Consider the following 72089-nt stretch of genomic DNA (forward strand, 5'->3'; position numbering starts at 1 on the left):
TCCAAATGCCACCGCGTATCACTTGCCCTTTATAATGCACTGAGTCTGAAACAAACTCCACCTCTAACCCTTGTCAACTGTCTTGCAAGCATCATCTTGTACCTTCTTGAGTTGCATATTCAGCCCGCTCAATGGTACATCCTCCTCAACAGTCACAGTAGTGCCCTTGGTATCAGAGCCAGGTTCCTTCTCCTCTGAAGATATCACCTCGCCCTCAGTGACTGTTGGTAGTGGAACAACATCCTGAATAGGAACTATGCACTTGCCCACTTCCTTTATTGCATGCACAACTCCGGACGGCTGCTCACTCTCCTCCATATACGGTAACACGAAACCATCATGAAGAAAAGTTTTGTAGTCCTCCCAAGTACAAGCAAATTCACCTCTGTCAACCGCATCACGCCAATAATGGTCTAACTCCTCGTCCACACGCCGTTGAGCAAGAACAAAAGCATGAGACCCATCGAACTTCCCATTGTATATGCGACATCGAGCGAAACCTAGTTCCATGTTCCTTTCCCAATCATGATACTCCTCAACTGTCGCAAGACGGTGTATATACCAACGAAGGTTGTATGCCTGACGCTCTACTCCCTTCATGATGTCAAGATAATCATTAAAAACAGCACTGGACTTCGTGCCACGAGAACACCGAATGCCCAAAACATCGCCCGGAAACGAATCCGTCGTGGATGGTTGCTGAACTGCCAGGCTGAAAGCTAGTTGCGCTGGCCGGAAAACTGAACGGGCCGGCCCAGCAGCCGGTTTGACCGGGCCTGTGGCCGGTTGGTCCGGCCCAGTAGCCGGTCTGATCGGGTGGGTGACCGGTTGGTCCAGCATGTCAGCCGGTTTGACCGGGCCAACGACCGGACGGATGGGCGAAGCCCCCTGGACACTGCCCCGGTTGGCACCAAAGGTAGGGCCGGTTTTGGCCGGGCTGAGCCAGTCGGGAGCCCGGTCTGACCGGGTCTGACACCGGTCCGGCCGGTCCTGGGTCCGGTCGGCCGGTCCTGGAACCGGATCCTATCACGATCTGCCTTCTTCTTCCCGACTCCAAACACCAAAATTCGCGAATTTGACACCTGGAACAGCCATGGATGATGGGCAAACTGCACCACAACAGCTCCGAACTTCCTCCAACCAACCTCCTTCGACCGAGAGCCAATCTCCTCCGATCTATAGCCAATCTCCTCCGATGCAAACCAATTCGAAGAGATCGATCAACAAAACCTCGCCGTGATAAACCCAGAAAACTGATACCACATGATAAGGGGGATCCCAGTAAATCATCCTAGGGTGCTGCCACCTCTTTCACAGCGAGAACCCGGGATAGTGAATCCTCCCAACAACGCGATGAACGCAGCCTGGAGAAGAGGGAACGAATCCAGCAAGCAACAGATCGATGAACGATACGCCTCAAACCTTTTGCTAGACAATCCTTGATGAACACAAGAACCTTCGCAGTGGATATAATAGATAAACGGCAGCGCCGTACCCCCGGAGGGATGATACACGTGAACACACGCGATGGGGTAAACCCTAATCTTTAGTCTAAACTTGTCTACCTAAACCCTAGCCGCCCCACCTCCTTATATGAGGGGGAGTGGTGGCCGGCCAGACCTATTGGGCCTCCCTAACTTGGTTTGTACAGGCCCAAACCAAAACTGACTCAACTTATAAAAACCCTAATTGGCCCATATATGATTATTACATAAAACAAGATAACTGGGCTGGTGGAGTCCTGAAATTAGGCTCCACATAGGCCCTCATGCCCATATCACCGCCGCCAGCCCATGACGCCGTCCGCCGCCAACCCATGCAGCCATCCGCCGCTTGCCCATGCCGACCGAATCGAAAGACGATGCATGCAGGGCGACCTCAATTTGGCCGTCCGGTGTGGGGCGACGGAGTACGGGCGGGACAGGGAGGGGGCTTGGAGAAGCACGGCGGGGTCGAGGAGAAGCTCCACCACACCCGAATCGGCTGGCACCGGCCTACCTCAGCCTGAATCAGCCGGATTCGAGCGGTGCGACTCCAGGCGGGGAGGCCTTGATTTGGCAACGTGGAGGCTCGCGCCGGCGGGGAAACGAAGGGAGGGGCAGCGTAGAAGGTCCGGGAAGGGGCCATGGTGGCCCGCGGGCGAAATGGCGACCGGGAAGGGAGCATGGCGATGACCAGAGGAAAAGGGCATAATCGGGAACGTTCCATGTGCGAGCAGTTTAGCCTCTATGTGAGTTATATGAAGTGGCCACAGACTTTGCAAATATGCGAAGTGGAGGGAAAGTTTTACCAAGCTTTGTATAATTTTTGGTGGGGGCCACTTATACATATCCTGCTGGAGCTGCATTTTGGTCACAGATTGCTAAAAAAGTTGTTTTTACAAATTGAGGGGAAATATAGCAATGTTGTAGGAGATGCTCTGAGTAAACAAACGTGGAAACTACCAGACAAACAAGAGAAAACAGTTGTCCTAGAAACTTTGCAGAAAAATCTTGAAGGACGGAAATATACAAAACTATCCCTCGGGTTTCCTGTACTCGCCGAAGCCAGCGGCCGCTGCCAAACTCCAACGCCACAAAGATGCAAGTTGGAAGAGAATCCGAGCCTCCACCATTGCCTGATCCAAAAAAAAAAGCACCATCGCCAACGAGGCTTTGTGAGTCGATGAACAGGCCCGCTGCAAGCAGCGAGGCGCATGTCCGCTGTGGCACCTCGACCGGGGGACGTCCCCGTGCTATCTTGGACCAAGATCCGCCGCAACCCATCGACGAAGTCAAGGAATAACGACAAATCCACCACCTCCGGACCAGCATCCTTGCTCCAGAGCATCCACCTCGCCCCGGCCCCCAGCGCCGTCATGCACAATGACAGACGCCAGCGACACGTCGAGAAACAGATCTCGCCAGATCTGAAGAATGGCGACAAGACCAAGTTGTCGGCCTAAAAGATCGACAAGCACACGTTGCCAACAACTCTAAGACACCGCCGGTGTGGGATTGGAGTTGAGGCAGATTTATTTGCCCGGGTGCCGCTCTCACCATCCCAACGATGCACCACAGCAGACAAACCCAAACTACAGAAAAGAGGAACAATGTCCCCTCCCCTCCTGCCGCCGGAGTGGCAAGCGAAGGGAGAGGGGCCCAACGCTGATGTCGGTGGAGATGGGATCTGGCCGCCCGCAGCCTGGGAGAGAGAGAGGGAAAAACGGTTCACGACTTGTTGGTTAATGCGGTGACACAGCATACCACTGCATGGTGTAGTACGCACGTCGTTGACATAACACAAGTGAAACACCGTTCCACTCATATTACATCCCTCAGAGTGGTACAACAGAAACATATGCGAGTCCAAGGTATGTCTATAGAAGGATACAAGAACTGTTTACAGAAGATCAACACAACCTCCTACTTTACAGTGAGGTAAAACTTCAAATAAAGCTCCAGAAGAACAACTCGTAGACTAACTCATTGCTAACTCTAGCTCTAGAGATACTAGGCTTGCTATAGAATCCTGGCTACTCGGGTGCTAGGATTAGGGAAATGTTCCCTTCTATTACTAGTCTAAGTTTCCACTCTAGCTGATGCAGAAGTTGACTACATTGACTTCTTTGATTGTATTCTTCATCTTGTTGCAGTTGACTCCTTTGACTTCGAGTTCCACGGTAGTATCTCCTTCGGTGCTTTGATCTAAGAAGGGGGTTCAAATGGGAGGGAATGAGTACGAGCGTACTCAGCAAGTTCATATTAGGAAATGGTGTATCATGCACTAGCTACAGCCATAGACCAGAAAGTCATAGGCGAATGCAAGTTTTCATAAACATTTCTTCAAAAGGTTTATATTATTCTGAAAACTATGCCCGTCTTCACAGGTTGACCAGAACTTCATGGAGTTCCTTTCCTGCCGCGTTCGTAGTTCCCTTCCCGGAACAGGGAGTGACAACCATAATTTGATACACTCTGCAGAGGTGCGTTACTTTTCCCATAAGAGACCTCATCCTTTTTGCCAACCGGCAGAATTCGTCCCCGTTCACACTTCCTTGGTGTGAGGCCAGGAATAAGATCCAAGCCCACACTGCCTTCTCCGCGACCCTGCAAACCCACCCTTTTGTCCACCCGTACATCCCCGGTAGACATCTCCCGATCATACGGCTTTACCCCCGATGTACGTCGGACAATCCTTCATAGACGGTAGAGCCTCTCATCCACACGGATGGGGATTTAAAAGGATTTTCCCAACCTGCGAAGGTGTTATCCCAACACCCCTCCAGGCTCTATCAAGTCCGTTGGCGTGCAGGAGGGAAAAGATACAGCTGGCTTCCCCAGAGCCATTATAGATCTTATGGTAAACACGATATGTACGGCGCTAGAATCACTGGACGGCATTGGTACTTAGTCCTAGGTTAATAAAACCCTTGCAAGGGAACCTCCACCATATCAACACATACCATGGTTCCATTGCCCACCACATAGTCATATTCATAATTGTAAAATAATATTTTGCTTTTCAATGCAAGAGTGATAAGTATAGTACTTTGCATATAATTTGATAAAAATAATCAAATGACATGAGCAAGTGATGAACTTGCCTTTCTTGACTGCAAGATTATGCAGGCAAAAGCTTCGATACGTGAGAATTCCAAATTCTGCAGTACCATCATTGTCCGGTAAGGACAATGTTTAAAGAACTGGCAAAGATGCTACAACGCATAATATGAGATGCAATCGCCCCGAGCGTAATATAAGCTCGATGATTTAGGATGAATGAGTTGTAAAGATTTCTTTAGGGTGTGTTGCACTTTTAGGATGGTTCTCAAACAAGTTTCTTATTAGGGTTGGTGATATTATAGCATAAACAAGTGATATAATTCATCATAACAATCATACACACAAAGGAATGGTGGTTGCATAACAAGTCAAAAGTAGTTGTCAGTTTTAAGTTCTACAGGACATGGTTGATGATTACTTATATTATACTTCAAAAGAATAACTCTTGAAGAACATGTTGATTAAGAAATAGTACGTATTTCAAATAAGAACTATGGCTTCTATGGTTTGATTGATATTTGTACTTCAAAAGAATAACTTTTGAAGAACAGGTTAATTAAGAAATGATAAGTAGTTTCAACAAGAACTATTTACTTATATGGTTTACTTGTGTATTTACTTCAAAAGAATAACTTTTGAAGAACAGGTTAATAAGAACAAGAACTACTATAAATAGAAGCTATGGGCTTCTAGGGTTTACAATTGGATTCATTTAGTTCTCTAATAGGGACTAGTTGAGTTCTTAAGTAGAATGGGTCTACATGTAGCAAGTTTTGGCAGGTTTATTACTATGGTTTCTCATAAGCATCATATCAAAGGATGATTATCAAGGTGGTTCCATAATTTAGCTATTACAGTGTACTATGGCTTCATATTTGCTTTGCTAAGTAATCACTAATGGTTTCTAAGCTAGGTGGCTTATTACTTCTTAAGTAGGGTTTAGTTGAATAGGAGCATGTGATGTGCATTACTAAACAAGGTTGGTATAATGGTGAATCACAATGGTTCTTTTAAATTATGATGGTTAAGGTTGATTTCAATGGTGTGGTATGTAGGAGTGGTGATCAATGGTGCTAATCTAATTAACAAGCTAGGGTTTGCTCCTAAGTGACACTAGTGGATCATATAAGTTTTAATCAAAAATAGGAACATGAAATGATGACCACATGTGAAGTGATTTTGTGTTATTTTAGTAGATCATGATTATACATTCATTTGTTTCTTACTAGGGTTCTATAAGTATAGGTGAAGCTTACATGATCACATGTGATAAAAAACTAGGGTTTTAGAGTTAACACAATTTGGGATGATCACATAAAATAATGGGATTAGGGTCCTTACTTAAGTAGAATTAGGGTTTCTAATTATGATACAATTCTTAAAATAATATTTGGTACTAGAGTTAATGTGGTTAAGTACTTTGAACAAAATTAATAATAGCCTTAACATTTAATTATTTAAAAGGTTTAAGAATTAAGACAAATACTAGTTAGGGTTTAATTTCCAGAATTAGGTTCTATGGTTGTTATTTAAATTTTAAATTACTACTTGTTAAATAAGGTTGAAGTAAATAAATAAATTTTCATTGCAAAGTAATATTAGTTTATATTTTTTTCTTACTTTAATATTATTTAAGAAAATAGGAAATAATAATTTGCAAATTAGGGTTTATGAATTATCACTAATATTTAAGTTAATGAAAATATGATAAAGAAAATTAATCTTAATATTTTACCTAGTTACTTTAATTTTGAAACTTAACTAATTATTGAATTTTATTTGAATAAAGGATAAAATAAAAGGCATAAACAATAAAGGTTAAAATAATTAAATTTTTATTTTGACACACATTTTTATTTTATATTTTTATTGAGTAGGGTTTATTTTTGTGAGAATTTTGATATATTATTCATATTCTTCTGAGTTGAAATGAATTTTATATGATTTTGCAAAGTTTCAGTTATTTACTGGTTTTGAAATTAAATAGAAAATGCTAAAGATACCGATTCATACCTAGCTACTATCACAGACAGGTGGGGTCGTTGACTAAGTCAGCTGTCACGAGGGCAACGACCAGTCAACAAATGCTGAGGTGGCAGCGACACGTAGATCTCACCGGCGGCTTGACGCCGGTGACCAAACGGATATGGCACCGCCGATTTACGGCCTCCCGGGACACGCGACTAGGGTTTTCGTAACCTCCTCGACACGCTGAGGCTGGTGGTGATGATGGTTTCGCAAGGGGATCACCAGAGCTATCTCCGGCGAGAAGTGCTACGGCGAAGAGCTTCGGCCAACATACGAACTAGGGCTACGGACCACGCCAGGAAGCGAGAGTATGCTCTAAAGACGTGTATGCTCACCCTGGTGATGATGGTGTGGTCGACTCCGGCGATTGTTGACGGAGACGTCGAGGAATTCGCCATTACCGGCGAGATGCTGTGGAAGGGATCGATGAAATTCGTCGGCTTGAGGAAGATTCAGTTCGATTCCTTCCTCCCAGATGCTCCACGGCGCCAGGAGTTTCTCCTCGACCACGCGCTGGAGGCTGGGGTGACCTATACCGCTGTGTTCTTCCTCGACACCGGCGAAAGACATTGGACGATGGCGAGAGTCTGGTTGAGTTAGAGAGGGAATGGAGAGGTGGTGAAGAACAAGGATGACACGGTGATGCTTCGGATGTATTTATAGAGCTAGAGGAGGTCGGCATGGTCATTTCCACTCCGGCGATGGCTCAGATGTGGCGGCAATGTCGGCGAGGTTCTGGGCAACGATCTTGATGCCTTTTGGATAGGACGGACGCGAGAAAAGTTGGGCGTGGCTCTGAGATGGTATGCGGCATCCAGGCTCATGCTTATCGCCGATGAGGTCGTGGCCTACTGGCTCCGACGCGCTGTCGTGCTGGGAGAAGATGAAGACGACGACGAAATATTCTCGCATGATTTTTAAAGCAGCTGAAACGGTATCTGGTTTGGGCTGGGTTGCTCCTGGGCTTCGACGTGGGCTGTGGTGGCTGCTGCGGTCCAGGTAAGCCAGGTAAGCCCCTCTCTTTCTCTATTTTCTCATTTCTATTTTTATTTACAGATTTGAATTTACTATTTGAATTCAAACTTGAATTCTGTTTTGTTTTGCAGGTTCTAAAATATTTGAGTATCAAGATAACTTGATAATCATGCTTACGACATGGTTTTGTTGTTTAAACAAATATTGAATTTTGATTATAGTGACACTTTGTGAGGTTTAATTAAAATGGAAATGGTTTAGATATTTATCTCAATTCCTTTTTAATTTAGGAACCAATTCTTTTTAAATGATTTGAAAATTTATAACATGTGCATGGTGAACCTATTGTTAGGTTTAACTAATGTGCTTTGCAATATTGATTGTTCACATATATTTTAATTATGGATATGGTTTAAAATAAATGATATTGAGAATAGGATTGGCTCTTGATTTTATGTGGAGAATTATTTCTAAGGGTTTAAGAAGATGGTTTGATAAACTCTATCTTTAATAATCTTGCTTAGCAAATTCTAGCTTGACTTACTTGAAATAAATCCTAAGCTCATTATGGTTAATTCACTTGCTAAGTTGATGATACAAACTATAATATATTAATCCTATTTGGTTAACTCAATAATTTACTTGGAATGCAAAAATAGAATTGGATATCGGTTTCACTCTTCTCACTTAAATAGCATTTAAGCTTAGGTATAACTAGTTTGGTTTATACTTGTGATATATGATACACAAGTTAGGACATATCATTTTATGTGGAGTGGATCCTATGTGAAAGGGTTTAGGGTTTTGCATAAGCTTCACTAAATTGAAGTATAAATAGGCATGAGGCATGGCATGGTTCTACTTATAATCCCAAGTGGTACTTGGATTGAAATTCAAATGTGGTATAGGGTTTTAGTTATGTTTCACTAATAGAATATGTCTCTCACCTCCAAGATTAAAGGTTGGTTTGAACAAGTAGGATTTAATACTACTCTAATATTCTCTAGGATAGACATGGATATGGTTAGCATCTATAATCTCTCTCACTTCTAAATTTCTTTTAATAGACTAAGGTCCTACTCAAGATATGATGATATGATCCTCTAAATATATGGTTTGCCTAGGAATTCTACCTTGGTATCTTATAAAGCTTGTTCTTCTGGAATTTTGATAAACCTACATCTTGTGGTATGCCTCCCTCGCCTAGCTTCTTCATCTTGATCCTAGCTAATGTATGGGTGGTCTCAAGGTTTTGGGTTTCCTTGTAACATGGTACTAGATGATCAGATGGATGAAGAGTGTGGCTCCTTTTATAGGCTAGGGCAAGCTCTAGTATCATGACACATAGGTGGGTGACTCTTGTTTTGGTTTGATGAGTAAGGTGCTTGGTTGTCATGCCCTCATCCATAGCAATCCTTTGAGCATGAGGTGGCATAGCTTGGAGCGCAAGTCATGTAGATATTTTCATACTATGTGGCATGATCCTTATCCTCTCATATGATTTATCTTAGCCAAGTGGCATTTGTTACTAAATATCTTGTGGATGGTTTTATTATTGTGGATGAGTCACTATATCATATTTGATTGGATTTACATTATAATATTGGTCAAAAGGTCAAGATTGAGGGTTATTCCTTAATTTTGGATAGTTGGTGTTTGATTTCACCAGGGCATGATCATATGAGTTTCAAAATACCCATAGTTGGTTTTATTTAAATAGTTTGAACTATAATTTGTAATGTAAATGGATTTAGTTTTATGATATTCCATATATTTAATAAGTTATGATTTAAATAAGAATGTGTGACCTTTATGCACTTTAGACCCTGTGGTTTACCTTATTTATAAGGAATTAAATTACACACAAAGGTAGTTGCTAACTTTTAAGTGTTATTAAGTTAGGGTTTGATTCTTAGAGAATGTGTTGTTGTAAGGAATACCATGTTATGATCCATTATAGGATCTGGTATTTAATCCTCACTTAAAGTATTGTGTAATAGTTCTAGTTCCTTTTGGATCCAACCTATGGATCAAATTATGTCTACCCAAAACAAGGTTTTAGCAAAGATCACAATGAAGTTTATAGCGCTTGACTTGATGATCTACTTCAATTCCAGCAAGTCAAGTGAAACTTCAGTTACTGTGGTAGGTTTTATTTGGAAGTGTGAAAATTCCCTGGATTTTCTATGCATGAATGCAATGCACGCTTTGGTGCTCTCTCATTTTGTAGCCTCTAAACCTGGGATATTACAGCTAAACTCGTTTTAAGCTAACACGAGGTCGCTCCAACAGCCTTTTAAAAACATCGCTAATATTTCTCGATTTGGAAAGCATGGACCATACACGTGGAACCAACGCGGTTGAGCACTCGAGCGCTGCACGAGGGAACCAACAAGAAAATGGTGGAATATGCCCTGTTGGACCCCCTATTAAGAGCATCTTCAGTCATGTTCTTCAAACTGTGTTCGAATTGAGCACCTGATTAAGCATTTGAGGGACGTCGCACCTTGGTGTCGTTTTAGGGACGCGTATGTTTTCAACCGCGTCCCTCAAAGGCGTCCGCCAAATGGTTTTTATAGAATTTATTCAACATCAGATAAATTAAGCATTTAAACAAATAATAAAGCAAACAAATAGAAGTTGGGCTAGATCAAGGCACTGGCGTTGTTGCTGCCTCTCCTTTGAGCCTCCATAGATGCTCTACAAAATTATATTGCAACTGAGTGTGAATGTTGTTTTCACGGATTTCCGCATGCATGACGAGGAAATCATCAAATTCTGCAGGCACCTGGTGATCAACCTCTGCAAGAGGTCCCTGACACTCGTAGGGACCAACATGCCTCGCTCGAGTCTTGCGGTCATTCTCGATGATCATGTTGTGCATGATCACACAAGTTTGCATCACCTGCCGCAGTTGGTCGTCGGAAAAGGAAAGAGCAGGATACCGAACAGTAGCAAATTGAGCTTCAAGCACACCAAATGCCCGCTCGATATCCTTCCGGCAGCTCTCCTGGCACTCAGGAAAGGGGCAATTCTTCTGAACCGTTGGCGCGGGGATTGTATTGAAAAATGACCCCCCATGTTGGATATATATTATCGGCTTGATAATACCCTTTGGTGTATTGGTTGCCATTGACCTCATAGTTTCATGGTGGAGCATGACCTTCCACAAGTTTGGAAAACATCGGAGAGCGCTGCAGCATGTTTATTTCATTGTGTGATCCCGCCTTGCCAAAAAAAGAATGACAAATCCGTAGGTCATAATCCACCACAGCTTAAAGAACCATAATGCAGTATCCATGACGCCCTGTGTAAAAAACCTTGCCAAGCGAACGGGTAGTTCTTCCATGATCAATGCATACAATCGATGCTTCCAAGCATTCCAGGGAATTCTTTCGTTGTATTTTGTGCCATGATCCTTATTATTCTCTGCTTCAGTTGGCCCTCTCAAATAGTACGGGCCAAATATTCCCACGATTGCTCGGCAGATTCTGTACATGCACTCAATGGCGGTGGACTTACTCATACGAAGGTAGTCGTCCTGTGCATCGGCAGGTGCTCCATATTCAAGCATCCTCATGGCAGCGGTGCATTTCTGGATCGACGAGAAGCCAACCGTGCCAACGACGTTATGCTTCAGACTTAAGTAGGGGTCTAATTCTCTCATGCCATGAAGGATATCCATGAACAAGAATTTAATCATCCTATAGCACCGCCGAAAATTGTCGGCATGTGTTGCTTTGTCAGAGAAGTAGTCGTTGTACAACATAGTATGGCCCTCCAACCTCTGTCGGGACTTTTACTATTTTTCTTCCCGGCCTTGATCTTCCACGGCGCGGCCTCTTCTTATTCTCCTCTTCATCTAGCATTTTTTGAAGGAAAGAGATGATCACCAAGTGCTCATGAACGTCGTCTTTGCTGGTTGCATCGTCAGCAAGCATTCGTTGGATCACTCGTCATCACTATCCATGTCTATGAGGCAAATCAAATAGTTAGAAATCAACGGCTGCAATGGGGACAACGAATAGCGACGGGCGGTGCCTACCAGACAAACGATCGAACACCTTCTGCGCGCAGCGAAGGGGGGGAGTGGCCGCCGTGTTCTGGCCAAAGTAGGCAAACCACCGGCGGCGAAAATGGAGGCGAGTGAGTCAAGCGTCACGGTGGAGTCCAACACAGTCGAAGTATTGCGTCGGCGGTGGCTAGCGATTTGAGCGGCGGTGGTGGGGCCGGAGGCAAAGGAGAGGATGTGCGGAGCGAAAGAAAGGCGTGAATCAATAGTACCGGCTATGGTCGCTGGCAAGTAGGAACCCACGCGATTTTTTCGTTCTGCCCGGTGTCCCCGTAGCGTACCCTGGGTAGCAGGGACATGCTCCGAGCGCCGGGCAACGTATTGTGTCGCGCCGGATCGAAAAGATCTTTGGGGCGAGCGGCTAGGGAGGTCAAACGTCCGGCGCGTCCCAAATTCCTTTGAGAATGCTTTGGGGGACGTGGCTGGAGATGCGCTAACCTCATTTCCGACCACATCCTCATTCCTCCCGCACATCACGAGCCGCTATGGAAGCCTAGAAATGAACCCTACCATAAAAATTACACCATACCTTTTAGATCTGGTGGATATATACAGGAAGTAACATCAAATAAATGTTGGTTATTTTTGTCTCAAATCCATGTTATTTTCGTGCGAAGAAAATGCTACATGATTTTTCTCTTGTCCTCCCCAAGCATTAAGCTCTTGCTTTGATCAGCAGCCCCTCCCCTTTAAAACGTTTATGTTCTTAACTCCATTAAAAGATGTTACTTTCTTCCTTAGGTAGTAAAAGTCTTGAGGGAAGGATATAGTGCCAAAAGGCATGGTCCTTATAGTGGATAGTACGAGCCAGGGGAAGACCATTCCCACTAAAGATACTTTTCAAATCAAGTTTTGAAGCTCTTTCAATGCCATTTGGATTCATTTCGTTTATTAGGTGGCAGGTGGCTCGTACCCCAAATTTTGAAATAGCGCCAGAATTGCTACGGGTAACCCTACTTGTATTTTTCCATGTGTGCCAACTCATGCAGGACGTCGGATGTTGATGTGTGAACCACGTGACCGACCTCGCGATTTCATAAAATGAGGTCAACGGACAAATAGATTTTCCCAAAGGATTGTGTATCACAGCGGGATTGCATGCTTCCAGCCTTCAGGTATGTAGTCGTTCGATGAGAACCTGCTTTTTTTTGCTACAAGTGCAGAACACCATGATTTGGCTTCCCGGCGTCGCGCCTGCCGCTACTACACGACCTCTCCGCCCACCTCCGCTCCCCCAGCCCATGTTGCTCCAATCTATTGGAGATGGAGGTCACGCCTCCCCGAATCCTAGCTTCCCTGGGGCCGATGTCCTCGGAGATGGAGGACAGGCGGAGGCACTCTTGGGGGGAGGCCAAGGAAGAAGCTTGACTTTGTTGGGTGTAGTCACCGCGCCCCTAACCCCTAGTGTTTGGGTGCCCCGCTATTGTTGGAGAGGAGGCCACACCAGAGGCACTCTTCCGGGGAGGCCACGACAGAGGAAGAAGCGTGGCTTCATGGGGTGTGACCATGGCTGCTGCGACGGCGACGCTGAATACAAGTGCTAGTCCCATTGTCAGCTGCCATCGGCTACGGTGTGTGCTTTAGGGAAGTGCTTGAACCGGCTTCAGGGGGTTGCTATGATCCAAAGGCGACGGCGGTGCATCCACGGGCTATAGCAGATGCCTCCAGAGTTATTAGGCGGTGCTGCGAATGTTTAGTGATGGTGCTACCAACAGTCAGTGGTACTGCAAGAAGCAATTGACAGTGCTGCCAACCAGAGTGGGGGTATTGTCAGCGTAAGGAGTAGTTGACGATGCTGCAATAGTATAAATCTATTGCTATAAATGTTATAATATTTTGCTACTTTAGTACAAAAGTTTTGCTACAAGGTATCCTCCGAGATCATTTTAGCTGCAATACCACAATTGTTTTGCTACGGGTTTCCGGAGAGGTCTCCTGTGAGCTCCGCATTCAATGGGTCTTTTTCTAGGAAAACCATATTTTGCTTCAACTAAGCAAAATGCGTTTTTTGGTTCAGTTAAGCAAAAGCGAGATTTGAGGCAATACTAAGCATCGAAGCCGATCTAAGTGGTTTGATTTGACGGCTGGGGACCTAGGGGCTGGGAACTTTTGAGCGCTGGGGGATTCTCGGCACTACCCTTTTGTTTCCTCGCGCGGTAGAACTTTAACCGAGGATGTACATGTGACTCTAACTATCTTTTCTACTCCTTTTTTCTTTTCTCTCGTGTAGTTCTTTCTTTTTAGCAAAATGGGCTGGCCGTTGCCTATTTTTTTCCTCACGTGGTGAGATTTGAACCTAAGATGTCCATGTGACTCTAACCATCTTTGTTACTCCCCCCGGTCTACTTTTCTTTCCTCGTGCAGTTTTCTTTCTATTTAGTGGTGTGCGTTGGTCGTTGCCTGCTTTTTTTCGTTGCACGGTGGGACTTGAACCGAGGATGTCCATGCGGCTATAAACATATTTTCTACTCCCTCCGTCCACTTTTCTTTCCTCGCACATGGTTCTTTCTTTTCACCGACGTGGGCCGGTTATTTCTTACTTTTTTTTCCTCGCCCGATGGGATTTGAACCGAGGATGCCCTTATGACTAACCATTTCTTCTACTTCCACCGCCTAGCTACTTTTCTTTCCTCGCGCGCAGTTCTTTCTTTTCAGCGACGTGGGTTTGTTGTTGCCTTCCTTTTTTTCCTCGTGTGGTGGGACTTGAATCTAGGACGTCCATGTGACTCTAACCATCTTTTTTACTACTATGTATTGGTGATGTGACAACTGATTTGTTTTACTTGTATGTTTATTTTTAGTTCCCTGTTTTCAATTCTCTTTCTAAATTTCCTTTTTTTTTGTTGTTTTATATCAACATTCATATAACTTGGACTCAATTATTGCCAATTTCCTTTTTTGGCCAATGGTTTTTTAATGGGGAAATAACGAATGGGGGAAATAACTTTCAACATAAATAAACTACCATTTTTAAGTCAAATGGACTAGTATTTTGAAGTCAAATGAGCTACTCCCTCTAACACATATTACTTCTCGCTGAAACGAATAAACATACGCGCTAAAATGTGTCCAGATGTAGTTATCAAGGTGTTGACATGAGTTTAACCTAGTAACTCTTATGTTGTAGCTCAGTATCATATAAACTCCAAAAGAATCATTGTTAATCCCAATTTTGGTAAGTTCCTAAAGCTGGTAACAGTGTGTGAATAATATGGTAACTCACACATTAGTGGGATGATAACTTATGAGCTAAAAAAACTCTCCAAATTTTTAAAATGACATTAACTTTTGGGGTTGGTAACTTTTTACATTTACCTTTGATAACTCATGTACGGAGGAGTTGGTAACTTCTTGGCCAAACTTTTTTGTGAGAACATATTAACATGGGGTCTATTTTTAAAGATCTTGCGATGGTTGCTTTGCAGCGGCGGTCATGTTGCTGGCTTCCGCCTATGTGTTGCCATGATAGTGCGCACAAGAGGTGTGTCCATTGTCCAACCAAGCTCAACATAAACTACTCTAGAGCTCGGTCCCCAAGGAATGGCCGAAACCTCGAAGCCAGGTTGGGCTCATGCAAGGAGGGAGACGTGGCCTTGTGCTCGCGCGAGCGAGAAGATGGCGCACGCTCGTGTGTATCCGCCAAAGTGCAACAACAGAAAAGTGGTCACCTTCCGCTGAAAGGATAACCCTTTTTTGAAGCTTCTTCACTGACAAGTCTTCTCAGTTGACGATGGCCGAGCGCGACAAGCAGGGGCGTAGCTTGAACAATGGGATGTTGGTGTCAGCTTCGCTATTCAGTGCTATATTTTCATTAGTACACCATGATGATGAACTATCTAATGGTGGATTTCGCAAATTTCATTGGGGTCAGCAATGGTTGTATGGCAGCTCCACCACGCGAGCTTTTTTCTTTCACTTCGCCGAGCTATTACCTGCCCCTCCGCTCCTCTAGTGGGTCTAAGTGACATCAAATTCTAGTTCTTGTAGCTTATATTAGTTCGTTGAGCAAGTGGTAGATCTGAGTAGATCTAAAAGTAGTATGTTAGATCTGTATCTGAACGATTGTTGCCAAGGTGGTTTTTGAGTTCTGTGACATGTCCTGAACTCATGTGTACAACCATCTTAGAAAGTGGAAAACCAGATGGATCAATATGTAAAAGCTTAAAGACCTTAGCGGTGCACAATGGAATGATGACACTTTCACCGTTCCGTTGGAGGTTGGGTACAACCAAGACCACATCACGGTTTGCTAACCTATCACTTATTTCACTTGATCATCACAATATAACATGTCAATCACAACTAAGACACGTTTTTTCAATCTTATGATCACCCCAAAGATGTGGAGTACCTCGTCAAGTCCATCCAGAACTACAGTCAGATGCATACCATATTCCCCTTTTGTTTGACTATTGGCAAGTTTGCCATGGGTACGCCTCCACTTAACTATCTAGACACCGAGGAGTTAGACCATCATCCTTCATGTATTTGCATCTGCACGTGAGACATTTCACCAAGTACAGTAACCTAAATTTGAGGTTGTCGAAATACAATCACAAAAGTAAACCTGAAGTGTATTTAACTCATTTGAAATTACACAAAGAAAATACAAATACTGAAACTGGAAATGCAGAACCATCAATATGTTCACTCCCAGTGGTAAACACAGACGGGATTCCATTTTTATTTTTCACCAGAACTGGAGTACCTTGCTGTACCTGAAGTTGGCATACAAAGATATCAACTGCAGGGTCATAATCTTCTCCAACTGAAGGGAGTTGCATCGTTCTCAAATAATCACTTCTATAAGATTTTTTTGTGCTGCACACACCTCGAAAATAGCTGCAGTTCTCTGTGCCTGTTTAGGACGAAGGCGCGTCTGGCTGGTTTTCGGGGCATGCAACTTGAAATGCAGGGATTTCCATGTATGCTTTGTAAAATCTCTCCAAATGAGGATAATTCGACTGTGAGCACGTTTTTATCAGCAGGTGGATGGGCGGCGATTAAACTTTACATGCGGAAGCAAGGAACAATAGATGGGAAGTGCCGTACCATATCGATTTGGAAGCGTGTCACGCCAGCGTGTATCTGAGGAGCAAGGAACACATCTGCCTGTCCACAGAAACAAAATATACAAGCAAAAGATAAGACTAGTCAATAGCTTACAATTAACAACAGTAATTTTTGTACCGGGAACTTGTCAAGAAAGAAAGATGATTATTAATATAAAAAGTGTATTGTCAGGATAAACGTGGTATTTGTCAAAAGAAAAAATATTGATCGCAAATCACAAACCAGTTGGACTTCATCGCCAGTAGCAAATTTAGTGTCACATCCTTCCAGCAGTTTTTCAATGGCTGTGGTGAGAGAGGAAAAATATGTCAGTTACTACAACAATATTTGTTATGCACTGCCGCTTTTGGAGTTGTCACGAGAAGTGTGTACTGAAGGAAATATGAGTGATATGGTGTGAAACAGAAAAATTAATAACAGAGTTTTCGAATTCATACCATTAAATCCCTTGTCAATGTAATGATGTACTATCTGAAGGCTTTCATCGGAACCTAATTTGCCGTTAACTAAACCCTAGATAAAAAAAAGCTCGATATAAGGCTGTGTTTGGACAACTGCGGCCCGCGAAAAGAAAACAATCTTTTCACAAAAAGAGCTAATTGAAAGTGAACTTACGACTGCAGCGTAGCACTGAAGAGGTTGAATGCTCGAGCATACAATGTTAGCGATCTGCAACAAATAAGAAATCCATTATTTGTACTGGGTTCGCAAGCTACAGACAATTTTTTGCATAACTAAACGATCAAATGAATAACTGAGAACATGAATTATCTAAACATGATATTTGCAGAACTTTGTTGGTCCTTTGCCCTTTTTCAGCACTAAGTCATAGGTGTAAACGTAGCATGGAAAACTTATTGAACACTGCATTTCGTTTCAGTGTAAAAAAGTCTGAGAACAAAAGAAAGAGTTAAAGTCACTCCATAAAGGACTCTTGACAAACATGTACCTGCAGATTAGCTACAGATAATTTTTTTGCATAACTAAACGATCAAATGAATAACTGAGAACATAAAATATCTAAACATGATATTTGCAGAACTTTGTTGGTCCTTTGCCCTTTTTCAGCACTAAGTGATAGGTGTAAACGTAGCATGGAAAACTTATTGAACACTTCAGTTCGTTTCAGTGTAAAAAATCTGAAAACAAAAGAAAGAGTTAAAGTCACTCCACAAAGGACCTCTTGACAAATATGTACCTGCAGATTAAGAGCTTTCCTTTTCAGACCTTGAGGTAGAAGAGGGTGCTGGGGATATTTGTCTTCAAGATACTGCGTACTCACAGAGAGCAAGTAAGATGTGTTGTCAATAAACAATGATTGATACTAAGAGGCTGGACCACAGAAAATAAAATAAAAAACGTGACGAAGAGTTACTATTCACCAATATGATTGCAAGAGAGTCTGAAACCAAGATATCCCCATCTTGTAGTGCTGGGACATACTTAATCGGATTGATCTTCTCATAATCTACAACATGACCACAAGAACAGTCAAAGTACTACTATGCTGGAAGAAATCATGCCTACTTAACAGGAAGGGAACTGCGCACTACTCGTTTCAGAAAGCAAAGACATTTTTATCACAATGCCTTGCAACTTAAACGGATCGGTAGTATGCAACGAGCCAATAATTTTAGGTGGCGACTACCAGTTTCCGGTGCCATTAGAACTATTAGACAGGATATATTTCTGACGTCACAACTTATTGGTTAACTATTCCGGCACATTCACTGTGTCACACTCTTTCGGACAATGAGTGTATAACTGTACAAACGATAAGAAAGATATGTTTTGCTGCTAACCTGGATCATTCCATGCTACTGCCCTGTACTCATATTCAACACCTTCATTATGGAGAACATGGTATATAGTTAGCAAATAATAATGGAAATTGTTAACAGATTAGGCACAGTGCTTTAAACTTGTGTACTTGAATTACTGGTCTTATATAGGGTTATTCGAGTGGACCGAGCTGTTACACTCTTAAAAATTTCTACATACAAAATCTTTAAAACAGGTTCTAGGCAAGGAAAATTAGGTCTATGGAGTAAGGGTCTGACTCTGAGTTGAATAGTCCCAGTTGTTCTAAAAAACGCTCATCCCCCCCCCCCCCCCTTCCCTCTCTCTCTTATCCACAGTACCTGAGGGTTTCTTTGAGGGTGCCGGGCCAACCCGAAGCCGATCTCGCCGGCGACGCCGGTGGAGATGGGCGGAGGGGAGGCGCCGGGGTAGATAGCCTAGGTAGGATTAGCGGCAGTTTGCCGGTAGGGGGCTCCATGCCCGGTAGTGGAGGCGGAGGAGGAGATCTGGCCGCCTGGATCTCGCCTGATGTAGGGTCCTACCTCCTTCTTCTTCTTCTCCGGTGGTCGGAGGGGAGAGGGAGGAAGGGGGCTGACGCTTCCTTCAATAAAGAAGCGGCGGAGCACTACCTGTTGCAGAGTGGAAGCGGCGGGCGGCGTCTTTTCCTGGCCGGCCTTGGAGGCGAGGGGGAAAACGCGCGCACGTCGGAGAACGGCGTCATCGACAAGCTCCTGGCCGGCCGTGGAGGCGAGGAGGAGCATAGACACGCCGTCGCCAGTCCATTCCAAGGAGTCTTACCTTCGCTGGATCCGCTCGGTGGTGAGTAGCCATCGGCTCTGCTTCTCCCTGGCCTGCCGTGGTGGCGAGGAAGGAGATGCTGCAGATGTTGTGCCCAAGAGGTGCTATGGAGCTGCGACATCTTCGCCGACGTTGTTGCTGACGCAAACTTCATCCGGGGAAGCTCTTCAACGGGGGACATATGCCGGCGTCACCGCCCTGCCCTGCATCACATGGCCGAATGGCGGCCCTTCTCCTGGAGATCTGACTTCCCAAGGACCAAGAAGTCCAAGGGGAAGAGCTATCGCTTCCGCCACGAAACTGGACCAAGTGGTTCGTCCCCGGCGCCGGTGTTCGTTCTATGGCGGAGCAACTCGACGGCGACTCTCATATGCGGTGCAGAGCTTCGAGGACCTAATCGCGTTTTTCATATTTTTTATGGGGTCTTTTCTGTAAAAGCCCAGTCCTTATCCAGAATTCCCCTGATCTGTAGGGGTTTCTCTGTAATTTGTACCCACCGCCTAATTAATACTAGCAGCTTCTAGGCTCCTTGGACCCTACCCCTATTCAAAAAAAAAGAGTAAGGGTCTGACGGTTGGTGGTTTGGCTTTGGTTACCTTCGATGTTCAGGGCGATCCGGACCCAGTAGGAGCAGGAGCCGAGCCATTTGCTGTACAGGACGGGCTTGGTCACTGCCATGGCCAACGCAGAGCACTAGCCTGACAAGAGCAGGGCTTCTAGTTCAAAGTGTGGAATGGAGAAGAAGAGGAGGACAATTTGTGAGGCTGGGTGTGACTGACCATCTCCAGATCCAAAGGATGCAGCCCTGAGCGGAGAAACAACAGAAGTATATCACTGTCGACTATGCCTACCCTAACTATGGGCTCCGGACTTTAATATTTTATTTTAGAGATATAATAACTACGCTTAATTTTGTCTCTGAACTCATCACTCCGGACACGTCTTGAGCTTCCTGGACCTGAATTGGCACGTGGCTGAGTCTTAAGCTTGTTAATGGCTGGAGGAAGAGACGGGTTGGTGGGTTGCATTGGTCGGGTCTGTGAGCAGTGAGAAGCGAAGCTTTTTTTTTCTTCTAAATTTTATCTCATTTCATAGAAGAACTGTCAAGCAGCAAGTTCACAACGCCGCGAAGCGGCTTAGCTTGCTGCCAACAAGAGGTGGCTGCTCCTCGTCCTAAGCCTAATCTACGTCTAACAACAGTGTGGGACCGGAGACTGAAAGTGCCAAACACCTCCCCACGGAAAAGACCCACCTCCTTCCAAACCTCGAACTCTGAACGGAACATCTGATTTTACTGACTTAGAGCATCCCCACTCGTTGGCGCTCCCCACGCTCAAATCCGGCAAAATTTTCGTCCGGATTGGAGGAAGATTTGGCGTGGGGAGCGCCGAAGTTCCAGCCGTCCCCCCGGCAGGAAACCCCCAACCTCGACCATTTGACATATTTCAAACAAATTTAACATAAAATTTAAAAAGTTCGGCGACCAAGAGTACGAAAATTGCTGAAACAAATTCGGCGATAATCAGTACAATGTTTAACAAGTGCTGAAACAAATGAAGCACACAATTTCACAATTTTTCAAACAAATTAGACAGACTAGTTGGCGTTGGCGTTGGCGTTGCCTCGGAGCCTCCATATGTGCTCCACTAGATCATCTTGCAGCAGCTGATGCATTGTAGAGTCTCGAATCTCCTGACGCATAGCAATGAAGGCGGTCCATGATGGAGGCACCTGGTGATTAGGCTGTGCAAGAGGACCCTCTCTCTCATATGGTGCTTCTTGCTCAGCCAGAGGAACCGGATGCTTTCGCTCATTTTCAATAATCATATTGTGTAGGCACACACAGCAGTTCATCACCTCCCACATCTGATCTTTGGACCAAGTCATAGCGGGGAACCGGACGACAGCAAATCTCTGCTGGAGGACACCAAATGCATGCTCGACGTCTTTTCGGCAAGCTTCTTGTTTCTTGACAAACTCGCAAAGTTTGGGGGTGCTAGGATTCGAGATAGTCTTCACAAATGTTGCCCACTTTGGATAGATACCGTCTGCAAGGTAGTATCCTTTATTGTAGTGCCGACCATTGATCACATAGTCCACCGGGGGAGCATGACCCTCAACAAGCTTGGAAAAGACCGGGGAGCAGTTTAGGACGTTGATGTCATTGTTGGATCCAGGCATACCAAAGAAAGAGTGCCAAATCCAGAGATCATGGGTAGCCACTGCTTCAAGTATCACAATGCAGCCTTTTTTGTGACCCTTGTACATTCCCTGCCACGCAAACGGACAGTTCTTCCATTGTCAATGCATGCAGTCAATGCTTCCAAGCATCCCTGGAAAACCTCTAGCTTCATTTGTTGCAAGGATCCTCTCAGTGTCTTCGACAGTGGGTGATCTCAAGTAATAGTCCCCGAACACTGCTATGACGGCCCTGCAGAACCGGTAGAAACAATCAAGGGCGGTGGACTCCGCCATCCGAAGATAGTCATCTGCAGTATCACCGGGAGCTCCATACGCCAGCATCCTCATAGCCACTGTGCACTTCTGCAGTGACGAAAATCCAACCAAACCAGTGCAATCCGCCTTGCATCTGAAGTAGGGATCAAAGTGGCGGATGGCATACACAATTTGCAGAAATAGCTTTCTGCTCATCCTGAAACGACGCCGGAAAACACTCTCACCGTGCAATGGATTGTCGGCGAAGTAGTCGGCGTACAACATGCAGTAGCCCTCCATTCGCTGTCTCGGCTTGCACTTCCGGCGAACTCGTGCCGACCCACCACGTCGACCAGTTGCCAGTCCGGCGTACATGCTAGCCAAGCAACCAAGGATCATCATGTGCTCATCGTCTTGGGCGGCTGCTGCCATCTCTTCTTGCATAAGCTCGACGAACATCTGCTTCTCCTCTTCGTCCGACTCCATGGCCGGCGAGGCAAATGGACGAACACCTGACGGGCGTGGTCGAGGCAACCCGAGCCGCGAGCGACGAGGAGCAAGCAGGCCGGCGGAAGAGCAGCCAGATAGGCCGTCGTCCAAAGACGGCGGAATATAGGCAGGTGGGGAAGGAGGGGCGGCGGAATCTGGGCAACAAGCCGGCGGGGTGGTGCCGGCGGCGAGAGATACGAGGGGTGGGGGAGATTTTGAGCGACGTGGCGGTGGGGTTCGTGCGTCGAGTCACCGACAGATCGGGCCCTTCCCCGCTTTTCACTCGTCCGGAGTCCCCGAGCGCTCCCCGGGGGGCCGGGGGTGGCGTGGGCTCGCCGGATGGATGAAGGGCCAAATTCGGACGAAAACGAGGAACCGGGGGCGCCACTGGGCCGAATATCACCGTCCGGATGGAAAAAACGCTCGCCGGGGGCCTCGACGGGGGCACGAGTGGAGATGCTCTTACAGTTCGTTCGTCCGGCTTCTCCACGTTGAAAATCACATTGTTCCGATGCTTCCACGGACACCAGAAAAGAGAGTGATCACCTCCTTCTTCGGTGCCGACTTGCCCACCCACCAGTGCATGAGAGGGTTGTCCGCCGCCCACTCCGGCTTGCCCCAGCGAGCCACAATCCATGCCCAAAAGCAAGTATTGCAAGGTATCTAGCTGTTGCTTACAGATTGGACATGCGGCTGGGTGAGGCAGTTCCTACTTCTGCAGCCTATCAGCGGTCCAGCATTTGTACCTCGACGCTAGCTAAGCAAAGAACCGACAGCTCTGTGGGGCACATGATTTCCAGATCTAATCCACGCCTTCCGCCTTAGTGGTCTCGGAAAAGAAGGCTTTGTACGCCGAGCACGAGGAGTAGCACCCATCATTCTCCCATCGCCAGATCATAGTATCCTCTCTTGTTGGGTCTAGTTGAACCATGGAGACCCTCTCCCACACAAGAACCCATGCAATGCCTCCTTGTTGATGATGTCACCCCGAACACCGTTGAGGAGGACCTTAGTTGTTGCTGAAAAGAGGATGGCACAGATCATAGATAGCGCTCAGCAAAACCCATATTGGCCAGAACATCGAGCAAAAATGCCCAATCCAGTGTGTCGAAAGGCTTGGTGATATCAAGCTTAAACATCAGTGGAGGTGACGCCCGCCCCATGGAGCCGCCACGATGTCCCTTGGACCAGCTGGAAGTTGTCCTGTAAGCATGTCCAGCGAACTCTGGTGGGGCCCTACTAGCTCTGGCATAAGTGGGGAGAGCCTGCACGCCAAGAGTTTCGCCACCAACTTCGTGACGCTGTGTATGAGGCTGATCAGCCGGAAGTCTTTTACCACCAGAATGTCCAGCTTCTTGGAGAGTAGCGCGATCAGCGCCAGATTGACGGCCTGAAATCCTACCATCTCCACAAACGCCTCCCCAATATCGGCCTTAATAATAGGCCATCACGCCGTGTAGAATTTGTCCGTGAAACAGTCGGGCCCAGGTGCTTTATCCAGCTCTTGGCTTTTTAGTACTTGGCACACTTTCTCCTCCTTGAACTCGGCCTCAAGCGCACACAGGGCATGGGTCAGTAAGAGAGAAGAGAAGCCGATCAGACTACAAGTGCTGGAATGGCGCCAACTCTGATATAAATCATGCAAGTCAAATATCCCAACCGCGAAACATTCCAGCTGCGTTGGTCGAGTTGAGAAACCAGAAGTGTACAGTTTAGATCAATTTATTGGCTTTTGAAGTTCAGGGACCAAACAGGAGCGAGTTCAGGTACCAAAAAATGCATTTCTCTGTTTATTCCTACCAAACCCACTATGAACAGATGAAAATTTACAGAAGTCAAATTTTTAGTTCTTTCATAGCAGTAGAAACCCCTACAGTTTAAGGAATCGATCATCCCCACAAAAATAGGCCCTTTGGATTACATTACGGAGACGAGATCAACCAATTCCTCTAGATTGCCCTTTTATTTACACCCAAAATTCATAGGATTCGCAGCAAGAGACTACACCATAAAACTTTTATTTGCATCCATGCAACCATGACATGAAGCTAAACTGTAGTCCCTGAAGAAATTTCCTGGGTTTGCTGCAACCAAACAAATATTGCATCTAATTTGTATCATGACATCATTTTTTTATGTTTTCCTCTGTTCCTACTCTTCTTTTTTTCAACAAAAATTTGCACCCAGAGCTAAATTCAGCCTGAATACTACTCACAATACCCTGTAACAGCGCCAGCCTTAATTCAGTTTAGCACAGGTGCTCTAGATTGTACTCAACCATACGAGTTTCAGACAAGCACATTCAGGACTACGGAGTAAGGATCGAAGGGTTGGTGATTTGGCTTTGGATTACCTTTTAGGTTGAGGGCGATCCGGACCCTGTAGGAGCAGGAGCTGATCCACGCGCTGTACAGGACAGGCTTCGTGGCCGCCATTGCCAAAACACACCGATCCTGGGAATGGGGATGCTGGGAGAAGCTGTGCCGCCGGACAAGAGCGTGCAGAGACTACAAGGTATGGATGAAGAAGACGAAGCTGTGAGCTTGGCTGTGAGTGACAACCAAACCCCCAAACCAAAAGGATGCATGTCTAATGGGCAAAGGACAAAAGTAGCTCACCGCTGACTCAGCCTACTCCAACTCTGTTTTGTTTAGGGCATCTTTACATCTTCTTGCTCCAACTCTGGCCTGTCCTTTTCAGCTCCGGACTATAATACCAACAGCGGAATATTTTCATTTTAGGACGAGACGGAGCCACTGACCATTTCTTTATCCAAGCAAGGAAAACAGAGATGATGATTGTGCAGAACATCATACCAGGATGTCTTTGTACCCTTTATTTTACAAAACAAAATATAAGCATGTTTCAAAGCTTAACAAATTTCCGAAACAATCTGCGCATGACGCAAATACAAAAAGTTTGGTCAAAGTTAAAGGAAAACTTTAATGACAAAGAAACATTTCTATTACACCTGAACACATAGCAACTTCCTACACTAAAGAATCACAGATCAGCAAATGGAGCAAATGGGCGTAAAAAAAACAGGATTGCTCGTGTCCATGCTCCTCCATAAACCCCCAATATAAAGTACTCAAGGGATCCCAAAGACTCAGTCTGCACATCCGTATCCATCTGTATCCTGTATGAATCATCACCACATGTTATTTCTGGAAAGACATGGAGTATGAGCCTGTGTTGGGATCTTTAACAGCTTTGAAATTGTCCACGCTCATCCCAAAGCGCCCGAGCACAGAGTTCCCCAAGTCTTTTAGCTTCGCTGCAACAAATAAAGTACGTCCACAGATTCAGATGACAAAAAAGGGGTATGGCTTCAGGATGCAGACCAGAGTGTGACATAAAGAGGATATCTCAGACAATTCCTATGTTTAGAGGTTGTATGAGCAACGTAAAACTCCAGTGGACCATTACACTCATTGGGCATACTACATCCAATGGTCCCAAGCACTAGTTATCACTGATTATGCCAGTAAGTAATTTCCATCAGCTTAAGGTCAACAGTTGGTAAAAAAGAATTTAGCCATGCAAGATGTTGCTTAGACGATGACACCTGGGTGGCTGTGCCCAAGTTATAAGTTGCCTACAGCTGTGTGCTACATTGAAATCATGAATGCAGAACATGTTTTCGAAATATCTGAGAAAAAAATGAGAGAGAACATTACCCATCATTTCTTCCTTCATCTTTTCCCTTTTCTCAGCAGCCAGTGGCTCCAGCCTGAACAGTGATCTCTTAGCTTGTTCATTTGCAGGATCTACTTCAATGACTCTTTTCATATCTATGAAGCAAGACAACAAGATAATACTCAGCACAAGTAAAACTTCAAGAAAGACAGCAAACTAACGTTTATGCTGAATGCAATGATGTGAAATTGATGATCTAAAAACAGAATGAAGATAGAATCCAACCAGCAATAGCTTCATCATAGTGTTCGAGCTTCTCATGTGCTTCTCCCCTCCGGAGCAAGGCTTTCAAGTATGAAGGATTCAGATCAAGTGCTTTCGTGCATTCTTTAATTGTTTCGTCATATTTCCCCTAAATTCCACAAAGTCAATACTAAGGTTGCTTGGAGCAAGACAGGCATGACATAAAACAACTATATTGAACAGAATGTGCTGATCCAAGTAAATACATGAGAAAGAGTAGGATCACTACTCACGAGTACACATTGGAATTTGACAGCCAAACATGGCAATATAGTAAAACCTAAGAAGGGGTCAATGACTAGACAACCGTGCACCACACAAAACTGGCTAGTCTAGCATCATAAGAAGTTTATGCAGAATAATAATGTATAGTTCCTTCTAAGAACTTCATACAACAAAGTACGGAAATGCCCACAGCATTTATTTTTTTGAGAATATGCCCACTGCATATCAAGGATGGATAACTATAGTTGTTGTTTTCTACATTTCTTTAGGAAAAGGGCAAATACTCAGGGACAACTATTCTGAAGCCAAGGCACCACCTAATGTAGCATAAGCATAATTATTGCAGCACCACCGAAATTACATATAAATGAAAATGAAAAATGATGACATCGGAACATGGACCTTTTTCTACAGCCTCCTAACTTCCAAACAAATGACTCTTTCAGAAAAGTAGCTTACCAGCTTCAAGAAGCATACGGCACGATTTGAATAGCATGCTGAGCATATATCTTCGGCAGATTCCAGCTCAGTGGCGATTTGCAACGCAGTCTCATATTGGGATAGTGCATCATTGTATTGTCCAGCAGCAAAAAGCTTGTTTCCTTCAGATTTTGCACCATTTGCATGGATTCTAGCTTTCTACACCATGTAGAGAAGGGAGTCATATAGGAAAAGCTAGAATGCAACAAGTCCCCAACATTATGCTAGAGAACCTCTGATACAAAAGCAACATAAAGTTCAACCATACGACCAGATCCAAGATTCAAACAAATAGAAACTACAAGGCTGCTAAAAGCTCGTGAGACCAATTGTTGACAGCCTGATGCAATGTATCGGCAGTTACAGCAGTTAAACAATAGTCTATCAAAACAACTGCTCGTTTATTCATTTTTTTTCTTGGTTTTGCATTTCATTCCTAGTTCTTGCAAAAAGTAATGTAAATATGAAAATAAAGATGACAATAAAAACAAGTTATATGTAGCACCTACCACCGCAGAAAATCCTTAACCATGAGCTTTCAACAGTATCTCATACATGTGCAAAATTGTCTTATATTCAACTAGTCTGTTTTAAATTTATTACAATCCCTGTATGCAATCCCTATATGCCTAATAAAAAAATACTCAGATTGTGAAATCATAAAAACATAGCGAGTTCCAATATAATAGCTTGGTCGTAGGAAGGCAATCATGGATACTTTCTTAGAAGGAAATGAGGCGAGGAGCATTAAAAGGATAAATGAGGGTTGGATACCCCCTCTACATATATATACACATAGAATAGTCCATTTATTCATGATGGTGAAGAGGGCTCTTCTCTACCTACCGACCTGTGTCGGTTTCGCATACATGCATCCCTTTGTGGAGCATTTTTTAATCTTCAATACCCATTTAGTTTTAGGGGGTTCTATCTCTAATCGGAGAAACTGGCTTTGTATGGGCATATTTCTGGCAGCTACGAAGATAAGCTGCTCTAGCTATGATTTCGGATATACACCTCCATTACATCTTTAATGATAGATGCGAAACAAAAACAAAAAACAAAAAAAGCGAAGTAAGGGTGCCATGTGGGCATTTGATCTTGCCCCCGGAAAATTATAACAGTGGAAATAGTAAACATAAATTAACTAGCTGAGCAACCCAAGCACCCAACAGCAGAGCTGATCAGCAGACAAGAATGGACTAATTACCGCATAGGCATGCCTTACATTTGAGGGGTGCCTCACCTATACTTGCATTACCCTTTAATCCATCATAGTCTAAACAGAGAAAGTGAGGTAGGGTCCATAGCTATCTGCACAAAACTACCCTAACCAACCAAACTAGCAGTATATGTCCTAATTCAAGTCTACCGAAATAGAACTTAGTTAAGCACATCAAATGGCAGGTCAAAGCTAAAGATAGGGATTGGGCATTACCTCGCGCATCTGCTCGTCAGTGAGCGCGTCTTCGAAGGCTTCCTCGTGTGCCTCCGCACTTGCCGCCTCCACGCCGACCGTGGATCCCAGCGGGGACGAGGAGCCCTGCGTCTCCTCGGCCTCAGGCTCCGGCTCGATCACCACCATTTCCTCTTCTCGATGCCAGGAAGGATACACCTGTCAGCCCTTCTCCTCGCCGGCGGCCGCCCGTAGCTTCCGATCGTGATGTCCCGCTCGCCGCCGCCGGTGCACCCTCCGCCACTCTGGAAGGTTGGAGGACGACACCGGAAAGGAGAAAGCTTGCCGGATCGCCGACGAGACCAGCCGTCAGCGGCGCCGAAGGCTTTGGGCTTTGGGTGTAAGGAGGAGAGGAACTGGGTTGGGCCGAATGGTTTTCTATTTCTCGAGGTCTATTTGGTTCGAAGGATGTTTTTTTGGAAAATGGTTCTAAGGATTAGAAATTCTCATCGAAACATCGAGAAATTGTCATTGACAGACTATTTTTTCCCAAAATTGGAGCCAAGGAATATTTTCACATTTTTTTCAGTGGAATAGAAATCTGGGAATTGCTAGGAGATTTATTTGAAGCGAGCTTTGTATGTGTCCATAAGATTGTTGATCAACACAAGTTTTAAGCTTTTACCAACAAAACATCCAAGTTCATTGAGTGAGTAAAGAACACCAACTCAGTTAAACTAAGCAAAATGAAAAAAAAATAGATTCGCGAGGTGATGAGGACTCACTACTGTCTACGAAGGTGGCTTTTTCGGTGTCATTATGATAGGGCAAAGGTGGCCGATCTTTCGATGAGAGTATGATAGCGTCGATTTGTTGGTGGAGTTCGTGTTTGACGATCCGACTACACATGCAAAGCTCGTGCGCCAATGCAATCGCTCGGACAATCTCCGGGAGTTACTGATCTTGCGGATGCACGATCAGCCTGACCAGCGAGGGTCTTAATTTCTACCTGAAATCGAGAACAAGTAAGAACTAATATTGCAATCAGAATATTTCCGATGAAAGATGAAAGATTTATTGAATAAGGTACACGAGAGTTGCAGCAATGCCTAACTTTTAATCTAATCAAAATCCAAATCTAAACGTGACGGCTATGGGGGTATTTAAAGGAGGAAAAGGTAGGATTTCGGCCAGCCATGCATATTTCGTTCATGTCTTCATCTCCAATTATGGTGGCTTCAAAATTCTGAAATCTCCACTCGCAGCGTCCTCTTTAATCCTCACATGTTTGCTGCCATCTCCTCCATGTGTGATCATGCTCCAATGCTTGTCTTTCTCATCCATGCTAGGTCCATCATTACTAAGAGTAACAAACACATCTGATTTAGGCAATATCATATTCTCATGTATGTGAGGAATAGTTCTGAGAAACGAAAGTACCTGATAGTTAAGTTGTTTGGCACGAGCTCGAGTGATTGGTCCTTGTATTTGTGTGGTTGTAGGTACAGCGGTTATATCAACAGATGGGATGTCCTCGTCATGCTCCCCTTCTTGAATTGAAGTCATCCTCGATGCAAGCTCATCTTTTTCACCAAAGTAAGGCTTCAAATCTACAATGTTAAAAGGACTAACCGGACCCAATTCTGCAGGAAGCTCAAGTTTATATGCAGTATCATTTATTTTCTCTAACACCTTAAAAGGACAAGCAGCACGTGGCATTAGCTTAGACTTGCGCAATTCAGGAAAACGATTTTTGCGCAAATGCAACCAAACAAGATCACCAACATCAAACACAACATGCTTTCTTCCTCTATCCCCAACATATTTATACTTAGCATTCATGTGTTCTATGTTGTCTTTAGTAATCTCATGCAATTTTAATATCAATTCAGCACGTTGAGTAGCATCCAAATTATTTTGCACCGAAGATAGTAAAGGCAATAAATCAATAGGTGCACGTGGAACAAAACCATATACAATTTCAAACGGGCACATCTTAGTGGTAGAATGCAGCGAACGATTGTAAGCAAATTCAATATGAGCAAAACATTCTTCCCACAATTTTAAGTTCTTCTTCAAAACAGCCCACAGCATAGTAGATAATGTTCTATTTACTACTTCAATTTGTCCATCAGTTTGGGGATGACATGTAGTACTAAACAACAATTTAGTCCCCAACTTAGCCCATAAACATCTCCAAAAGTGGCTAAGAAACTTAGTATCGCGATCAGAAACAATAATATTTGGCACACCATGTAAACGAATAATTTCGCAAAAGAACAAATGAGCAACATGTGTAGCATCATCACTCTTGTGACATGGAATAAAGTGTGCCATCTTAGAAAACCGATTCACAACAACAAAGATACTATTCCTCCCCTTTTGTGTACGAGGCAATCCCAAAACAAAATCCATAGAAATATCCTCCCAAGGTACACCAGGGACAGGAAGAGTCATATATAAACCATGTGGATTAAGTCGAGACTTAGCTTTTTGACATGTAGTGCAGCGTGCCACAAATATCTCAACATCTTGACGCATACGTGGCCAAAAAAAGCGTGCAACAAGTACATCCTCCGTCTTTTTCACACCAAAGTGACCCATCAATCCTCCTCCATGCGCCTCCTGCAACAACAAAAGACGAACAGAACTATCTGAGATGCATAGCTTGTTAGCACGAAACACAAATCCATCATTGAGGATGAATTTGTTCCATGTTCTACCATCTCTAGAATTCAACAACACATCTTTAAAATCAGCATCATGCAAGTATTGTTCCTTTATAGTTTCTAATCCAAAAATCTTGAATTCAAGTTGAGATAGAATGGTATAACAGCGCGACAAAGCATCAGCAATAACATTATCTTTACCCTTTTTGTGTTTCATAACATAAGGAAAAGACTCAATAAATTCAACCCACTTTGCATGGCGACGATTCAACTTAGCTTGACTACGAATATGCTTCAAAGATTCATGATCAGAATGTATAACAAATTCTTTAGGCCATAAATAATGTTGCCAAGTTTCTAATGTCCGAACCAGCGCATATAATTCTTTATCATAAGTAGAATAGTTCAGACTAGGCCCACTCAATTTCTCACTAAAATATGCAACAGGCTTGCCCTCTTGTAGTAACACACCTCCCAAACCAATTCCACTAGCATCACATCCAAGCTCAAAAGTCTTATTGAAATCAGGAAGTTGAGTAGTGGAGCATGTGTTAACTTATCTTTCAATATCATGAAGGCTTCTTGTTGTGCATCGCCCCACACAAAGGGCACATCCTTCTTTGTAAGCTCATTCAGCGGCGCAGCAATGGATCCAAAATCTTTCACAAAGCACCTATAGAACCCAGCGAGGCCAAGAAAACTCCTCACTTTGCGTGACCGTCTTTGGCTGCGGCCAACTCTCAATTGCCTAAACCTTGGTTGAATTAACTTCAATACCCTGCGTAGTAACAACATAGCCAAGAAGCGCAACTCGATTGGTGCAAAAGGTGCACTTCTCAAAATTACCATACAAACGTGCAGCACGTAAAGCATTGAAAACAACACGTAAATGATCCAAATGATCCTCCAAAGATTTGCTATAAATCAGAATATCATCAAAGTATATCACCACAAATCGTCCAATAAAAGCACATAAAACTTCGTTAATCAATCTCATGAAAGTACTAGGAGCATTAGTTAATCCAAAAGGCATTACTAACCACTCATATAAACAGAACTTAGTTTTAAACGTTGTTTTCCATTCATCTCCTAATTGCATACAAATCTGGTGGTAACCACTACGCAAATCAACTTTAGAGAACATAATAGAACCACTCAACTCATCAAGCATATCATCTAAACGAGGAATAGGATGATGGTATCGAATGGTAATATTATTAATAGATCTACAATCAGTACACATGCGTGAAGAACCATCTTTCTTAGGTACCAAAATAATAGGAACAGAGCATGGACTAAGAGACTCACGAATGTAACATTTATCTTGTAGAACCTGAATTTGCCGTTGAATCTCTTTGGTCTCTTCAGGATTGGTATGATATGGCACACGGTTGGGCAGAGAAGCTCCTGGAATCATGTCAATCTGATGTTTGATACCACGAATAGGTGGTAGTCCAGGTGGAACATCTTGTGGGAACACATCAATGAATTCCTGCAAAAGGTTAACAACCGCAGGTGGCAAAGAAGGATGCATATCCTCAAATGAAAACAGAACTTCTTTGCAAATAATAACATAGCATTGAGTAGTGTTCACATCAAGTTCAGCAATATCAGATTTGCTAGCAAGCAAACAAGGATTTTTCAAACGAATTTCAGTAGCATATTAGTCTTATGTGGCACAAAATCTGCAGAAACAATCTGATTTTCACTCTTATGTTTCTCCTCATTTTTTACTCTACTAGCTCTAGCAAGATCATCTTTTAATACTTTTTCAGGAGTCATAGGTTTGAGACCAATTTTCTTTCCATCATGCATAAGAGAATATTGACAGGCCTGGGCCCACGGGAGTGCGGGCTGTGCGGGTTGTGCGGCCGCACAGGGCCCATATTTTTTAGGGGCCCAAAAAATTTACGTTGTCCTTTAATATAATGTACTCTCCGACCAATAGTCACATGTTGATACCAGCCCAATTGGTGCTATAGGTCGGGCGTGTTAATCTATAAGCAAGGGGTTGCAAGTTCGACTCATATATTATTGTTTCTTTATTTTGTCCCACTTTTTCCTAGAACCTCTATTTGGCAGCTCGTGTCTTCATTTTAGAACCACTTGTTAGCACCTTGTCTCTATTTTGTCCCACATTTTTCTATTCCGACTGAAGCCTATAAGGTAAACACTAGACTATTCATTTTATTAGCATTCAACTTGTGTCTTTCTTTTAGAACCTCTTGTCAGCAACTCGTCTCTTTATTTTGTCTGTTTTTTTTCAATTCCAATTGAAGCCGAAAATGTAAATACCAGATTATTCATTTTACGAGCATTGAATAAAACTTAGGTAAAACTCAAAGAAGCTGCATGTGTAAATCACACTATACTATCCGAAATAAGTTTCTAGTTAAAACTTTAAACATGTCAGAAAAATTGTAATATGGTATCTTGACTTCTCATATTCAAATTAATAATTAATCACAACTTTGAGATTGAAAGTATTTCTTTCTGAAACATGATACATGTACTTGTTGGGATATCATTATATGCTATCAAACATTGAGATTGAAAGTATTTCTTTCTAGTTTTTAAGACCCTAGCAGTTTTAGTTCATCAAAATCATTGGATGTTGGTTTTTTTCTTCTTTGGTTGGATACTCCTTCCGGTCAAGGTATTAAACTATATGGATTTCTATTTTCGTGCCCCTGCTTCGTTAGTTGTACTCAGTTTTCCCCAGCTCGTTAGTTTTTCCTCAGTTTTCCCCTCCCTCTAGTTTGAAACCCCTCGAAGACGCGGGTTGCCGTCAGGTCAGAGGCCTTACCGTTACCGTCAGGTCAGTTCCTCTCTGACCGTCTCTTGCTGATGGGTAGCCATCCATCTACCGCTGACGAGTGGGCCATTTTATTTCCTGATTGTATACGCGGTGCTGCCAATGACAAATGGGGCCGCTCTATGGGGCTGCCGCAGCCAATGACCAGTGGGTCGTCTATTTATTTATAGAAAATTATATATTGCCGCTCTGTGGGGCCTTCGCAGCCAATGACCGCTGTGATCGTCTATTTATTTAGAGAATATAATATAGAGCCGCTCTTATATATGGCAGGTGACTATTTTCGCAGCTTAATCTAAAGTGACCCTTATGCTAAGCATTGTGCATCCCAACGTTGACCTAGCAGTGGCGGCGAACATAGCCGTTCTGACCATGCCGATATCGGCATCGGCATCGTTTGGAGGATGTGGTGCTCGAATAATAGTGGAAATGCGATATTATTTTTTACATGCATAATATATAGAAAATAGCTAGATCTCTAAATCGATGCATATGAAGCTACATATATATTCTTGGTCATAATCCCCTTATCTAAAGGGGATGGATGCATGGCTTCACGTCGTCGTCGCTTTCATCGTCAGTATCTTCGTCGTCTGAGTAGTAGTACCTCCTGCACATTGTTCCGTCGAACACCTTCATTGTGAGCACATCATCGCCTTCATATTTGAAATGTACGTAGCAGCCGAAATCCACACCCTGCGCGATGGTGAATTTTTCCCAACCCTTGTCGAGGTACATCCGGCCTTGTCCGTCAAATAGGACCTCCACGGTCCAGAGACGAGGACCGCAGTCAGCTGCTCGCAGATACACCTTAGCTGGCTCCTGGCCGTCAAGATAGTCCGCAAATTTTTTTGGGAGTTCCTGCAAAGAGGTCGAGCGCCGATCGTTTGAAATTAAAGGTTTTTAGAACATGCCCATAATTAATCACATGCATCATATATGTGGGAACGCGTACGTACCTTCTTGACCAAAGGGTCTTCATAGACAACGATGAAGAACTCCTCTATGATCAATGGCAGTGTTGACGGTGGTGGTGGCAATGATGATGATCCACTTCCCCTTCCCCTTCCCCTTCCCCTTCCCCTTCCCCTTCCCCTTCCCCTTCCCCTTCCCCTTCCCCTTCCGGTCCGCGTCCGAGACGTGGAAGCCCTGGCAATGGATCAAGTGTATGTGAACGAAGAAGAGAGAGGCAGAACCTATTGACACAAGGGATGGCCGTGTGGGTGTTTATAAGGGAGAGATGACCGTTGTAGGGGTTTACACAATAAAATAAGGAGGAGGTGAACGTTGGTGGGGGTTTACACAATAATTTAAGGAGGAGATGACCGTTGTGGGGGTTTACACAATAAATTAAGGAGGAGATGACCGTTGTGGGGGTATATATCTCAACAAAAAAGTAATGCGGACTATCTTGACGGAAATGGAACTTCGTGATATAGTTTATCATTTTACCGTGAAAAGTAATGCCTAAAAGAAATGGTAATTCGTGATAGCTTATCATTTACCGTAATGGCTACAACAAATCGTTGATGGTTTATCATTTTTGGGGTGAAAAGTAATGGCTACAAGAAATGGGTGATGGTGTATCATTTTTTGCGTGAAAAGTAATGGCTACAACAAAATCGGTGATGGTTTATCGTTTTTTGCGTGAAAAGTAATGGCTACAAGAAATGGGTGATGGTGTATCATTTTTTGCGTGAAAAGTAATGGCTAAACAAAATCGGTGATGGTTTATCGTTTTTTGCGTGAAAAGTAATGGCTACAAGAAATGGGTGATGGTGTATCATTTTTTGCGTGAAAAGTAATGGCTACAACAAAATCGGTGATGGTTTATTGTTTTTTGCGTGAAAAGTAATGGGTACAAGAAATGGGTGATGGTGTATCATTTTTTTGCGTGAAAAGTAATGGCTACAACAAAATCGGTGATGGTTTATCATTTTTTGCGTGGAAAGTAATGGCTACAAGAAATGGGTGATGGTGTATCATTTTTTTGCGTGAAAAGTAATGGCTACAACAAATCGGTGATGGTTTATTATTTTTTGCGTGAAAAGTAATGCCTAAAAAGAGTTTATAATTTAGCTCGTGAAAAATAATGCAGAAAACCGAACTTTAGCGTACTGGGTAACCGCCCTTTCGCATACATAGAGGGTGGAAGCTAACCGACGACAGAGAGAGAGAGGGTGGTGGCCCCGACCAGAGAGAGAGATAGGGGTTATCCTGCCCGTTAGATCATACGATCAACGGTCGGCGGGCACGATCCGCGTGACATGGGCTAGACCAATCAGGGCAATGTTGGGCGTCTGTGAGAGTTTGTGAAGGGAGAGGGCAAAACTGAGTAGTATCAAGAAACCAAGGGCAAGTGAGTAGTAAACAGACTAAGGGATTCAAATATGAGATTTAAAAAATGGAAAATGCGTGTTTTGTACAATAAAACCCGTCTTGGCCTACCTCAAACTATTTGCATTACAAATCTACATGAGTGTGAAAATTATGGCCTCATTCAGACAAAGTATGTTTTGGGGAAAGCTGTTTTGGGTAGGGTTTATTATGGAAAACCATGCACCTTCATAGCTACTAGGTGATTTGAGAAGTGGCAATTTATGGTGAAACTTGATTTATCTATGATTTATCTATGATTTGAGAAGTGGCAATTTGTGGTAAAGACTCCATGAGTAAGTGCCACTCTTTTTCGGAATTTTTCGCACATTAAATAACTCATTTAACTAGTTAATCCCATTTGTTGACTCTCTGTTGACCAGCCACTTGAGGGTAAAACTGAGTATACTGCACTAGACAGTATTAGCACTCAAGGAGAAAACTGAGCACACAAAAAATGCTAGTATATGACTCGAGGGTATACCTGAGTATATCTAACTTTCCAGGGTTAGACTCGAGGACGCGTGTTGTGGTGCAGAAGTGGAAGACGTGCCATTGTTGACGCGTGTCGCGGTGCAGACGTGCAAATAGTGGACGCGTAGGACGCGGGTCGTATTTAGGACGCGTAAGCCCCTCCCTCCCTCCCTCTGCACACAGTCGTCTCATTCTCGCTCACGCACGAAACCACCCCTCTCACGTCCCATCAACTTCTCCAAATCGAAAAAACCCCAACCGCCGTACGCACGCTACCCTGCCGGCGATGAAGAAGAAGAATGCGCCGGCGGCCGTCGCCTCCGAGCCCGTCGCCTGCGCGCCCGTTGCCTCCGACCCCGTCGTCGCCGAGCCCGTCGCCGCCGAGGGCGGCGCATCCAAGCGCGACTCCTCCGTGAACTGGGCCTCTCTCTCGGCTGATGGACCACTTCACAAGATCGGCGAATGCTTACTAGCGAACGAGGAGTACGTCGACACCTACTCTGCCATGAGGCAAGTCTGTAGAAATTGGCGCTCAGGTTTGCCTGAGCCCGACGTGCACCTGGACGAATGGATCATGCTACACCACGCCCTTCCACGCGTCGCTGAGTTCACCTTCCTCCAACTCGGCACATCAGGCTACGTCACCATAGATATATCGGAAGTTCATACAAGGTTCAAATTCCTCCATATCTACCTTTTTATTTTCAATCTTAAACATCTTAGTGCTGAATGTTATCTTCATCAATATATTTTAGATACTACTTCGTCGGCTTTTGCCGTGGCGTCATCGTGCTTGCCCAGAAGAACCCGCCGCACAAGATACGGCTTCTGAACCCACTCACAAAGAAATCGAACACTATGTTTGAGGCGCAGATGCCATCTGTTTTTCTGAAATCAGTCGATGTTATCAAATCCCCGACTATGGTCTTCGTTGCCGCACATTACCCGCCGGAAATTGGTTGGGTCGATGAGAGCACTCCAACTAAGGATCTACATGAACATTGGGGAGAAGAAAGATTTTCGATCAAGAACCATTGTCTGCGTTGCATTACCCCGTTCAATGGTGAACTGTATGTAGTAGATGCGGACAATTTTGAGAACGGAAGAATAGTGTGCACCAATGTACAGTTGCAGCAGCGTGCGAGCACTGTCAAGATGGAGACACTAATTTCATTTCCAGAACTTGGACATCAGAAGTTCTACCTTGTGAAGTCGGATGGTGATCTGCTGCTTGTGTTGTTGGTCAGCGTGGCTTTGGCGGGCAGACCATTGGTGTACCGTGTGGACACTCAGAGCCGCTCTCTCCATCCGGTCAGTAACATTGGCAGTAATGCCTTCTTCGTGAATTATATCCGGTGTATCTCCGTCGACACCAGAGTGTACCCGACACTTCGACCTGGCTGCATCTACTACACGGATTTGGGTTATATCAGAGAGTACTCTCATGATACAAAGGCCTGGGATGAGTGGCCACTACGTGTGGATAGAATAGGAAGCTACGGTATGAGAAATGAACACATGCCATACCGTTTGGAGGATGTATTGGCCGCACACTGTAGACGGAAGGAGTTCAATGAATATTTCCTTGGGGTAATGCACGAATGGAGTGACGAAGAAATATATGAGGAGGAATGAAGAACAAATTCATTCATCCTGGGGTATCCTAATCTTCTTGTTGTCCATACATTGCGTGCGTCTTGTATATTTTTCAGCTTAGTTTGTCGTGAACATTAACAACGTTATTGGCTGCTTTTGGCTGCTGTATGAAGTTTATGTATTATACTTAGTTTTCCGATTAAGCTGTTGTGAATTTATCATATACTAGCTTCTAGATTTGCTACTAGATTTGCTGCCATATTGGGCAAAAAACGAGGACCAAAAGGCATAAATAACCCCAGAGATTTGCTACTAGATTTGCTGCCATATTGAAGAAAGACAGAAATAGAAGCTTCTCTAGATTTGATACTAATTTGGTGAAAAAGACAGAGAGAGAAAGAGGGGAAAAGGTGCTCTTAAAAATGCCAATTTGGGCCGAGAGAGACAAAACCCAGCTCCTGCTCACGTGCAACCAAACGCTTCTCGTCCTATCCCACGCGGTCCCTTTCTACCAGCCCCACGCGACGCAGCCCCACACGACGCGGCCCCACAGATGACGCGGTGCAACACGTCAGCACAGAACGTCCAAATAAACGGATTCCTTCCGTCTGAGCTCCTTCTGCGGGTTTCAGACATAGGCTTGGGGAAAACTGAGGAAAAACTAAGGGGCTGGGGAAAACTGAGTACAACTAACGACCCGAGGGCACGAAAATAGAAATCCCTAAACTATATATATGTATTTCCCCTTAAAATAATTTTTAAGACTATCTTACAACGAGTTCAGAATCTACAGGCGCCGAAAGTAGTTCTTCAGTTTAAACGTCCATATAAAACATATATGTATATTATAGTTATTTATTAGTAAAATTTCTTTAGTAAAATAGGGCCCTTTTTATCTTTCGCACGGGGCCCCAAATTTTACCGGCCTGGCCCTGAATATTGATTAGTTCTATCAAATTGCCAAGGTCTACCAAGTAACAAAGAACAAGCTTGCATAGGTGCAACATCAGAATCAACAAAATCAGAATATGTAGCAATACTAAAATGCACGCGTGTAGTTCTTGTTACCTTGAGCTTCCGAGAGCTCTCAAACCATTGAATGTAATATGGATGTGTGCGTTGTCTTGTGGGTAGAGAAAGCTTCTCCACCATATAAACACTAGTCAGATTATTCCAGCTCCCTCCATCAATGATGATCCGTATAGCTCGCTCTTTTACAACGCCTCTTGTTTGAAACAGATTGTGGCGTTGATCATGCTCAGATTTGCTCAATTGCACACTTAACACACGTTGTGCAACTAAGCTCTTGTACTGATCAGCAGCAACTTCCATTACCTCCATCTCTCTCTCAGAATCAGAGTTGGCTCCATCACATGCAGCAATAAGAGCCAATGTATCTTCATCAAAGTCACTTGCAGAATCATATTCTCCATCTTCACGCACCAACATCACACGTTTGGTCATGCATTCTCTTTCTATGTGACCAAAACCCAAGCATTTGCGACACTGAATGTCGCGCGTCTTCCCTGTAGAGGCCATCGAAGATAAACTCGAGGATGATGTGGGCATTACCCTTCGGGTAACCAATGTTATGCTACCTCCTACGGCCCAACCAGGGGCCCATGAAGATCATCCACCGACCAAGGTGGGCCGATATGTCGGTTCCGAAGAAAGAATCTTAATGAACATGTGATACGTCCAAAACGTATCTACTTTCCCGAACACTTTTGCTATTGTTTTGCCTCTAATTTGTGTATTTTGGATACAACTAACACGGACTAACGCTGTTTTCAGCATAATTGCACTGGTGTCTTGTTTTTGTGCAGAAACTCAACTTTCAGGAAAATCCCCGGAAATAATCGCAATGGGCCTATTTTCACAGTGAACATACGAGGCCAAAAGGGCAAGCCAGGGGGGGCCCACAGCCCCCACACCATAGGCCGGCGCGACCTGGAGGGGGGCGCGCCGCCCTATGGTGAGGGCGCCTCGGTGGCCCCCCGACGCTCTCCTTCGGACTACAAAACCCTTTCGACCTAAAAACGCCAGGGGGTTCGACCATATTTCCAAAAGACATCCAGAACTCCGCCGCCATCGCGAAACTCCGTCTCGGGACCAGAAACTCCGTTCTGGCACTCCGCCGCGACGGGGAATTGGAGGAGATCATCGCCGCCATCACCACCGACGCCTCTCCATCTGCCATCCATGACTCCCCCATCCATGTGTGAGTAATTCCCACGCTGTAGGCTGAAGGGGATGGTAGGGATTGGATGAGATTGATCATGTAATAGTCATAAGATTGTTAGGGCATAGTGCCTAGTATCCGTAGTTGGTACTTTTATGATATTGTTGCAACTTGTTATGCTTAATGCTTGTCACTAGGGCCCGAGTGCCATGATTTCAGATCTGAACATGTTATTGATTCATGAAGATATTCATTGTTTTATGATCTTACATGCAAGTTGTATACACATATTGCTGTCCGGAACCCGAGGTCCCAAAGTGACAGAAATTGGGACAACCGGAGGGGAAGGCGGTGATGTGAGGATCACATGTGTTCGCGGAGTGTTAATGCTTTGCTCCGGTACTCTATTAAAAGGAGTACCTTAATTTCCAGTAGTTTCCCTAGAGGCCCGGCTGCCACCGGCTGGTAGGACAAAAGATGTTGTGCAAGTTTCTCATTGCGAGCACGTACGACTATATACGGAACACATGCCTATGGATTGTTTAGTACTTGGATACCGTTTTATTATTATCTGCAAATGCCCTGCCTTGATTGTTACATGAATTCTCTCATCCATGCAACGCCCGTTCATCCATCCCTGTGCCTACAGTATTTTAATCCTGCTGTTTACTAAAATCACTATTGCTGTCTTTGTTACACTGCTGCTGTTATTTCACTACTCCTACTGCTATAAAACGGTTGCTACTGATAAACTCTTGCGAGCAAGTCTGTTTCCAGGTGCAGCTGAATTGACAACTCCGCTGTTAAGGCTTATAAATATTCTTTGGCTCCCCTTGTGTCGAATCAATAAATTGGGTTTTACTTCCCTCGAAGACTGTTATGATCCCCTATACTTGTGGGTCATCAAGACTATTTTCTGGCGCCGTTGCCGGGGAGCATAGCTTTATTTGCAAGTTCACCTGAATTGATATTGTTCGCTGCAAATCCTCCATCATGGGTAAACCTCGCGATGCTAAAGTCGCCATATTACCATCCACCACAAGAAAAGGTACAACTCTGAGTACCTCTGCTGCTCTTGATTCACCATCTGTGATAAGTCAACTTGTTTCACCACCACAAGCTTCACGTGTTGGTATTTCTGCTGAATCTGAAAATTCCTATGATAATTTTGATGATGCTTCTACTGTGCTTGATAATACTGGTTCATTAGGTCCTTTTCTAGATGCTACAATTGCTAGGTCTAGACAAATTGAAAATACTGAAACTCCTAATGAAAATACTGTTACACCTGTTAATTCACCTGAGTCTGATGATCTTGATGAAGATTATGTGGAACTTGATGATGATTTTATTGATAAATGCAATGCTACTACTAGTACAAGTAACCTTAAAAAGCTTATTGCACAACATGATGTTAGATATAAACTGTCTCCTGATCCTAAATTTGCCACATCTCCTATAAACATTAAGGATAAAGATTATGATTTTTCTCTTGATTTATCTCATATATCTATTGTTGAGAAAACACCTTTCTGTGGTACTGAAAAAGAAAGTGCTGTAGAGCACATGAATGAGCTTTCTACTTTAAGTAGCTTGTTTTCTGATGATGTTAAGATGCGTACTTATTTTGTTGCTAAAATTTTCCCTTTCTCATTAAAGGATGATGCTAAGATTTGGTATAATAGTTTGCCTCCTGATTCTATTGATAGTCCAAGTTGTTTGCTTGATGTTTTCTTTCGAAAATATTTTTTTGCTAGTGCTCAACACATTGCTCTGCAGAGAATGTATAGTTTTGATCAAGAAGATGGAGAGAAATTGCCTGAAGCTTGGGCAAGGTTTTGCTCTCTTATTAGAGCTCGACCTGGACATGAATTAGAAAAGCATGATTTACTTGATATATTTTATAGTGGACTAACCATTGAGTCTAGGGCATACCTGGATAGTTGTGCTGATTGTGTTTTCAGGAAAAGAACTCCGGACGAAGCTGAAGAATTATTGGCTAGAATAAGCCAAAATCATGATGATTGGACTACACCTGAACCAACCCCAACACCAGTATTGAAGAAGAGGGGTATGATTGAATTAAATGATGAAGATATGAGGGAAGCCAAGAAATCTCTTATGGAGAAAGGTATTAAATCTGAAGATGTGAAGAATTTACCTCCTATAGAAGACCTATGTAAGATAATTCCCCCTTCATCAACGATTGAGGTACATTCCCTTCAACGCTTTGATAGAGGAGATATCCCTTACTCAAAACCTCCTGATCAATGTTTAGATGAATTTGATAATCATGTTGTTAAGCAAAATAACTTTAATATGAGAGTAGAGAATCATCTAATGGAAAATTCTCAAGCTATTAGTAAATTGCATGATATTGTGGAGAGAACCTCCAATGATGTTAAGATGCTTGTTAAACATTTTCATATGATTCAAACTCAAATTGATCAACTTACTAAAGTGCAAAATAACTTGTTAAAAATACTCATGAAGAAAAACATGCTTATGAAGTAACAACTAGAGGTGGTGCTTCTACCCAGGATCCTCTATATCCTGAAGGGCATCCCAAAAGAGTTGAACAAGATTCTCAACGAACTAAAGAAACTAGTAGTCCTTCTAAGAAAAAGAAGAAGAAACATAAAACTGTTGTAGAATCCTCTAAACCTGTTAATGATCCTAATAGTATTTCTATTTCTGATGCTGAAACTGAAAGTGGTAATGAACATGATAAAGATAATGATAAGAATGATACTCCTGATAAAGAAGACATTGAAAAGGAACCTGAAAAGCATACTAAAAATAAAAAGTACACTAAAGAAGATTTTATTGCTAAGAAACATGGTAATGAAAGAGAACCTTGGGTTCAAAAGCAAATGCATTTTCCTGCTAAGAAACTAAAATCAAAGGAGGAGGAACACTATTAATAAATTTTGTGATTGGATGAAACCTTTATTTTTGCAAATCCCTTTGACTGATGGTATTAAATTGCCTCCTTATTCAAAGTACATGAAAGATATTGTCTCTAACAAAAGAAAAATTCCTAATGAGGAGATTTCCACTATGCTTGCTAATTACTCTTTCAATTCCAAAGAAGCTGGGAGACCCAGGTATACCAACTATCCCTTGTTCCATCAAGAATAATTATGTTAGAACTGCTCTATGTGATTTGGGAGAAGGAGTTAGTGTGATGCCTTTTTCTCTTTACAAGAGACTTGATTTAGATAAGTTGATACCAACTGATATATCTTTGCAAATGGCTGATAAATCTACTGTTGTTGCTGTTGGTGTACACTACAAGAAAAGTTGCCATGGCCGACGAAGTTGAAGTCGCGCCGTGGTTGCTGGTGCACCATGGCCGACGATTTTTGGTCTCTCTGTGGTGCATGTCAAAACTTTTTTTCTCGTTTTTGAGGCCACCTAGCCCGACGAAAGCGGCCAAAACGTCATGTATGGTGGCCCGGGACGTGGTGCATCACGAATTCTCGGGTTCGCCGGCCGAGTCAACGCAAATCCGCACCGCCCAGGGATGTAGGGCCCAGATGGCAGCCTCTCTAGCATTGTTTTTTTTTCTCGATCGCGCCATCTCGTTCAACGCTCTCCGATCGAGCCATTTACGATGCAGGATCATGGGTCCCACATGTCATCCTCTATGAACCAAATTTCTTTCTTTTCTTGGATTTTTTTGACCCCCTGATTTCTGGCTACTTCCTTTTTCTTTTGATCCCGTGCCGCCTTGGAAACGTTGAGACCGCTGCAGCTAAATGGGACCCGCATGTCATCCTCTGTGAGCTATCAACTTTCTTTTCTTGGAGTTATTTTTGGCACCTCATATTTGGTCACTTGCCTTTTTCTTTCGATCCCCTGCCGCCTCTCAAACGGTGATACCGCTGCTGCTAAATGGGACCCGCATGTCATCCTCTATGTACTATAAAACTTTCTTTTCTTGGATTATTTTTGGCTCCTGATATTTCGTTACTTGCCTTTTTCTTTCGATCCCCTGCCGCCTCTCAAACGGTGATACCGCTGCTGCTAAATGGGACCCGCATGTCATCCTCTATGTACTATAAAACTTTCTTTTCATCGATTATTTTTGGCTCCTGATATTTGGTCACTTGCCTTTTACTTTCGATCCCCTTCCGCCTCTCAAACGGTGATACAGCTGATGCAAAATGGGACCCGCATGTCATCCTCTATGTACATTCAAGTTTCTTTTCTTGGATTATTTTTGGCTCCTGATATTTGGTCACTTGCCTTTTTCTTTCGATCTCATGCCACGTTTGAAACGTTGAGGAACCTGCTGGCTCATGGGACCCGCATGTCATCCTTTATGTGCTATAAAAGTTTATTTTCTTGGATTTTTTTTCACCCTCTGATTTTTGGCTATTTCCTTTTTCTTTTGATCCCCTGCCACCTTGGAAACGTTGAGTAAGCTGCTAACTCATGGGACCCGCATGTCATCCTCTATGTACAATCAAGTTTCTTTTCTTGAATTATTTTTGGCTCCTGATATTTGGTCACTTGCCTTTTTCTTTCGATCTCATGCCACGTTTGAAACGTTGAGGAACCTGCTAGCTCATGGGACCCGCATGTCATCCTCTATGTACTATAAAAGTTCATTTTCTTGGTTTTTTTCACCCTCTGACTTTTGGCTATTTCCTTTTTCTTATGAATCCCCTGCCGCCTTTGAAATGTTGTGGACTCTGCTGGCTCATAGGTCCCACATGTCAGACTGTATGAACGATAAAGCTTTCCTTTCTTGGAGTTTTTTATTGGGATTTCTATTTTCGTGCCCTCGGGTCCTTAGTTGTGCTCAGTTTTCCCCAGCTCCTTAGTTTTTCCTCAGTTTTACACAAACGTTTGTCTGAAACCATCACACGTGATGTAACGGCCGGTTGCCCGACGGTTGACCGTTATCTTCTGACTAGTGGGGCCATGTAGAGCCTGCAAAGACACGTCAGACCATCCATCTTTGTTTGACCGTAAGCATCGCTGTATCCCTGACCAAAACGCGAACGAGTGGGGCTTCGGTATATCAAATGACAAGTGGGGCCATGACGCTGATACAAGGGGCAATACACGGGTAGGATTAGATTTTTAAACGGAGCTCTACAGCGATGGCACGGAGGAGGTGGCATGCGGGGTGCCGAGATGAGATCGACGTCCACAAAGAACTGCATGAGGCGAGACCAGACGCATTAGATAGATATGAACTAGACGCGTTTAACCATGCAAAGAAGAGAAGAAATGGTCGACGACATCGACGACCACCTCAAAACTTTGACTGACCGTGTCGGACACGAACGCGAGCAATGTAGAGAAAACTAGTGTCTCTCCTTTCTGGCGTGTATAGGTGGGTGCTAGGAGAGTGTGGTGGCGAAGGGAAAGACCTCGCGGCGGTCTGTGGCGTCCAGCATAGCGGGTCGGCGTGGCCGTGCCCACAGCGGCGTGCATGCATGTTCGGCATTGGCATCATCATGTACGTTCGGCATTGGCCTCGGCGGTATCTCTGGTGTGTCAGTGATCGAATGAGGGGACGGGATTGAGGGTGCATCCCGACGTTGACCTAGCAGTGGCGGCGAGCATAGCCGTTCTGACCATGCCGATATCGGCATCGGCATCGTTTGGAGGCTGTGGTGCTCGAATCAAGTTGGGATTTGTTTCTTGTAGGCCAAAATGAATTTGAAACAAGTTTCATGTTGAAGGTTAGGTAACGAAAGTTTGTAACTATCCCAAAATTATACTAGCGCCATGGTGAGGTTCTTTTTGATAGAGCTATACGGTTGGGCAAACTTTTTTGACACTTTTTAGATAGGGTTCCTTGTTGTTACACGTATGGCATCATGTATGGAAAATTTGGGGTCATTTAGAGATGTTCGAAAAAATCACTTTGCTTAAGCGCATGCCGTTTCGTCTCGCTGAAACCAGCTTTTCTAACAAGGTGATTTTTTCTACCTTCTCTAAATAACCTCAAATTTCATACAGCTGATCTTCTATACATAGATAGATAGATAGTTTCGTTTTACATTTTTCGAACTTTTTATTTCCCTTTATAATACCCAATTGATTTTCAGGTCAAAACCTCGAAAAACAGCATCATGTATGGCATCATTTTCACCCTAAATTTCAAATTTTCTGAAACTTTCCCTTTTAGATATTCCTTGTTGTTATAGGTATGCTATCATGTATGCCAAACTTGGTTAGGTCTCACTGAAACCAGCTTTTGTAACAAATTAGGTTTTTTCTGCCTTCTCTAAATGACCTCAAAAATCATACGTGATAGGTTTATCATTCTATACAAAGATAGATGGTTTATCATTTTTTGCGTGAAAAGTAATGGCTACAACAAATTGTTGATGGTTTATCATTTTTTTGCGTGAAAAGTAATGGCAACAACAAATCGGTGATGCATGGTTTATCATATTTTTTGCGTGAAAAGTAATGGCAACAACAAATTGTTGATGGTTTATCATTTTTTTCGTGAAAAGTAATGGCTACAACAAATTGTTGATGGTTTATCATTTTTTGCATGAAAAGTAATGGCTACAACAAATTGTTGATGGTTTATCATTTTTTGCGTGAAAAGTAATGGCAACAACAAATCGGTGATGGTTTATCATTTTTTTTTGCGTCAAAAGTAATGGCTACAACAAATTGTTGATGGTTTATCATTTTTTTGCGTGAAAAGTAATGGCTACAACAAATTGTTGATGGTTTATCATTTTTTTGCGTGAAAAGTAATGGCAACAACAAATCGGTGATGGTTTATCATTTTTTTTTGCGTGAAAAGTAATGGTAACAACAAATCGGTGATGGTTTATCATTTTTTGCGTGAAAAATAACGCCAACAGAGAGAGAGAGGGGTTATCCTGCCCGTTCCCTATATCATACGATCAACGGTCGGCGGGCACGATCCGCGTGACATGGGCTAGACCAATCAGGGCGATGATGCACGTCTGCGAGAATTTGTGAAGAGAGAGGGCAAAACTGAGTACTATCAAGAAACCAAGTGCACCTGAGTAGTAAATAGACTAAGGGATTCAAATATGAGATTTAAAAAATGGAAAATGTGTGTTTTGTATAATGAAACCCATCTTGGCCTACCTCAAACTATTTGCAATACCAATATACATCAGTGTGAGAATTGTGGCCTCATTTAGACAAAGTATGATTTGGGGGAAGCTGTTTTGGGAAGGGCTTATTGTGGAAAACCATGCACCTTCATAGCTACTAGGTGATTTGAGAAGTGGCAATTTGTGGTAAAACTTGATTTATCTATGATTTATCTATGATTTGAGAAGTGGCAATTTGTGGTAAAGACTCCATGAGTAAGTGCCACTCTTTTTAGGATTTTTTTGCACATTAAATGACTCATTTAACTAGTTAATCCCATTTGTTGACTCTCTGTTGACCAGCCACTTGAGGGTAAAACTGAGTATATTGCACTAGCCAGTATTAGCACTCGAGGGGAAAATTGAGCACACCAAAAATGCTATTATAAGACTCGAGGGTATACCTGAGTATATCTAAATTTCCAGGGTTAGACTCGAGGACACGTGCAATTGTTGACGCGTAGACGCGGGTCGCGGTGGAGAAGTCGAGACGTGCAATCGTGGACGCGTGTCGCGTTGCAGAAGTCCAAGACGTGCAGACGTGCACCTGTGCACGCGTAGGACGCGGGTCGCATTAACCACCCCTCGCCTTTATAGACGCCTCCTCGCACTCTCTCTGTCACTCTCACTCGCTCACGCATCGCCAACTCTCTCACGTCCCATCATCTTCTCCAAAGCAAAAAACCCTCTCCCTCTCCCTCTTCCTCTTCCTCCACCGGAGAGATGGACAAGGAGAATGCCAATCCCATCGTCGAGGTTGGCTCAAAGCGCGACGCCTCCATCTTCGGCGTCGTCCCCTCTACGGACGACGACGCCGCCGCCGCCGTCGCCGGTACATCGGAGGCTGCTGCCGCCGGTGGCAGTCAGATCCCGGCGGGATGGGACCCCTACGACCCCGTGCCGTACGTCCCGCCCCCGAACCCCTACGACACCTCCCTGGAGGACCCATGGAACGAGGTAACTACGGTTTGCTTCCTTTTTTGTTCCCCATTCCTTTTTGAACCCTATTTTTGCTGGTGTAGATGGATCTGTAGATGGATGAGTATTGGGCTAATATTTGCGCCGATTTTATTCCATTTTGTTTTGATCACTTCTTGATTTCGTTTAAGATTTGGGGTTCGGCTGTTCGGTTAATTTATGCAAGTAATATTGGATCTCAATCAGTTAATTTATGCAAGTAATCATGGGATCTCAATCAGTTATTTTATGCACTAATCAAAAGATATCAACCGTTTAATTTTGCACATAATCTCGAATGTGTTCAAGTTTAGATCTAGTTCAGATCTAGAATCTGTTTCTTTGCCTATGATGAATGGTTGGGCACAAATTTTTACAGGGAGGGTTCAGCGAACCATTGCTGTGTACAAATCTGTTGTGCATGAGCTTTAGTTCGCTAACACCTTCCCTGTAGATATATAATCATGTCCACTCTAACTGAGGCTGACTCTGTTTTTCTTAACTTTGTTATCATGTACGTTAGTCATCGTTGCAACTCATTCACTATTTTCTGTTTGATATGGATCAGATGTCTGGTAGCGACGTCGGCAGCGACGAAGAGGAGGAGGACGTCAAGACTCGCCAGGTCCTGCGGAGGCTGCAGGTCGGCCAGTACATCTCCTACTTCGCCAAGGAGGTGTACAGGTGCCCCTTCTGCACCAGGAGACTCGGCGCCACGGACTTCAACTGCCTCGTCACGCATGCTGAGAACATCAGCAACACCTTCCCCAAAGTCGGCACGACGGTGAACGTCCACTCCTTCCGCGCCAAGCACATGGCGCTCGGCATGCACCTCCGCAGCTTGCAGCGGGTGGAGATCTCCGCCGGGCGCATGTCTCCGCTCAAGCCCAAGGCTCCCAAGGGGAGCAAGAGCAACAAGTGGAGGCAGAGCCAGATGGGGTAGGCGGAGTCCTGGACGTGTGCTGCTGCTGCTGCTGCCTCCTAGTTTGTTGTTGGGATCCCTTTGTTGTTAGCTAGGGATCCCTTGTTGTTATGTTAGTATGATGGTGCTGTGAAGAACCTGTTACTATGTTGGCTGCTGTGTATGCAGCCTATTATCTATCCATATTATCTAGGGATTATCTATCCCTAGTCTACTATATTTTGTTGGCCGTACTTAGTTTTCTTGATTTACTATGACTGTGAATTTATCGTACATTATCCTGGAGATTTGCTTCTAGATTTAACTACATACATATGGACCAGAGGGAGTACTAGATTTGCTGCCATATTGGGCAAACAACGAGGGCCAAAAGGCACAAATAATTGAAGAAAGTCAGAAATGCAAGCTTCTCTAGATTTTATACTAATTTGGTGAAAAGGACAGAGAGAAAGAGGGGAAAAAGGTGCACTTAATAATGCCAATTTGGGGCCGAGAGAGACAGAACCCAGCTCCTGCTCACGTGCAACCAAACGCTTCTCGTCCTGTCCCACGCGGTCCCTTTCTACCAGCCCCACGCGACGCGGGCCCACACGACGCGGCCCCACAAGACGCGGCCCCACACGTGACAGAACGGTCAACTAAACGGGAATCCTGCCGTCTGAGCTGCTTCTGCGGGTTTCAAACAAGGGCTTGGGGAAAACTGAGGAAAAACTAAGGAGCTGGGGAAAACTGAGTACAACTAAGGACCTGAGGGCACGAAAATAGAAATCCCTTTTTTATTACCCCCTAATTTCTGGCTACTTTCTTTTTCTTTTGATCTCAAGCCGCATTTGAAACGTTGGGACCGCTGCTGCAAAATGGGACCCGCATGTCATCCTCTATGTACAATAAAAGTTTCTTTTCTTGGATTATTTTTCACCCTCATATTTTTGGTCACTTGCCTTTTTCTTTCGATCTCATGCCGCTTTTGAAAACGTTGAGGAACCTGCTGGCTCATGGGACCCGCATGTCATCCTCTATGTACTATAAAAGTTTCTTTTCTTGGATTTTTTTCACCCTCTGATTTTTGGCTATTTCCTTTTTCTTTTGATCCCCTGCCGCCTTGGAAATGTTGAGTAACCTGCTGACTCATGGGACCCGCATGTCATCCTCTATGTACAATCAACTTTCTTTTTCTTTTGATCTCAAGCCGCATTTGATACGTTGAGACCGCTGCTGCTAAATGGGACCCGCATGTCATCCTCTATGTACAATAAAGTTTCTTTTCTTGGATTATCTTTGGCTCCTTATATTTTGTCACTTGCCTTTTTCTTTTGATCCCCTGCTGCCTTTGAAACGTTGAGTAAGCTGCTGGCTGATACACGTGAAGCACACGTCCGTTGGGAACCCCAAGAGGAAGGTGTGATGCGTACAGCAGCAAGTTTTCCCTCAGAAAGAAACCATGGTTATCGAACCAGTAGGAGCCAAGAAGCACGTGAAGGTTGTTGGTGGAGGAGTGTAGTGCGGCGCAACACCAGTGAAACCGGCGCCAACGTGGAACCTGCACAACACAATCAAGATACTTTGGCCCAACGTAACAGTGAGGTTGTCAATCTCACCGGCTTGCTGAAAACAAAGGATTAAACGTATCGAGTGGAAGATGGTGTTTGTTTGCAAAGAACAATAAAGAACAATGATTGCAGTAGATTGTATTCAGATGTAAAAGAATGGACCGGGGTCCACAGTTCACTAGTGGTGTCTCTCCAATAAGATAACTAACATGCTGGATGAACAAATTACAGGTGGGCAATTGACAAATAAAGATTCAATACATATCAATGATGATTACTATGAGATTTAATCAGGGCATTACGACAAAGTACATAGACCGCTATCCAGCATGCATCTATGCCTAAATAATCCACCTTCGGGTTAGCATCCGCACCCCTCCAGTATTAAGTTGTAAACAACAGATAATTGCATTAAGTATGGTGCGTAATGTAATCAACACAAATATCCTTAGACAAAGCATCGATGTTTTATCCCTAGTAGCAACAGCACATCCACAACCTTAGAACTTTATGTCACTGTCCCAGATTCAATGGAGGCATGAACCCACTATCGAGCATAAATACTCCCTCTTGGAGTTACAAGTATCAACTTGGCCAGAGCCTCTACTAGCAACGGAGAGCATGCAAGAACATAAACAACACATATATGATAGATTGATAATCAACTTGACATAATATTCTAGATTCATCGGATCCCTCCAAACACAACATGTAGCATTACAAATAGATGATCTTGATCATGTTAGGCAGCTCACAAGATCTAAACATGATAGCACAAGAGGAGAAGACAACCAACTAGCTACTGCTATGGACCCATAGTCCAAGGATGAACTACTCACGCATCAATCCGGAGGCGGGCATGATGATGTAGAGCCCCTCCGGTGATGATTCCCCTCTCCGGCAGGGTGCCGGAGGCGATCTCCTGAATCCCCCGAGATGGGATTGGCGGCGGCGGCGTCTCAGTAAGTTTTCCGTATCGTGGCTCTCGGTACAGAGGGTTTCGCGACGAAGGCTTTAAGTAGGCGGAAGGGCGGAGTCGGAGGAGTCACGGGGGCCCCACACGCTAGGGCCGCGCGGGCCCCCCTAGGCCGCGCCGCCCTAGTGTGGCGGCGCCCTGTGGCCCCACTTCGTTTCTCCCTCGGTCTTCTGGAAGCTTCGTGGAACAATAAGACCCAGGGCGTTGATTTCGTCCAATTCCGAGAATATTTCCTTTGTAAGATTTCTGAAACCAAAAACAGCAGAAAACAGCAACTGGCACTTCGGCATCTTGTTAATAGGTTAGTGCCGGAAAATGTATAATAATGATGTAAAGTATGTATAAAACATTCAAGTATTGTCATAAAAGTAGCATGGAACATAAGAAAAATTATAGATACGTTTGAGACGTATCAAGCATCCCCAAGCTTAGTTCCTACTCGCCCTCGAGTAGGTAAACGATAACACAAATAATTTCTGAAGTGACATGCTACCAACATAACCTTGATCAACATTATTGTAAAGCATATGAGATGGATGGAGTGATCTGAAGCAAAAGATTGCTAACAAAAGATGATGACTAAACAAATGAATCATATAGCAAAACTTTTCATGAATAGTACTTTCAAGACAAGTATCAACAAGACTTGCATAAGAGCTAACTCATAAGCAATAAATTCAAAGTAGAATGCATTGAAGCAACACAAAGGATGATTAAGTTTCAGCAATTGCTTTCAACTTGTAACATGTATATCTCATGGATATTTGTCAACATAGAGTAATATAACAAGTGCAATAGGTAAACATGTAAGAATCAATGCACACAGTTAACACAAGTGTTTGCTTCTAAGATAGAAAGGAGTAGGTAAACTGACTCAACAATAAAGTAAAAGAATGGCCCTTCGCAGAGGGAAGCATGGATTACTATTTTTGTGCTAGAGCTTTTATTTTGAAAACATAGAAACAATTTTATCAACGGTAGTAATAATTCATATGTGCTATGCAAAATACTTCCTACAAGTTGCAAGTCTCATGCATAGAGTACTAATAGTGCTCGCACCTTGTCCTAATCAGCTCGGATAACACGGATTATCATTGCATGACATATGTTTCAACCAAGTGTCACAAAGGGGTACCTCTATGCCGCCTGTACAAAGGTCCTAGGAGATCAATTGCATTTGATTTCTCGTTTTTAACAGATCTCAACTTAGGACATCCATACCGGGACAACATAGACAACAGATAATGGACTCCTCTTTTAATGCTTAAGCATTCAACAACAGATAATATTCTCATAAGAGATTGAGGTTGTATGTCCAAACTGAAAACTTCCACCATGATACATGGCTTTGGTTAGCGGCCCAATGTTCTTCTCTAACACATGCATACTCAAACCATTTGATCCTGAAATCGCACTTACTTCAGACAAGACGAACATGCATAACATGTCACATGATATCCAACAAAGGTAAAAAGTTGATGGCGTCCCCAGAAACATGGTTACCGCTCAACAAGCAACTTATAAGAACTAAGACACATAACTACATATTCATCACCACAATAGTTTTCAAGCTATTTGTCCCATGAGCTATATATTGCAAAGATAAAGGAATGAAATTTTAAAGGTAAAACTCAAGTAATTTACTTTGGAATGGCAGAAAAATACCACATAGTAGGTAGATATGGTGGACACAAATGGCATGGGTTTTGGCTCAAGGTGTTTGGATGCACGAGAAGCATTTCCTCTCAGTACAAGGTTTGGGCTAGCAAGGTTGTTTGAAGCAAACACAAGTATGAACAGGTACAGCAAAACTTACACAAGAACATATTGCAAGCATTATAAGACTCTACACTGTCTTTCTTGTTGTTCAAACACTTTACCAGAAAATATCTAGACTTAGAGAGACCAATCATGCAAACCAAATTTTAACAAGCTCTACGGTAGTTCTCCATTAATAGATTAAACTACATGATGCAAGAGCTTAAACATGATCTATGAGAGCTCAAAACAATTGCCCAGTTGATCCAAACCATATGAAGCATTTTCTGATTCCAACCAAATATCAATCAACGAAGCAATTTCAGCCTTCGCCATGAACATTAAAGCACAACTAAGAACATAAGTGTTCCATATGAAAAGGCGGAGCGTAATATCTCCAATATAAGGATGGTGGGATCCAACTTTATTCAAACAAAAACTAAAAATAAAAGCAAAAGACGCTCCAAGTAAAGAACATAAGATGTGACAGAATAAAAATATAGTTTCACTAGAAGGGACCTGATAAGTTGTCGATGAAGAAGGGGATGCCTTGGGCATCCCCAAGCTTAGATGTTTGAGTCTTCTTAAAATATGCAGGGATGAACCACCGGGGCATCCCCAAGCTTAGACCTTTCACTCTTCTTGATCATATTGTATCATCCTCTTCTGTTGACCCTTGAAAACTTCCTCCACACCAAACTTCAAGCAAACTCATTAGAGGGTTAGTGCATAATCAAAAATTCATGGATTCGGAGGTGACATAATCATTCTTAACACTTCTGGACATTGCACAAAGCTTCTGAAAGTTAATGGAACAAAGAAACTCATTCAACATAGCAAAAGCGGCAATGCGAAATAAAAGGCAGAATCTGTCAAAACAGAACAGTCCGTAAAGACGAATTTTACAGAGGCACTTAACTTGCTCAAACGGAAAATCTCAAAACTAATGAACGTTGCGTAAATATCTGAGGATCACGCACGTAAATTGGAAGATTTTTTTGATTTTTTTACAGAGAGTTCTGCGCAAATTCGTGACAGACAGCAATTCTGTTTCTACGCAGCAATCCAAATCTAGCATCAACTTTACCATAGAGACTTTACTTGGCACAAAAAAAACATGATAAGGAGAGGTTGATACAGTAGTAACAACTTCCAAGACTCAACAATACAGTAGTAAAATAAAAACATGGGTTATCTCCCAAGAAGTGCTTTTCTTTAACGCCTTTCAGCTAGGCGCAGAAAGTGCAAATCAAGTAACATCAAGAGAAGAAGCATCAACATCATAATTTGTTCTAATAATAGAATCAAAAGGAAACTTCATTCTCTTTCTAGGGAAGTGTTCCATACCTTTCTTGAGAGGAAATTGATACTTAATATTTCCTTCTTTCATATCAATAACAGCACCAACAGTTCGAAGAAAAGGTCTTCCCAACACAATAGGACAAGATGCATTGCATTCAATATCCAAGACAACAAAATCAACGGGGACAAGGTTATTGTTAACCGTAATGCGAACATTATCAATCCTCCCCAAAGGTTTCTTTTTAGCATGTTTCTTTTTAGCATTATCAGCAAGATTAACATCCAAATAACAATTTTTTAATGGTGGCAAGTCAAGCATATCATAAATTTTCTTAGGCATAACAGAAATACTTGCACCAAGATCACATAAAGCATTACATTCAAAATCATTGAATTTCATCTTAATGATGGGCTCCCAACCATCTTCCAACTTCCTAGGAATAGAAGCTTCAAGTTTTAATTTCTCTTCCCTAGCTTTAATGAGAGCATTTGTAATATGTTTTGTAAAGGCTAAATTTATAGCACTAGCATTAGGACTTCTAGCAAGTTTTTGTAAGAACTTTATAACTTCAATAATATGACAATCATCAAAATCTAAACCATTATGTTCTACAACAATGGGATCATTGTCCCCAATATTTTGAAAAATTTCAGCAGTTTTATCACAAGCAGTTTCAGGCAATTTTGCACGCTTTGCACTAGGAGTAGAAACATTGCCAACACCAATTATTTTACCATTGATAGTAGGAGGTGTAGCAACATGTGAAGAATCAACATTACTAGTGGTGGTAATAGTCCAAACTTTAGCTACATTATTCTCTTTAGCAAGTTTTTCTTTTTCTTCTCTATCCCACCTAGCATGCAATTCAGCCAACATTCTAATATTATCATTAATTTGAACTTGGATGGTATTTGTTTTAGCAAACCTAGCATCTTTAACTTCCTCAGGCATAACTTTAAGTTTTAAAAGATCAACATCAAGACCAAGACTATCAACCTTAGAAGCAAGAACATCAATTTTACCAAGCTTTTCTTCAACAGTTTTATTAAAAGCAGTTTGTGTACTAATAAATTCTTTAAGCATCACTTCAAGACCAGAGGGTACACTCTTATTATTATTGTAAGAATTACCATAACCACTACCATTATTAGAAGGATATGGCCTATAGTTGTTGTTGCCATAATTATTCCTATAAGCATTGTTGTTGAAATTATTATTCTTAATGAAATTCACATCAACATTTTCTTCTTGAGCAACCAATGAAGCTAAAGAACATTATTAGGATCAATATGAGGTCTACCATTTGCAAGCATAGACATAATATCATCAATCTTATCACCCAAAGAAGAGGTTTCTTCAACAGAATTTACCTTCTTACCTTGAGGAGTTTTTTCAGTGTGCCATTCAGAGTAATTGATCATCATATCATCAAGAAGCTTCATCGCGGCGCCCAAGGTGATGGACATAAAAGTACCTCCAGCAGCTGAATCCAATAGCTTCCTCAAGGAAAAATTCAATCCTGCATAAAAGGTTTGGATGATCATCCAAGTAGTCAGTCCATGGGTAGGGCAATTCTTTACCAAAGATTTCATTCTCTCCCATGCTTCAGCAACATGTTCATTATCAAATTGTTTAAAATTCATAATGCTACTTCTCAAAGATATAATCTTAGCTGGAGGATAATATTTACCAATAAAAGCATCTTTACATTTAGTCCATGAATCAATACTATTTCTAGGCAAAGAAAGCAACCAATCTTTAGCTCTTCCTCTTAATGAGAAAGGAAAAAATTTCAGTTTTATAATATCACCATCTATATCCTTATACTTTTGCATTTCACAAAGTTCAACAAAATTATTAAGATGGGCAGCAGCATCATCAGTACTAACACCAGAAAATTGCTCTCTCATAACAAGATTCAGTAAAGCAGGTTTAATTTCATAGAATTCTGCTATAGTAGCAGGTGGAGCAATAGGAGTACTTATAAAATCATTATTATTTGTGCTAGTGAAATCACACAACTTAGTATTTTCAGGAGTACCCATTGTAGCAGTAATAAAGTAAACTAAGCAAATAGAATAAAGACAAGTAACTAGTTTTTTTGTGTTTTGATATAGAGCTAGTAAATAAGACAGTAAATAAGGTAACTAATTTTTGTGTGTTTTCGATATAAAGCAAACAAGACAGTAAATAAAATAAAGTAAAGCAAGACAAAAAACAAAGTAAAGAGATTGGATGTGGAGACTCCCCTTGTAGCGTGTCTTGATCTCCCCGGCAACGACGCCAGAAAAAGAGCTTGATACGCGTGAAGCACACGTCCGTTGGGAACCCCAAGAGGAAGGTGTTATGCGTACAGCAGCAAGTTTTCCCTCAGAAAGAAACCAAGGTTATCGAACCAGTAGGAGCCAAGAAGCACGTGAAGGTTGTTGGTGGAGGAGTGTAGTGCGGCGCAACACCAGTGAAACCGGCGCCAACGTGGAACCTGCACAACACAATCAAGATACTTTGCCCCAACGTAACAGTGAGGTTGTCAATCTCACCGGCTTGCTGAAAACAAAGGATTAAACGTATCGAGTGGAAGATGGTGTTTGTTTGCAAAGAACAGTAAAGAACAATAATTGCAGTAGATTGTATTCAGATGTAAAAGAATGGACCGGGGTCCACAGTTCACTAGTGGTGTATCTCCAATAAGATAACTAACATGCTGGGTGAACAAATTACAGGTGGGCAATTGACAAATAAAGATTCAATACATATCAATGATGATTAGTATGAGATTTAATCAGGGCATTACGACAAAGTACATAGACCGCTATCCAGCATGCATCTATGCCTAAATAATCCACCTTCGGGTTAGCATCCGCACCCCCTCCAGTATTAAGTTGTAAACAACAGATAATTGCATTAAGTATGGTGCGTAATGTAATCAACACAAATATCCTTAGACAAAGCATCGATGTTTTATCCCTAGTAGCAACAGCACATCCACAACCTTAGAACTTTCTCACATCGTCCTGCATTCAATGGAGGCATGAACCCACTATCGAGCATAAATACTCCCTCTTGGAGTTACAAGTATCAACTTGGCCAGAGCCTCTACTAGCAACGGAGAGCATGCAAGAACATAAACAACACATATATGATAGATTGATAATCAACTTGACATAATATTCTAGATTCATCGGATCCCGCCAAACACAACATGTAGCATTACAAATAGATGATCTTGATCATGTTAGGGAGCTCACAAGATCTAAACATGATAGCACAAGAGGAGAAGACAACCAACTAGCTACTGCTATGGACCCATAGTCCAAGGATGAACTACTCACGCATCAATCCGGAGGCGGGCATGATGATGTAGAGCCCCTACGGTGATGATTCCCCTCTCCGGCAGGGTGCTGGAGGCGATCTCCTGAATCCCCCGAGATGGGATTGGCGGCGGCGGCATCTCAGTAAGGTTTTCCCTATCGTGGCTCTCGGTACAGAGGGTTTCGCGACGAAGGCTTTAAGTAGGCGGAAGGGCGGAGTCGGAGGAGTCACGGGGGCCCCACACGCTAGGGCTGCGCGGCCCCCCTAGGCCGCGCCGCCCTAGTGTGGCGGCGCCCCGTGGCCCCACTTCGTTTCTCCCTCGGTCTTCTGGAAGCTTCGTGGAAAAATAAGACCCTGGGCGTTGATTTCGTCCAATTCCGAGAATATTTCCTTTGTAGGATTTCTGAAACCAAAAACAGCAGAAAACGGCAACTGGCACTTCGGCATCTTGTTAATAGGTTAGTGCCGAAAAATGTATAATAATGATGTAAAGTATGTATAAAACATTCAAGTATTGTCATAAAAGTAGCATGGAACATAAGAAATTATAGATACGTTTAAGACGTATCACTGGCTCATGGGTCCCGCATGTCATCCTCTACGAACAATAAAAGTTTCCTTTCTTAGAGTTATTTTTGACCCCTAATTTCTGGCTACTTCCTTTTTCTTTTGATCCCCTGCCGCCTTTGAAACGTTGAGGATTCTGCTGGCTCACGGGTCCCACATGTCAGCCTCTATGAACAATAAACCTTTCCTTTCTTGGAGTTATTTTGACCTCTAATTTCTGTCTATTTGCCTTTTTTTAAATCCTGTGTCGCCTTGGAAACGTTGAGGATGCTGCTGCCTCATGGGTCCCGCATGTCATCCTCTTAGAACGATAAATGTTTATTTTTTTATTTTTTTACCAACTTATTTTTGGTTTATTTTTTCTTTCGATCCTCTGCCGTCTTTAAAACGTTGACGACGCTGCTGGCTCATGGGTCCCCAATGTCAGCCTCCCCGTACAAAAACATGTGATATCTTGATTATTTTGCAGACAATAAACAGTGTATTTCGCTCTGAGCTATTGCAAACGAAAAAATAAATCTTTATTTTTAAATAAACAAACTTATATGTTGAATCTCCTTGTTTTTTGTTTTTGCGAAGCATAGGACTTTTCCTATTTTGGAGTGGGCTGAAATTGTACGAGTCCAAAGGCGACCAGCAGGATAGTTCGAAGGCCCAGACAGCCAGATGCAGCCCAATTGAAATATTTCTTTTCTTGGATTTTTTTTGACCCCCTGATTTCTGGCTACTTCCTTTTTTTTTTGGTCCTCTGCCGCCTTGGAAACGTTGAGACCGCTGCTGCTAAATGGGACCCGCATGTCATCCTCTATGTGCAATAAAAATTTCTTTTCTTGGATTATTATTTTTGGCTCCTGATATTTGGTCACTTGCCTTTTTCTTTCGATCTCATGCCACCTTTGAAACGTTGGGGAACCTGCTGGCTCATGGGACCCGCATGTCATCCTCTATGTACTATAAAAGTTCATTTTCTTGGTTTTTTTTCACCCTCTGATTTTTGGCTATTTCCTTTTTCTTTTGATCCCCTGCTGCCTTGGAAACGTTGAGTAAGCTGCTGACTCATGGGACCGGCTTGTCATCCTCTATGTAAAATCAACTTTCTTTTCTTGGAGCTTTTTTTTACCCCCTAATTACTGGCTTCTTTCTTTTTCTTTTGATCTCAAGCCGCATTTGAAACGTTGGGACCGCTGCTGAAAATGGGACCCGCATGTCATCCTCTATGTACAATAAAGTTTATTTTTGGCGATTTCCTCTTTTCTTTTGATCCCCTGCCGCCTTGGAAACGTTGAGTAAGCTGCTGACTCATGGGACCCGCATGTCATCCTCTATGTACATTGTACAATCAACTTTCTTTTTTTGGAGTTTATTTTTGACCCCCTAATTTTTGGCTACTTTCTTTTTCTTTTGATCCCCTGCCGCCTTTGAAACGTTGAGGATGCTGCTGCCTCATGATCCCGCATGTCAGCCTCTCAGAACAAAAAAATGTTTCTTTTCATGGATTTTTTTACCAACTGATTTTTGGTTTATTCTTTCTTTCGATCCTCTACCGCCTTTAAAATATTGACGACCCTGCTGGCTCATGGGTCCCTGATGTCAGCCTCTCGGTACAAGAAAACATGTGATATCTTGATTATTTTGCAGACAATAAACAGTGTATTTCGCTCTGAGCTAGCAAACGGATAAATTAGATCTTTATTTTTACATAAACAAACTCATATGTTGAATCTCCTTGTTTTTTTGTTTTTGCGGAACATAGGACTTTCCAGTTTTGGAGTGGGCTGAAATCGTACGAGGCAAATGGGACCCGCATGTCATCCTCTATGCACAATAAAAGTTTCTTTCGCGGATTATTTTTGCCTCCTGATATTTGTCACTTGCCTTTTTCTTTCGATCTCATGCCAACTTTGAAACGTTGAGAACGCTGCTGCAAAATGGGACCCGCATGTTATCCTCTATGTACAATAAAAAAAATTTCTTGGATTATTTTTGGGACCTGATATTTCTCACTTGCCTTTTTCTTTCGGTATCATGCCGCCTCTGAAACGTTGACGAAGCTGCTGGCTCGTGGGTCCCGCAAGTCATCCTCTAGGTAGAATAAAAGTTTCCTTTCTTGGAATTATTTTTACCCCTGATTTCTGGCTACTTCCTTTTTCTTTTGATCCCGTGCCGCCTAGGAAACGTTGAGACCGCTGCTGTAAAATGGGACCCGCATGTCATCCTCTATATACAATAAAGTTTCTTTTCTTGAATTATTTTTGGCTCCTGATATTTGGTCACTTCCTTTTTCTTTCGATCCCGGCCCCCCTTGGAAACGTAAGACCACTGCTGAAAAATGGGACCCGCATGTCATAATCTATGTACAATAAAGTTTCTTTTCTTGTATTATTTTTGGCTACTGATGTTTTGGCACTTGCCTTTTTTCTTTCGATCTCATGTCGCCTTCGAAACGTTGAGACCGCTGCTGCAAAATGGGACCCATATGTCATCCTCTATGTACAATAAAGTTTCTTTTTCTTGGATTATTTTTTGCTCCTGATATTTGGTCACTTTCCTTTTTCTTTTGATCTCATGCCGCCTCTGAAACGTTGAGTTGGTAGCTGGCTCATGGGACCCGCATGTCATCCTGTATGTACAATAAAAATTATTTTCTTGGATTTTTTTTACACCCTGATTTTTGGTCACTTGCCTTTTTTCTTTCGATCATGTGCCGCCTTTGAAATTGAGGACGCTGCTGGCTCATGGGTCCCACATGTCAGCCTCTATGAACAATAAACCTTTCCTTTGTTGGATTTATTTTTTACCCCTAATTGCTGGATATTTGCCTTTTTCTTTTGATCCCCTGCGGCCTTTGAAACGATGAGGACGATGCTGGCAGGTCGGTCCCACATGTCATCTTCTATGAAGAATAAAAGTTTCCTTTGTTGGATTTACTTTTGACCCCTAATTTCTGGCTATTTGCCTTTTTTTTCTTTTGATCATCTGCCGACTTTGAAATGATGAGGAGGCTGCTGGCAGATCTGTCCCACATGTCAACCTCTCTGAACTATAAATGTTTCCTTTCTATGATTTATTTTTTACCCCTATTTTTGGGATACTTGCTTTTTTTGGGATCTCCTACCGCATTTGAAATGTTGAGGACGCTGCTGGCTCGTGTGAAAGAACATGTCCATTGCCCATGTGTGGTTTTGGTAATTGATGACAATCCCTATGGACTAACGGTTGCTTTGAGAATCAATCTTAGGTCAAGTCCATAGCCATGTCGGACTCAAGGTTGTAAGATGGAGAAGACGGAGTACAATGACGAAGACGGTGTCGAAGAGAGACGAAGACGGTGTTGAAGATGAAGAGAGAAGACGGCGTAGAAGATGAAGAGAGAAGACGGCGTTGAAGATGGATGAAGACGGTGGCGTGTATGTTGAAGGAAGACAGTGGCATATACAATCATGAAGAGTATGAAGACGGAGCTTGCCGACTCGAGAAGAACGCGCGAAGACAAGGTTTGTGCTCGATAGGTTAGCGGGTCGCATCATCGGAGAGAGCTCAAACCTTGCATGCATTGCATCGTGTTCTTGGTTCTTCTTGGTTCTTATGCATGAAACGGATTTCGGTTGCATCGCATGTGCATGTGCGAGGGTGATGATTTTCCCGATATACCGTATTGAGAGGTTACACCTCTATGACCATGAGAAAATCATCACTCACTCTTTTGCATGATTTCATCATGTGAGGAGGTACTTGTCGCCCTCTTTCCAACGAAATTGGTTTCACGTCATTCCGATCTTCCTAGCTCAAGATATTGCGTTTTCCGTATGCATCTATTTGAAAAAGAAAAAGGAAAACCATATTGGGGCGGCCGGTACTACCGCGTGCGGTACCGGCCCAACTTCCGCACAGCCCGTAATACGGTACTACCGGCCTGGTACCGGCCCGGTACCGCCTTGGATCCAGTAAGCCTGTACGGGCTGTGCGGAAGTTGGGCCGGTACCGCACGCTACCGGCCCAACTTCTTGCCGCGCCCAGCCATCTCCAACCCGCACCCGCGCTTGGGCCGCCGCCGCAGCCCAGCTAACTCGCGCCCGCACGCCAGCCCACCGCCGCAGTCGCTCGCCCTGGCCACGCACGCGCGTGACGCCGCTCGCCCGCGCTCGATCGAAGCGGGGCCTTGACCCGGATCGGGAGCACCCTCGATCCCCACGCTTCTCCCGCCCGCGCCAATTCGGCCCGGATTTCTCCCGCGCGTGGCTTGCCGCCAAGGCTGCTGCTGCCTGGCTCACCGCGCAGCATGCTGCCTGCCATGCTGCCTGTCCTGCCGCTGCACATACATGCACTGCTACGCCGCACACTGCTGCTGCTGTCCCTCTCTCTCTCTCTCTCTCTCTCTCTCTCGCTCTCGTTTTTGCACTGTTTTGAACACAAGCGGTAATACCGCTCCACAGAGCGGTACTACCGGTTTTGGGCTGTTTTTCAGATCTGGTTTTTGGAGGAAAAACGGTAGTACCGCTTGGGGAGAATCTGACCGTTTTTCCAGCCCCCAACAGCTATATTTTGGAGCCCCTACTTATACCTCTCTTCCACCTCCGGCCCAACTACTTCTTCCCCTCCACTCTCTCTCCTCCATTGTTGACCTTGAGTTCTTTCTTCCTCCTCTTGATCCCCCCACTATTTGTTGCATATTTTTGGGGGAAAGGATAGAGGAGATCTAGATCTAGAGCTTCACCAATTGAATCCCTCTCCAAGTGAGGGGATCTTGCTAGATCTAGATCTTGGAGTTATTTGGTGTTTCTCCACATTTTTGTTCTTCCTCCCTTATTCCCCCAATAGCTTGTGTAGCTTTGTTGGAATTTGGGAGAGAAGAACTTGGGCATCTTAGTGGTGTTCTTATCCATTGCATTAGGTGCATCGGTTTGGGTTCTCTCCGGGGTTTCGATCTCGTAGAGGGCATGTTCCCTTAGTGGTGTTCTTGGAGCCTTTTGTGGCCTTGTAGCCTTTTGTGGCCTTGTAGCCTTTTGTGGCCATCTTGCCTTAGTGGCCTTCTTGCCTTTAGTGGCCGCGTTGCCTCTTGTGTCACCGTGACTCCTTGGTGGCCTTGTAGCCTTAGTGATCTTATCGTCTTAGTGGCGTGGTGGTCTTTGTGGCGGTGTGGCCTTTGTGGAGTGTGTTATCCTCTTGTGGCGCATTAGCATCTTGGTGGCTTGGTGGTGTGTGGTGCCTCTTGTGGCCGTGTACTTGAGAGCCTCCGTGTTGTGGAGTTGCCTCAAGCTTGATACTTGGCGTTTGCCCAAGCTTGTACGGGTTCGGTGACCACCCTCAAGTGTCCCTTAGTGGATCAAGGCTTTCCTTTGGTGGAAAGGCTCGAGGAGAATACAGTGGCCCTAGTTGGCTTCTTGGAGTGCCTCGTGCCTCCACACCGCTCCAACGGAGACGTAGCACCCTTGGGTGTGAACTTCGGGATACATCGTCGTCTCCTCGTGCACCGGTTACTTCTCAACCCGAGCTCCTTTACCTATGCGCTTTACATTGTGATATCTATCATGCTTGATGCTATACCTATCTTGTTATCACCTTGTTGCTCATCATGCTAGCATAGGTTGTTGGAGCTCTTAGGCAAACTCCTAGTTGATAGGCCTTGAGCTAAACTAGTAAACACAAGTGTAGTTTTATTCCGCCTAGTTTAGCTCTCAAGTAGAAGTTTTTATACACCGCCTATTCACCCCCCCCCCTCTAGGCGACGTCCTAGTACATTCAATTGGTATCAGAGCTAGGGCTCTCTTATCTTGTTGGGCTTCACCGCCTAGAGAGTATGGCGTCGACTAGAGGATTAGTGCACATTTCCTCTCTTACATTTGATGGCACTAATTATGATGCTTGGAAATTCTACATGCTTGATTATTTTAGGGGCATGCACCCACATGTGGAGCAAATTCTTGATATGGGTTTTTCTCCTCCTAAGGATCCACAAAATCCAACCTTTGAGGAGAAGAAAAACTCTTATCTAGATGCTCAAGCTACTAAAGTGCTTTGCCATGTTGTGAGTCATGTAGTGATTTCCTCCATAGCGCCTTTCCGGAGTGCTCATGAGTTTTGGACAAAGCTTCGAGATACATATGGTGGGTCCAAGACCATTGAGGATGATCACACTCCTTCCACTTCACCAATGTGTGGTAAGACACAAGGTAATGATATGGTGAGTGGTGATGAACATTGCATTGTTGATGGTGAGCCTTCTCTTGATGATTCTTCATCCCTATCCCATTGCAATGTTTCATCTATGGACTTGAACACTTATAGCACTATAAATGCTTTACATGCTAGTGTTGATAGTCCTTGCATATCTTCATTCCATGATGATATGCTTGCCTTGTCTTGTTGCCATAATGAAAATACTTTGCTTTCCTCTAGTATTTGTGTAACTAACAATGTAGAGGAAACCAAAGATGCTATGGGCCAAGACAAGATCTTGGATGGAGCTTCAGTTACATCGTCCTCTTCATCATCTCATGGTTCCCACACTTGCCTTATGGCTAAGGCTTCTAAGGTATCTCCTTCCTTGGAACCTTATATATCTAGTGATGATGAGGATGATGATATGGAAGAACTTAATGTTGCTTCCTTAAACATGATGGGTGAGTTGGTTTTTCATGCTCTTCATAATAAGAAATTTGCTTGCTCTAAATTCACGAAAATCTTGACTTTTGCCATTGAGAGCACAAAAATTATTGAGAAAAAGGAAGAGCATGAGCGCGAGTATGCAATTGAGATTGCAACGCTTAGTGAAGCTCTTAAAGAACAACAAACCACCAATGAATCTCTTGAGGAGACCTTTACTCTAGAGCTACTTATGGTAAAGGAATCTCGTGATAGAGCTTTAGAGGTGGCACATGATTTTCAAATTAAAAATGGTGAGCTAGTAATTGCTCATGCTAAACTCCTTGAGGATTTTGAGCTTCTCAAAAGTAGCTCTAGGGCTATTGAGAGTGAGCTCATCAAACTCACCGAGTCACATGAGCAATTTAAGGCTCCCAACCTAATAGAGCTTGCTAAGTTGCCTTCTCCTTGTGCTATAATTGATAATGCTTGTGCTACTAACTCTACCTCTTGTGTGAAGCTTCCATCTTGAAGGAGAATGTTGAGCTAAGGGCTCAACTTGCTTTGCTAACAAGCAATTATGAGAAATTGGAAGAAAATTATGGAAAACTTTCTAGCTCCCATGATGATCTTCTAGTATCTCATGATTTGCTAAAGTTAGCTCATGAGGCTATCATGTCAAAGGTAAAATCTTGTGAGCCTCATGTGAGTACTAGCACTACCTCTCAAAATGATATTTTGCCATGTGCTAGTGCTTTTAGTTCACCCACTCATGCTATTGATTTATCTTGTGGTGAACTACCTTCTATGCCTTGTTGCTCTACAATTCCATGTGCTAGTGCTAGTAATTCACCCACCCATGCTATTGCTATATCTTGTGGTGAATTACATACCTTGCCTTGTTGCTCTAACAATGAAGCTTCCACTTCCTCTAGTACTTGCGTTGTCACTAACCATGTAGGGGAAATCGAAGAGCTCGAGGCCCAAGTCTCTTCTTTGAAGAAGGACTTGGTAAAGGGTCATGAAGGGAAACAATCCCCCAATGACAAGAGTGGACTTGGATTCAACTCCAACAACAAGAACAAGTCCACCACGCACAAGCGGAAGAAGGGACAAGGGCATGTGAAGGACCCTGCCAAGATTGTGTGCTTCAAGTGCAAGATTGAAGGGCATCATGTTAGATCGTGCCCCTTGAAGAAGATGCCACTTGACGAGAAGAAACAAGGGAAGCGGCCTCAAGATGGAGTTCATGGTCTACCTCAAGGCCAAGCTCAAGGTCTTCCTCGACTTGAAGAAAGGCCGCTACCCAAGAAGGATCAAGCCAAGGCTCCCGTTGTGGAGAAATCAAGTGAGAAGAAGGAGAAGAGAAGGACATGCTACATATGCCGTGAGATGGGCCACATCTCCTCCTTTTGCACTATTGGTAACTCATCCAACCCTATCTTGATCGATGGTGCTTATTCTCTTTGCAAGGATAATGTTGGAAATGTGTTTGCCAAATATATGGGCACTCAATGTGGTTTCTCAAAAAGAACCATTTGGGTTGCCAAGCCTATTGTGACTAACTTCTTAGGACCCAACTTGGTTGGGGACCAACAAGCCAAAATTTGATCAATAGGTACAAGTGGAGGGCATGGAGGCTTGACTAGTTCATGAAGACTTGGGGGATCTTCATCATTTTCACCTCCTCAAGTCAAGTATTATTCCTTTCATCCTTTACCCATGCACCTCCTTGCTGTAACAAGTCCTCAACTCCTTTACATTGAAAGTTACTCGCTCCCCTTTCACATGTGTTGGTTTTGTACCTTGCATGTGGTTGTGTATGTTGTGCTTCCTACTTTCTTATCTTGCTTCCATGCTTATATATGTTGGGTGGCACATCATGTACAATTGTTGTTTGTTGAGCCTATTGCATCTTATTGATATCTTAGTTGTTGGCTCATGTGAGAAATTAATGGACTATTCCATTTTGGGGGAGTGATATGCTTTGTGCACTTCACAATCCTAAGATGTGCGACATGATGAATTAAAATTCTATAATGTCCATTAATTATCTCACTTGGTTCTTATTTGCCTCTTGCACGGAAAATGTCTTTATCACATTATGGGGGAGTATTATGCTTTGTGCATCTTACAAGCCTAGAAAATGTGAACATTTGAGGTTGTGTCACATAGAATTGATATTATAGATTATCTTGTTCCTATGTGACATGTGTGCTCAAACAAACCCCATTTTACCATATGCTTTGTTTCTTGTGCAGATGATCTTGGATATAACCTCAATCCACCATAAGGAAATATTTCCTATATATCTCTTGTCCTTGGATAATTGATAACATATTATGGGGTATGTCTTTGGATCATCCTCGCACTTGGCTCATGTGCTCAATTGCTTCATTTATTGCCAAGAATTTGTTGTTGTGGGTTTGACTCCCATGTGTCTTCCTTGCTTCTTATGTATCTCCTCTTTTCACTTGAACCTTGTTAGTGTTTTGATAAACAATGGTAGAGCGATGATCCCGTATTTGTGCATTTTGTATTCAAATGCAAAATCATAAATAGTGCACTAATCTTGGGGGAGCTCTACTATGTTTGCTAGAACACTCTCTTGTTTCAAGAATTTGACTTGGAAGACAAACCTTTTCTTTTCGGTACTTTTGTGCCATCATGAAAAGTGTTGAGGGTTTGGTTTATTTGGAACCTTGCTTTCTTTGGGAGTTGGCTATCTCATTACTTGATATTTGGCTTTACTTTTCTAAAATGAGATAAGTCCTTGAGCATGCTTGTTTTGGATATCTTGCTCTATTTCTCTTGTACCTATCTTGTGTGTGCATGTTTCTTTGTGGATAAATATCTTTGTGATGTTTTCCACTTAGAGAAACTTATATACATAAGAGATGGTGCATATCTTTTGATATCCCTCTTTGTTGGAGTCCATTCCTTTATTCTTATTTGACTCTTTGATGACTCCACAAAGAACTTGGCTATGAGTGCTCGTTTTATCCTATTTGCATCTTCAAGCACTCATAGTTGATTTTGGCACATGCTTCTAGTGATATTGTGGGAGTGATGATGCCATGCTTGTGCACCTTATTCTTCAATGCAAATTGTTTATCTTGTGCACAAACTTTGGGGGAGCTTCCACATATTACTTAGAGCATATTGTTGGTTCATTGATTGCTTGCTTCATTTGTCGAAGCTTTCTCACCTTCACATCCTCTTGCAATCTTTGATCCTCAATATAGTTTGATTTCCTCCGAATATTCGTCATTGAATATGTACATTTGATTTCACTCACAATTATGAGAAATGCACAACTTATGGAGGAACGCTCACTATATTGGCCTTCCAAACCTTTCGTCCATTTTGGCAATCGATGCCAATGGGGGAGAAGTTTGGAGGGTTTAAGGGAATTGCTTTTGTGGTTCTTAAGCATTTGCCTTTCATGCCTTGCATTTGTTGCTTTGCATGGTTGAATATTTAGAGGATACTCCGCTAGGCTTTAATTGCCGGTATATGCAATGAAATTCAAGTTCATTCACACATGCATATATTATGGGGGAGTTTGTTCTAAATATTCAACTTGGGGTTGTTCGCTAAATTCCATATTTAAACCCTCTCAAAGAGATTGTCATCAATTACCAAAATGGGGGATATTGAAAGAACATGTCCATTGCCCATGTGTGGTTTTGGTAATTGATGACAATCCCTATGGACTAACGGTTGCTTTGAGAATCAATCTTAGGTCAAGTCCATAGCCATGTCGGACTCAAGGTTGTAAGATGGAGAAGACGGAGTACAATGACGAAGACGGTGTTGAAGAGAGACGAAGACGGTGTTGAAGATGAAGAGAGAAGACGGCATAGAAGATGAAGAGAGAAGACGGCGTTGAAGATGGATGAAGACGGTGGCGTGTATGTTGAAGGAAGACGGTGGCATATACAATCATGAAGAGTATGAAGACGGAGCTTGCCGACTCGAGAAGAACGCGCGAAGACAAGGTTTGTGCTCGATAGGTTAGCGGGTCGCATCATCGGAGAGAGCTCAAACCTTGCATGCATTGCATCGTGTTCTTGGTTCTTCTTGGTTCTTATGCATGAAACGGATTTCGGTTGCATCGCATGTGCATGTGCGAGGGTGATGATTTTCCCGATATACCATATTGAGAGGTTACACCTCTATGACCATGAGAAAATCATCACTCACTCTTTTGCATGATTTCATCATGTGAGGAGGTAGCTCTTGTCGCCCTCTTTCCAACGAAATTGGTTTCACGTCATTCCGATCTTCCTAGCTCAAGATATTGCGTTTTCCGTATGCATCTATTTGAAAAAGAAAAAGGAAAACCATATTGGGCCGGCCGGTACTACCGCGTGCGGTACCGGCCCAACTTCCGCACAGCCCATCCAGGCTTACTGGATCCAAGGCGGTACCGGGCCGGTACCAGGCCGGTAGTACCGTAACTCAGTTACGGTACCAGGCCGGTACCGGGCCCGGTATTACCGGCCCAGCTTCTTGCCGCGCCTAGCCATCTCCAACCCGCACCCGCACGCCAGCCCACCGCCGCAGTCGCTCGCCCTGGCCACGCACGCGCGTGACGCCGCTCGCCCGCGCTTGATCGAGGCGGGGCGTTGACCCGGATCGGGAGCGCCCTCGATCCCGACGCTTCTCCCGCCCGCGCCAATTCGGCCGGGATTTCTCCCGCGCGTGGCCTACTGCCAAGGCTGCTGCTTCCTGGCTCACCGCGCAGCATGCTGCCTGCCACGCTGCCTGTCCTACCGCTGCACATACATGCAATGCTGCGCCGCACACTGCTGCTGCTGTCCCTCTCTCTCGTTTTTGCACTGTTTTGAACACAAGCGGTAGTACCGCTCCACAGAGCGGTACTACCGGTTTTGGGCCGTTTTTCATTTCTGGTTTTTGGAGGAAAAACGGTAGTACCGCTTTGCACAGCGGTAGTACCGCTTGGGGCGAATCTGACCGTTTTCCAGCCCCCAACAGCTATATTTTGGAGCCCCTATTTATACCTCTCTTCCACCTCCAGCCCAACTACTTCTTCCCCTCCACTCTCTCTCCTCCATTGTTGACCTTGAGTTCTTTCTTCCTCCTCTTGATCCCCCCACTATCTGTTGCATATTTTTGGGGGAAAGGATAGAGGAGATCTAGATCTAGAGCTTCACCAATTGAATCCCTCTCCAAGTGAGGGGATCTTGCTAGATCTAGATCTTGGAGTTATTTGGTGTTTCTCCACATATTTGTTATTCCTCCCTTATTCCCCCAATAGCTTGTGTAGCTTTGTTGGAATTTGGGAGAGAAGAACTTGGGCATCTTAGTGGTGTTCTTATCCATTGCATTAGGTGCATCGGTTTGGGTTCTCTCCGGGGTTTCGATCTCGTAGAGGGCATGTTCCCTTAGTGGTGTTCTTGGAGCCTTTTGTGGCCTTGTAGCCTTTTGTGGCCTTGTAGCCTTTTGTGGCCATCTTGCCTTAGTGGCCTTCTTGCCTTTAGTGGCCGTGTTGCCTCTTGTGGCACCGTGACTCCTTGGTGGCCTTGTAGCCTTAGTGATCTTATCGTCTTAGTGGCGTGGTGGTCTTTGTGGCGGTGTGGCCTTTGTGGAGTGTGTTAGCCTCTTGTGGCGCATTAGCATCTTGGTGGCTTGGTGGTGTGTGGTGCCTCTTGTGGCCGTGTACTTGAGAGCCTCCGTGTTGTGGAGTTGCCTCAAGCTTGATACTTGGCGTTTGCCCAAGCTTGTACGGGTTCGGTGACCACCCTCAAGTGTCCCTTAGTGGATCGAGGCTTTCCTTTGGTGGAAAGGCTCGAGGAGAATACAGTGGCCCTAGTTGGCTTCTTGGAGTGCCTCGTGCCTCCACACCACTCCAACGGAGACGTAGCACCCTTGGGTGTGAACTTCGGGATGCATCGTCGTCTCCTCGTGCACCGGTTACTTCTCAACCCGAGCTCCTTTACCTATACGCTTTACATTGTGATATCTATCATGTTTGATGCTATACCTATCTTGTTATCACCTTGTTGCTCATCATGCTAGCATAGGTTGTTGGAGCTCTTAGGCAAACTCCTAGTTGATAGGCCTTGAGCTAAACTAATAAACACAAGTGTAGTTTTATTCCGCCTAGTTTAGCTCTCAAGTAGAAGTTTTTATACACCGCCTATTCACCCCCCCCCTCTAGGCGACGTCCTAGTACATTCATCGTGGGTCCCACTTGGCATCCTCTTTGGACGATAAACCTTCATTTCTTGTTAATGACTGGTTTATCTGTATTATTTTTGCAGACTAATACAAGCTCTTTCGCTCCAAGATCTTGCAAGTTAATAGAATAAATCATGGAATTATTAGGATATGTTTTAAATTTCAAATCCACTTCATGAATTTTTAAAAATACCGTGATCCATGTGGGTATGGAGCGATCAAGGATTTTCATATTGGCCATGAGCAGTTTCAAAATTTGCAACCCAATAATTCAAAATAAATACAAACAACTTTTATGTAGAATCTCCGTGTTTTTGTTTTTTGCCAATCATAGGATCTGTGGTTCTTTAGAAAAGGGCCGACATTGCATGAGCAGAAAGGCCCATTTGTAGTTATTGGGCTTCGACAGCCGGAGCAAGTAGGCCAATAGCAAATACCATGTAGATGGCCGTTGGAACCCAAAAGTATTTGTTGCC

General features: G+C 43.5%; 2 protein-coding genes across 3 annotated transcripts; both read right to left on the bottom strand.

Annotated features, from left to right (window-relative positions):
• Positions 1-16127: 16127 nt before the first annotated feature.
• LOC127299559 (glutathione S-transferase) lies at positions 16128-25156 on the bottom strand. 2 transcript variants are annotated; one of them, XM_051329531.2, is made up of 12 exons: positions 25032-25156; positions 24834-24922; positions 24569-24693; positions 18495-18536; positions 18075-18160; positions 17891-17962; positions 17308-17361; positions 17130-17205; positions 16915-16976; positions 16672-16731; positions 16451-16583; positions 16128-16337 (listed from the first exon to the last, which is right to left on the bottom strand). In XM_051329531.2, the coding sequence occupies exons 3-11, from the start codon at positions 24648-24650 to the stop codon at positions 16482-16484; spliced, it is 636 nt and encodes a 211-aa protein (XP_051185491.1). In that variant the 5' UTR covers positions 24651-24693; positions 24834-24922; positions 25032-25156; the 3' UTR covers positions 16128-16337; positions 16451-16481. The 2 variants fall into 2 exon arrangements, with proteins under 2 accessions (XP_051185491.1, XP_051185490.1); XM_051329530.2 differs by having other exon boundaries at positions 24569-24722.
• Positions 25011-28672, bottom strand: LOC127299558 (uncharacterized). Its single transcript, XM_051329527.2, has 5 exons — positions 28301-28672; positions 26842-27021; positions 26140-26266; positions 25896-26009; positions 25011-25492 (listed from the first exon to the last, which is right to left on the bottom strand). Exons 1-5 carry the CDS (start codon positions 28445-28447, stop codon positions 25377-25379), a joined length of 684 nt encoding a protein of 227 aa, XP_051185487.1. The 5' UTR covers positions 28448-28672; the 3' UTR covers positions 25011-25376.
• Positions 28673-72089: the final 43417 nt, after the last annotated feature.

The sequence above is a fragment of the Lolium perenne genome, chromosome 5, assembly GCF_019359855.2.
Source record: "Lolium perenne isolate Kyuss_39 chromosome 5, Kyuss_2.0, whole genome shotgun sequence".
In the NCBI taxonomy this organism is placed as follows: Eukaryota; Viridiplantae; Streptophyta; class Magnoliopsida; order Poales; family Poaceae; genus Lolium; species Lolium perenne.

Coding starts and splice junctions, on each gene's coding strand:
- LOC127299559 (XM_051329531.2), bottom strand. CDS start 24,650: ATGGCGGCCACGAAGCCTGTCCTGTACAGCGCGTGGATCAGCTCCTGC. Junction 18,161..18,494: donor AGTAGCATGGAATGATCCAG/GTTAGCAGCAAA, acceptor GTCATGTTGTAG/ATTATGAGAAGATCAATCCG. Junction 17,963..18,074: donor ACTCTCTTGCAATCATATTG/GTGAATAGTAAC, acceptor GTGAGTACGCAG/TATCTTGAAGACAAATATCC.
- LOC127299558 (XM_051329527.2), bottom strand. CDS start 28,447: ATGGTGGTGATCGAGCCGGAGCCTGAGGCCGAGGAGACGCAGGGCTCC. Junction 27,022..28,300: donor CTGACGAGCAGATGCGCGAG/GTAATGCCCAAT, acceptor TACATGGTGTAG/AAAGCTAGAATCCATGCAAA. Junction 26,267..26,841: donor CCGTATGCTTCTTGAAGCTG/GTAAGCTACTTT, acceptor TGTGGAATTTAG/GGGAAATATGACGAAACAAT.